Here is a 72,089-nt window from a genome sequence, read left to right on the forward strand (position 1 = left end):
AACTGAGCCAAATGCTGGATTTAAATTCATTTTTATTAGATTTTCAAAGAAACGTCATTAATAAAAATAGAACATAAAACAATATTAACTATGTGTAAACTATATACATATATATGAAATTTATTCAGCCAGAGGGCAGGGTCTTTCCACTGCCTCAATGTTAATGATTTTGTTCCCAATATATTTTATATTTAGAAAGACTTTACCCTTTTCCAGGGCTCCCACAAGTCCTGGGAAATATAAAAGACTTCGGTGCTGGACATGAGGAGCTCCAGCACCCCCCCTGTGCTGCTCTCCATCACGCCCATCACCTCCACTCCAGCTGCCTCATCAGTCACAATCAGCACCTGCCAAAACAAACAGCACTTATGTCCCATAATACCTTGCAGCTAGATATTAAACCCCTTTCTTACTCCTTGTTTATTTCTTTAATCTCTTTCTCAATTGTGTCAGATCATTTGCCATTTTATGTCTGTATAATATACACTAGATTGCCAACAGTATTCACTCACTCATCCAGATAATTAAATTCAGGTGTTCCCATCACTTCCATGGCCACAGGTGTAGAAATGCAAGCCCCTCGGCATGCAGACTGCTTCTACAAACATCTGTGAAAGAATGGCTCGCTCTCAGGAGCTCAGTGGATTCCAGCGTGGTGCCATGATAGGATGCCACCTGTGCAACAAGTCCAGTGGAGACATTTCCTCGCTCCTAAATGTCCCACAGTCAGCTGTCAGTGGTGTTAGAACAAAGTGGAAGCGACTGGGAACGCCAGCAGCTCAGCCACCAAGTGGTCGGCCACGTAAAATGACAGAGCGGGGTTTGGAGGTCTGTAGCAATGGACTCTGCAGAAGGTTGGCGACCTTTCTGCAGAGTCCATTGCTGCAGACCTCCAAACTTCATGTGGCCTTTTACATGTTTAAACCAGAGAAAACAACTCCTTGTATGTGCCTACCGACTTGGCAAATAAAGCTCATTCTGATTCTGATTAGAATGTGTTTTTAGATTAGATGAATTAGAATGCTTTTTACTTCTACATTGCTGTAGGGTGTTGTGTGCAGGAAGTCCCCTCCTGCATCCATGTTGGACTTTAAGTGGGTAATCCTGCACTGGCTGCCGAGGTCCAGCTCCTGGACTGCAGCTTCCCGCCACAGCGTGAGGGAGGCAGAAGCTTTATCCTGTACAGAACACAGTATGAGATGTCAGAACTATAAAGGCACCAGAGATTACTCTGTAATGTGCAGCCTACAAGTGACCACAGTAAACATATAAACAACCAGCGCCACAGAAAGAGACAGTTAGCACACTCCCATAGACTACTAAGGTACTCACAGAATATGAAAGTTATCTTATTTTATCTTCCCTTATCTAGAAACTACAGAGGTTGTCCCTCCTCTCCAATCCTTCCGTTCTCTGGTCTTACCTGCTGCAGCTTCACCTCACGCAGCGGGACCTCCTCTCTCCCACTGCGGACCTTTTTCACAGCTGAGAGCTAAATAAGAACAAGTTCAATCACTTAGTGATCTAATTAGACCTAAACATGTCATTGCAACAGCTTTTCTGTAATAAAACATTTCAAATACTGGTCATTAGACAATAAAGCTACAGAAAGTCTGTTGTTTACAAGAAAATCTCAGATTTTTACTGCATTACTTTGTCTACCTAAAATGTTTGTATCTCTGAATTACAATTAAGCACGGTCATTTATCTGAGTGTATTAGTGTGTTCTTCTGATGAAGACAAATCAACATACCTGAACAACTTTGCCCTCCAGTGTGAGGAGGCCCTTTGTCCCCTTCACATTCTTTATAGTTGTGTGTAGGGACGGGGGACAGAGGAGGGCTTTCCTGCAAAGGGGTCCATCCTGCAAACCTTGCAGCACCAACCCCGCTCCATGCTGTCAGAGGTGGAGAAGATCATTAGGCTTTCCTTGGCCCTGCCCATATCTGTCACAGCATCTGAGCGCTCTTTCTCAGCCTGAAAACCTGGCTGCGCAGCACCATGACGCAGGAGAGACTAACACATTTGGCCATTATGAACACTCACAGCGACCTTATGGATAAATTGGCTTAAACAATTTATCAAGAACACATCTTCAATTTCGAACTTCATACCGCATTTGATTTTCTCTAAATTAGGAGGCCTAAATTTCTTTTTACTTTGTAATTATAATGTTGAAAAAAACCTCTCAAAACTATCCTACTTTCATAAACAGATGCTTCTTTCTTGGTGATTGATCTACACACATAATTTTCCCCCACATAGATACTACATATGGAACAATATTGGTATGAAGTTCCAAATTTAAAATGGGTTCTTGATAAATTGTTGCCAATTGCCAATTTATTTTGAAGATAGTAATACCACCTCAAACCAACTGGGTTATGTGTCGCACACGGAGCAAGACACCTGAGCTCAGCCACTCTGCTGGGAAATAATATGGGCACGGAGCGCAAAAAGAGCGAGATGAGGAGGTAACTGGGCTATATAGTCCATCCCACCAGCAGTAAATGGCTATTTACCCTTATTGCGTGTGCAATTAGGGCCGTCATGACTCATAGGGTGCGAAAGCATCTATGCTACTACACCAGCCTTCACCATTTCCCCAAGGAAAGACAGCGCCAGTGCATTATGAACCTCATTTATCCTCCTCTCTGCATCAAACACATTCATTCTGCCTTAAAGTGATACTCCGGAGTAGATTCAACCTGGGGTCATTTGAACCGTGATATCCAGCCAAGTAGCCCACCCGCAGTTTTTTCGATATTGGCTGAACATCAGCTGAGTTACTGAGTTACCCGAATAGCTTCGTACAAGGGTTAATGGATCCTGGTCCGTATCTCCAAAATTACCACACTAAAATCACATGCCATGACACCAAACTTCTACAGTAGTACAAATATGGTCTGTACTCACAAAGCGATGCATTTGGAAGTTTGAAAATAGTCCAGGAGTTTATTATTATCAACACAAGCCTAATAGCTTCTCTGCTGCTAAAGCTCCGTCGACGTCACTTCTGGGAGCTGGGAGCTTCAAAGTAAGATGAGGGTTGATTTCCACGTTGCAAATTTGAAAGTCAGGCCAAAATGCCATCGCTGTCAATTTGGGGAAAACGGAAAACTCATGCTACAACATTTCAAATGTGAGACTTTCAAAGTAATTAGGCTTTGGAACTGTTCAAAGGTTTTAAGATAATCACAGGACTATGGTGGGAAACCGCCCAAACTCGCCTTAAAGGCATGGTAGGTAATCCTGTTCAGAAACACATTTTGTAATACTGGGTGAAATGGTCCGTCTATCCTGAGAGAAATCTACACAAGATGTATTTAGAAAAAGGGACGAAAATAATCAGACCTCTGTGGCAGCTGCAGGACTGAGAAAAAGCTGACCAATCCGAGATCAGCGGGACGCTGATCTCGGATTCTCGCTTTGGAGGTTCTTTTTTGCGTTCGATCAAAGTATTCCAAGTCGTTTGTAGTTGGAGTTCTTTGGCTTTAAATTTTCTTGTGTTACCCTTTTTTTTTTTCCAGCTTTTTGCTTTTTGAACGAGTTTCAGCTGAAACAGGGTCGGTGTTGGTGTTCCATTTTTTTTAGAGGAAGGTAAGTTTCCATTTTTAGTACCTTTTAATCCCCTTTTTACTCTTTTATTGGGCTTTTAGTGTGATATTTATTTTTGTTCTTTTAAGCATTTTATTTAAAAACTGTTTGTGGTGCCTCCATCATGTCGGCAAACTATGCTGGCATGAGGAGGCACCACAGCGTTAGATTTTTATTTAAAGAAAAAGAAGGAAAGCTTATAGAGATGTCCAGATTGGACTTCTCTCGGAAGCTAATTCAAAACATATTGAACTTCAAGCCAGACGATTTGAATTGCATCCTGTCATTGCCTTTTAACAAAGGTTTCGATGTAAGTTTTCGCACTGCAGCTTTGCTGCAGGAGTTTTGGATGAGATTTGGTAATGTGCAAGCCCAGTTTTCTGCGTTTACTGTTGAGAAACTTACTGACAATACTCTGAAGACAGTAATTGTCAGAATGTTCAATGAAATGGTGAACGCAGAAGATATCTGTATATGGTTGGGAAGATTCTGCACTGTTAAAGGCCAGGCAATGAAGGTGAGGGATGTTGACGGCATCTGGAACTGCGCCTGGAGGGTCCCCATCCAACAATGGCAAGACCCCCAGGGCTTCCAGGGCCTGAAACATCTCCCATCAATGATTGTCTTGGGAGAAAACAGAGGCTACATCCACTACCAGGGACAGCCCAAACTCTGCCGCAAATGTGGGGAGCACGGGCACCTGGTGGAGGCCTGCACGAAGGTGTTTTGTGGCAAATGTAGAGGAATCGGTCATACCTTCGAAGAGTGTACTCATGGCAGAAAGTGCAATCTCTGTGGAGAATCAAACCACCTCTTCAGAGATTGCCCAAAATCCTTTGCCAACAAATTGAAATCCAAAAAAACGCAGGAAGGAAATGGAGGGCAGACCGAGGCAGTTAACGAGCTACTTGAAACAGCTGGGCTGGAAAATTCAAACTTCCCGCCAAAATCCCTGAATGGTGGACAGCAGTCAGGTGAGGCCAAGGAGGGGGAGGGGCCTGCTACACCCCCACCAATGGAGAGTTCTGGAGAGGAGGAGGAGGAGGTGGTGCAGGCAGAAGGCGGAGCTAGTTCAGAATGTGAAGAAGTCCAATCACAGGATGATAGCGAGGATGCCTCCCTCCCAGATGCCCAGCAAACAAAGAGGCTTGCATCAGAATTGTCCTCTGATTCTCCTATAGTCTCAGAGAAGAGGGGAAGAGCTGGGACTACCTCAGACAGTTCATCTGTGGAGGAGCCCAGAGTCTTCCCTTCCAATTCACCAAATGAGGTCTCTTTTTTAAATGTAGTTCTGCAATCAACCCCTAGAGACTCAAAGTTTAACAAAACCTTGCAACAGAGGCCGACCCCCAGAGTCCGACCGGGGAATAGAGCTCAACACCCTCGCCTCTCACCTGTAGAAGTGAAGGAAGAGCTCCGTTCACAAGAAATTACATAACTGCTTTTAAGACATTTTAAATGTTTTAACCCTCATTTAGTCTTTTAAGATGTCATACCTGTTGTTTTTAACCATACTCATGACACTCACTCTCTCAACTATTAATGTGAGAAGTGTAAAGTCGAAAGTTAGAGCCCAGAGTGTTTTATCCTTTCTTAGTTCTTTTAAGTCAGATGTTCTTTTAATACAGGAATGCGGCCTACCGTTTTTAAAGCACTACAGACAGTGGGAGGAGATGTGGCCACAGACATCATTGTGGAGTGGGTCCAACCAAAACAAAAATGATGGAGTGGCCATTTTGATCAAAAACCCTCAGGTTCTGGTGAAGGGCAGCACTGTGGTGAGAGACGGACGGGCACTTTTAGCACATTTGACTTTTATGGGACAAGATTTTAACCTCTTAAATATTTATGGCTTTAACAAAAAAAATGACCGGTATGACCTTTTAGAAGACCTGCAGTCCCACATGCTAGGTAGGGCACCACTAGTTTTAGGGGGTGATTTTAACTGTATTTTAAGCAGGAGTGACAGAAAAAGAGCAGGGGAATTTTTTAAAGTTGACAAAACATCGGTTTTATTACAGGGCATATGCAAGGATTTTAAACTTCAGGACTGTTTTAGGACCATGCATCCCAGAGAGGAGGGCTTCACCTGGTTCAGTGGTGATGGCACCAGAGCCTCTCGTATAGACTACCTTTTTACACGGGACTGCCCACCAACCGATGCTAGATTGACACCCGTTTTCTTTTCTGATCACCTGATGCTTTCCTGCACCCTATCACTCTCTTCGGGTGTGACTTCCGGAAGTGGTCTGTGGAAACTAAACTGCTCCCTTTTAAAAGAAAATGAAATAGTTAGTCAGTACCGGGAGCAGTACCACGAGTGGCAGACCCTTCAAGACTTTTACGATACACGTGCACACTGGTGGGAAATGGTGAAGGAAAAGACCCAGACTTTCTTTAGACAGGCAGGTAGGAGAAAAAAGAATAGGGAAAACAGACGCATGATGGGACTGCAGAAGCGACTACAGCGCTATTTTAAATTAAACCAACAAGGGATGGATTTTAATGATGAAATTAAACAAGTGAAAACAGAGATGTCGATTTTAGCAGATATTAAAAGTAAGGGTGTCATTTTAAGAAGCAGGGAACGAGAAATAGAGGAAGGAGAGAAGTGCACAAGGTATTTTTTTAAGAAAATTGTGAATAAAGGGGGGGCCATTTTAAAGCTAAGAAAAGAGAACGGGTGCACAGTTGATTCGATGGAAGAAATTAAACAAGCTGTTGAACAATTTTATCGTGAACTGTACGAACAAAAAGCTGTTGAAATGGACACCATGACAGAAGTTTTAAATTTCATAGAAAAAACAGTAAAAGACAGTGTGCTTTTAACCCAAGATTTTACAATTTCAGAGTTAAATAAATGTTTTACAAATTTTAAGAAAGGGAAGTCCCCAGGACAAGATGGACTTCCCTTGGAATTTTATTTGACCTTTTGGGATATTTTAGCACCTGACTTGTTTACTGTTTTTATGGAATTTGAGCAACTTGAGCGACTTCCTGACAGTTTTAGAGCAGGGATAGTGACTCTTCTTCACAAAAAAAAGACAAGACTGACTTGAAGAATTGGAGACCGATTACACTTTTAAACTTTGACTGTAAACTTTTTAGTAAACTTTTAGCCTCACGTATGTCCTTGTTTTTAGAAGACCTGATTCACCCGGATCAAGCCTGTGCCATCCCGGGGAGGAAGATAACCGACAGCCTCGTACTGATCCGAGACACCATCTGTTATGCGAGAGACAGAAACATTCGGCTAGCAGACCTAAATTTAGACTTTGAGAAAGCCTTTGATCGGGTCTCGCACCAGTACCTTTTCCAGGTACTGCAAAAAATGGGGTTCCCAGAAAGGTTTATAGCTTGGGTGGGTCTGCTGTACCGGGGCATTACCAGCAAATTCCTTGTTAACGGGCATCTGACAAAAGCAGTAAACATCCACTGCGGTGTCCGTCAGGGTTGTCCGTTATCTGCCCTCCTCTACATCATCTGTGTGGAACCACTGGCACAGAGCTTGAGAAGGGACCACCGAATCAATGGGGTGAGAGTCCCGGGGAGCGGGGGACTATCGACAAAGTGTGTTTTATATATGGACGACGTAAACATTTTATGTACAGACCTAATATCCATCAATAGGACTCTGGACTTGACTGACTGGTATGGACGGGCCTCTGGGGCAAAACTAAACAGAAACAAGACCCAAGCCCAATTTTACGGGCCATGGACAGCGACTGAGACTGCAGGACTCCCCGTGACTATAACCCAGACAAAACAGAAAATACTGGGGATTAATTTTGACAAGGAAGGGGGAGGGACATCAAACTGGCCAGACGTGGTAGGGAAAGTAAAGCAAAGACTAGGATACTGGGGACTTAGAGGACTGACCATACCTTGTGCACTTCTCTCCTTCCTCTATTTCTCGTTCCCTGCTTCTTAAAATGACACCCTTACTTTTAATATCTGCTAAAATCGACATCTCTGTTTTCACTTGTTTAATTTCATCATTAAAATCCATCCCTTGTTGGTTTAATTTAAAATAGCGCTGTAGTCGCTTCTGCAGTCCCATCATGCGTCTGTTTTCCCTATTCTTTTTTCTCCTACCTGCCTGTCTAAAGAAAGTCTGGGTCTTTTCCTTCACCATTTCCCACCAGTGTGCACGTGTATCGTAAAAGTCTTGAAGGGTCTGCCACTCGTGGTACTGCTCCCGGTACTGACTAACTATTTCTTTTTTTTTTTTTTTTTTTTTTTTTTTTTTTTTTTTAAACATTTGTTTATTGATTTTTCAGTGACATAACAAAATCAAGAGATGATATTACGAGAGTCAAAACAGTGTCAAGTGTAACAAGTAAAAATAATAATAATAAAAATAATACATAAAATAAAATGAAATCAGATAAGGAATAACTAATAGTAAGAAGAATTAACAAAAAAAAAAAAAAAAAAAAAAAAAAAAATTATATAAATAAATAAATAAAAATGAAAGCGAACAACAAATACACAGAACAAAACAAAAACACAAATAGGTCACCCACTGCTAAATACAAGTCTAATAATATGTTCAATTAAGCAGAGATAAATAATAATAAAAAAAAAAAACATTCCCAGCATGCTACAAAATCACACAAGAAAAACTCACAACTAGTAGACAATCAGGGTGGCTACTCAGGAATAGCCGTAAAAGTCAATCCCTCAACATGTACGAAAAATGGACCCCAAGTTTTATCAAACTTTGCAAGAGAACCACGTATGGAGTACCTAACCTTCTCCAACTTCACAAACTGAAGGATGTCCCTGATCCAAGAGGAGTGAGAAGGCGGTGCAGAGGACTTCCATCTCAATAAAATCAAACGTCTAGCCAATAAGGAAACAAAGGCTACAAAGTCTGCTTTACATTTAGGAAGCTGCAAAGTAGGAGGTAAGACCCCAAACAAAGCAGTACATGCTGTTGGATCAAATTGAACCTTTGTACAAACAGAAATAGAGTTGAATATCTGTGTCCAAAAATTAAGTAGTGAAGGACAAGACCAAAACATATGGACATGGGTAGCTGGAGCCTGATGACATCTTATGCATGTGGGATCGACATCATTAAAGATTTTGGAAAGCCTTACTCGAGTAAAATGGGTACGATGTAGAATTTTGCACTGGGTCAGACCATGTCTAGCACAAATAGATGAGGAGTGAACGCGACGCAAAATGGCATCCCACAGTTCCTCTGAGATCTCCTCCCCCAGATCCTCCTCCCATTGGGTTTTAATTTTGTGCTGCGGGGTTAGCTGCAAAGAATAGATACGATTGTATAAACGTGAAATAGCACCCTTGATGGTAGGGAATGGGGTTAAAAAGGAGTCAACCAGAGAGGCTCCAGGGAGATTTGGGAAATCGGGGCTAAGATTGCGGATGAAACTACGAACTTGAAGATATCTAAAAAAATGCTGTCTAGGCAACCGGAATTTCTCTGAGAGCTGCTGGAAGGATGCAAATGTACCGGCAATATATAAGTCCCTAAATGCCTTGATGCCATAGTCAGACCACAAAGAAAAAGCCCCATCAATCAAGGAAGGATGAAAAGCCGGGTTAGCTGATAAAGGTGCCAGGAAAGAGAAGGTCTGTAGACCAAAGTAGCGTCGAAATTGCTTCCAAATCTTCAAAGTGGATTTAACTAAGATATTATTGCAAAAAGGGGAGAGAGAAAAACTAAGAGGAGCGTGGATGAGCGCAGTCAGCGAAGCAGGTTTAGCAGAAAACATCTCCATACTCAACCATGTAGGAGGAACTGGCGCCCCCTCCAGAGAAATCCAAAGCTGAATTAGCCTAAGGATGGAAGCCCAGTAGTAAAACCTCAAGTTAGGAAGGGCCAAGCCCCCCAGGAGCTTAGGTCTCTGCAACAGCTCCCTTCGCAAACGAGGGACCCTCCTGTTCCATATAAACTCAGTGATTAATTTGTCTAATTTCTGAAAAAAAGATTGAGGGAGAAAGACAGGTACACACTGAAAGAGATAAGACAATTTGGGGAGGATGTTCATCTTGACCGAATTAACCCTGGCCACAAGGGAAAGAGGCAACAGTGACCACCGTTGAAAGTCCTTCTGTATCTGATCTAACAAAGGAGCAAAATTATATTTAAACAAATCTTCAAATCGGTCTCTAATCTGGATACCAAGGTACTTAAAGCCAAATGGAACAATTTTGAAGGGGAAACCCTGAGCAGCTTCCCGCGCACCCTGATTTAAAGGAAACAGCTCACTCTTGTCCAAATTTAGTTTATAGCCTGAAATCTGACCAAATGAACTAAGGATATCAAGAGCAACCGGAACTGAGACAGGAAGATTGGACACATATAGTAATAAATCATCAGCATAGAGGGAGACCTTCTGTTCAAGACCATATCTTGTTATACCAGTGATGCGTGGCTCTGAACGAAGCGCAATAGCCAGAGGTTCAATAGCAACAGCAAACAGAAGAGGACTCAGAGGACAACCCTGACGAGTGGAGCGGTACAATGGGAAATAATCTGAATGTGTGTCATTAGTTCTGACTGAAGCCATAGGGGATGAATAGAGCAATTTAATCCAAGAAATGAACTCTTGGCCAAAACCAGATTTCTCCAAAGCGTAAAAAAGGTAACTCCACTCCACTCGGTCAAAAGCCTTCTCGGCATCTAATGAAATTATGGCTTCTGGCCCCATTGACGTAGACGGATTATAAACAACATTAAGAAGTCGCCTGAGATTAAAGAACCCATGTCTGTTCTGGACAAAACCTGTCTGATCAGGAGAGATTATCAGAGGCAAAACTGATTCCAGTCGCAGAGCTAATAATTTGGACAGAAGTTTTACATCCACAGATAGAAGACTAATTGGACGGTAGCTTGAGCAAGACAGAGGGTCCTTATTTTTTTTTAAGAGTAATGATATGGAGGCCTGATTTAGAGTCTGAGGTAAATTAGACAGAGTAAGAGATTCATTAAACATTTCAATCAAAACTGGTGCTAATTTGTCAAAAAAGGTCTTGTAAAACTCGGTCGGAAAACCGTCCGGGCCTGGACATTTCCCAGACTGCATGGAAAATGTAGCCCGTTTAAGGTCATCTATGGTGATTGGGCCCTCCAACTGCTCAGCAGTATCAGCATCTACCCTAACCAACTCCAGTGAGTCAAAAAAACTATCCAGGGCTGACAGATCAGACTCAACCTCAGAAGTATATAAAGAGGAGTAAAACTGTTTGAACTGATCATTAATTTTTTTTGGATCGGTTGTGATGCCAGAAGGGGTATGTATTTGTGGAATCTGCTGAGAGGAGGAAGCCTGTCGAAGCTGATGGGCCAAAAGTTTGGTCGCCTTATCCCCAGATTCATAATAACAATATTTAGCCTTAAATAAGAGCTCCTCAACCTCTTTAGTAGAAAGAACATCAAACTCAGCTTGAAGAGAAAGACGATCTTTATATATGTTAGGAGATGGGGAAGAAGCATAAATATTATCGAGCTGGGAGATTTGTAACCTCAATTCCTTTAATCTTTTTTTCCTTTGTTTGTTTGCATAACTGCTGTATGAAATGATTTCACCTCTAATATATGCTTTCAAAGTCTCCCAAAGAAGGGAGGCTGAGATCCCTGGAGTTCTGTTGGTAGCAAGAAAAAAGTCAATTTGATTAGAAACAAATTTAACAAAGTCCTCATTAGATAGCAAGCGCGTATTGAGACGCCAAGGGGGGCGGGTACATTCGCGCTCCTGAATGAATAACTCCAGTGTGGTAGGAGCATGATCTGATATTAGAATAGTATCATAAGAGCAAGACTGAACAGAATGGAGAAATCGGTTGTCTAGGAGAAAATAATCAATACGAGAAAAGGAATGATGTACATGAGAGAAAAAAGAATAGGCTTTACCAGATGGATTAAGAAAGCGCCATGGATCCGAGACTGAGAATTCATCCATAAAGGATAAAATGGTCTTAGAAGACTTTGAGGACACTCCTGGTCTAGCGGAAGAACGATCTAATACAGGATTAAGCCAACAGTTGAAATCACCCCCCATAATGAGTAAATGTGTGGACATGTCAGGTAATTTAGCGAACAATTGGTGGAAAAAATTGTCGTCATCCCAGTTTGGACCATACACATTAGCCAGAATCACAGAATTACTATATAGCTGCCCTGTTACAAACACAAACCTTCCATTAGGGTCAGCTATTACATTAGAGCACACAAAAGGAACCGATTTATGAATCAAAATTGCAACACCCCTAGATTTACCATTAAAACTAGAATGAAATACTTGACTGACCCACCTCCTCTTTAATCTGATATGGCTGCAAAATTTTAAATGAGTCTCTTGAAGGAAAACAATATGAGCACCTAATTGTTGAAGATGGTGAAGAACTTTACTACGTTTAATAGGCTGATTAAGACCATTACAGTTCCAGCTAACAAATCTGAGTCCTGTCCCTGATTGTCGTGGCATCCTAGGCTGCTGCATGCTGATCAAGTAATAGTGTACACAGCAGCGTGGAATGTATAACAGTCAAAGAGATAAAGTAAAACATGGACGACCTGACTAAACAGAACACAAAACACACAGCAAGAAAAAAAGGCAGAACTCCCCACACACCCACCCTCCCCCAAGCTGAAGCATCTTCCCAAGCAAGACGCAAGCAAATCCCCCAAACTACCAAAAACATCCTAACACGCTCCGTTTACAGCACAAACTAGTAGTGCTCATCCGAGTTTGTAATAAAGCACAGAATGAATATGTAAACAAACACAGTCGCAAAATACGAAAAATGGCTCAAGTCCAAGTGTCACAAACTTAAAGCAGGGCGGCTTACTAACAGGAAACGGGTTAACTTTACCCAGCTTACCAAACGAACTGCCAGCCGCTTTTAAACTGTAGCTCCAGAAGAGACACCAGACTTTAAGTTCACCTTGACAAAGTCCATTGCAGTGGCCGGGTCTTCAAAGGTGTGTGTAGCTCCACCGGGAAGAGTGATTCTCAATGTTGCAGGAAACCTCAATCCAAACTTTACACCAGGGCACGAATGTAACAGACGTTTAACGTCTGTGAATGCAGCACGTTTCTTTGCCACCGACGAAGTGTAGTCGGGGAAGAGAAACAGTCTCTTGCCTTGGAAGAGGATAGGGGAGTCCCTGGAGGTCTCGCCGGCCCGCCGTAAGATGTCATTCCTCACGTGAAAAAAGTGAACACGGATCACAAAGGGCCGGGGTGGTTTACCGTCGCTGGGCCTGGGCCGGAGAGTGCGATGCGCACGGTCGAGTAGGGGCAGCTCATCCAGGCCGAGGGTGTCCATCAACAGCTGGGCAATAAATTCAGTGGGGCGCACACCTTCGGCCCCCTCCGGCACACCCACCAGCCGTATATTGTTCCTCCTCGCTCTACCCTCCAGGTCCTCACATTTATCGGCCAGCAATTTAACCTCAGCTTTCAGCGTGGAAACTGTTGAATCCAGTGAAGACAGTAGGTCACTGTGGTCCGTACATGCGCGCTGTAACTCCTTGATAACTTGATCGTGGGAGCTAAGTTTTTGTTTCATCGGTTCGATTGCATGCCTAAGCTCCTCTCTTACCGAAGAAATGTCCGCTCGAAGCTCGCAAGAGAGCGAGTCTATTTTACCACAAATGTCCCCTTTCAACTGGTTCAGCATAGTCTGGAGGTGATCCAGATTGGGCGCACACTCGGGGTCCGTCACCACCTTCGGCGGAGAAGCGGGCTCAGTCGAGGAAGAAGCCTTAGCACGGCCCGTACGAGCCGAATTTCCACGTGGAGCTGCCATTGTCGGTTGAAATTCCCCCAAAACACACCGAAACTGATCGAATACTTGTTAAACTTGTGCACCGGCCAAACTAATGAAGATAAACTGTGTTAATAAGTTAAAATAAACGCAAACTCGCGGAGCAAAAGGGCGACACGTCCTACATGCTCAGTGTCCAACAGCGCCTCCCCATGTAAGACTTAATAGTCCTGACTAACTATTTCATTTTCTTCTAAAAGGGAGCAGTTTAGTTTCCACAGACCACTTCCGGAAGTCACACCCGAAGAGAGTGATAGGGTGCAGGAAAGCATCAGGTGATCAGAAAAGAAAACGGGGGTCAATCTAGCATCGGTTGGTGGGCAGTCCCGTGTAAAAAGGTAGTCTATACGAGAGGCTCTGGTGCCATCACCACTGAACCAGGTGAAGCCCTCCTCTCTGGGATGCATGGTCCTAAAACAGTCCTGAAGTTTAAAATCCTTGCATATGCCCTGTAATAAAACCGATGTTTTGTCAACTTTAAAAAATTCCCCTGCTCTTTTTCTGTCACTCCTGCTTAAAATACAGTTAAAATCACCCCCTAAAACTAGTGGTGCCCTACCTAGCATGTGGGACTGCAGGTCTTCTAAAAGGTCATACCGGTCATTTTTTTCGTTAAAGCCATAAATATTTAAGAGGTTAAAATCTTGTCCCATAAAAGTCAAATGTGCTAAAAGTGCCCGTCCGTCTCTCACCACAGTGCTGCCCTTCACCAGAACCTGAGGGTTTTTGATCAAAATGGCCACTCCGTCATTTTTGTTTTGGTTGGATCCACTCCACAATGATGTCTGTGGCCACATCTCCTCCCACTGTCTGTAGTGCTTTAAAAACGGTAGGCCGCATTCCTGTATTAAAAGAACATCTGACTTAAAAGAACTAAGAAAGGATAAAACACTCTGGGCTCTAACTTTCGACTTTACACTTCTCACATTAATAGTTGAGAGAGTGAGTGTCATGAGTATGGTTAAAAACAACAGGTATGACATCTTAAAAGACTAAATGAGGGTTAAAACATTTAAAATGTCTTAAAAGCAGTTATGTAATTTCTTGTGAACGGAGCTCTTCCTTCACTTCTACAGGTGAGAGGCGAGGGTGTTGAGCTCTATTCCCCGGTCGGACTCTGGGGGTTGGCCTCTGTTGCAAGGTTTTGTTAAACTTTGAGTCTCGAGGGGTTGATTGCAGAACTACATTTAAAAAAGAGACCTCATTTGGTGAATTGGAGGGGAAGACTCTGGGCTCCTCCACAGATGAACTGTCTGAGGTAGTCCCAGCTCTTCCCCTCTTCTCTGAGACTATAGGAGAATCAGAGGACAATTCTGATGCAAGCCTCTTTGTTTGCTGGGCATCGGGGAGGGAGGCATCCTCGCTATCATCCTGTGATTGGACTTCTTCACATTCTGAACTAGCTCCGCCCTCTGCCTGCACCACCTCCTCCTCCTCTCCAGAGCTCTCCATTGGTGGGGGTGTAGCAGGCCCCTCCCCCTCCTCGGCCTCACCTGACTGCTGTCCACCATTCAGGGGTTTTGGCGGGAAGTTTGAATTTTCCAGCCCAGCTGTTTCAAGTAGCTCGTTAACTGCCTCGGTCTGCCCTCCATTTCCTTCTCGCGTTTTTTTTGGATTTCAATTTGTTGGCAAAAGATTTTGGGCAATCTCTGAAGAGGTGGTTTGATTCTCCACAGAGATTGCACTTTCTGCCATTTGTACACTCTTCGAAGGTGTGACCGATTCCTCTACATTTGCCACAAAAAACACCTTCGTGCAGGCCTCCACCAGGTGCCCGTGCTCCCCACACTTGCGGCAGAGTTTGGGCTGTCCCTGGTAGTGGATGTAGCCTCTGTTTTCTCCCAAGACAATCATTGATGGGAGATGTTTCAGGCCCTGGAAGCCCTGGGGGTCTTGCCATTGTTGGATGGGGACCCTCCAGGCGCAGTTCCAGATGACGTCGACATCCCTCACCTTCATTGCCTGGCCTTTAACAGTGCAGAATCTTCCCAACCATATACAGATATCTTCTGCGTTCACCATTTCATTGAACATTCTGACAATTACTGTCTTCAGAGTATTGTCAGTAAGTTTCTCAACAGTAAACGCAGAAAACTGGGCTTGCACATTTTCAAATCTCATCCAAAATTCCTGCAGCAAAGCTGCAGTGCGAAAACTTACATCAAAACCTTTGTTAAAAGGCAATGACAGGATGCAATTCAAATCGTCTGGCTTAAAGTTCAATATGTTTTGAATTAGCTTCCGAGAGAAGTCCAATTTGGACATCTCTATAAGCTTTCCTTGTTTTTCTTTAAATAAAAATCTATCGCTGTGGTGCCTCCTCATGCCAGCATAGTTTGCCGATATGATGGAGGCACCACAAACAGTTTTTAAATAAAATGCTTAAAAGATCAATAATAAATATCACACTAAAAGCCCAATAAAAGAGTAAAAAGTGGATGAAAAGGTACTAAAAATGGATACTTACCTTCCTCTAAAAAAAAGGAACACCGACAATGACCCTGTTTCAGCTGAAACTGGTTCAAAAAGCAAAAACCTGGAAAAAAAAAAGGGTAATACAAGAAAATTTAAATACAAAGAACTCCAACTACAAAAGACTTGGAACACTTTGAACGAACGCAAAAAAGAACCTGCAAAGCGGCAAAATTTGATGCCAAAAAGGCATAAAATAGTCCACCCAAAGGAGGCGATCGCAGTCTTAGCCAAAAGGCCGAGAAGCGATAACCCTCCACTGTTTCACGTCCGAGCGCCCTTCCTGGCACAATGCGCACTTGTGGCGGTGCTCTTTTTTTGCCTACAAAGCGTCACTTTGCACCTCCGCCCACCTGCTGCAGTGAGCACTCTTCAGCCGTTTCAGATGGTACAACTTTGCACTCCCACCCGCTCCACTGAGCACCATTCAAACAACAACAATTTAGCGCTCCAGCGTTGAACATGGGCACGGTCTCAACAAATAAGGTGACTCTACTCCGAGAAGTCACTTGGCACAGCAAGAAGATTTCCTTTGCACAGACAGAATGGGCTTCACCCGCAAAGGTAAAGCCTTCCAAAAATAGAAACAACTCATTAATGCTGCTCTCCACGGAAGTCTTTAGTAAAAGGCGAAAGACTTGTACGTTATGAAGAGAAACCAGAGTACGAGTATTTGACACTGCGGGAGCAGTGCATCAGGCTAGTTGGTATAGTCACCTTCCCCACCTTGAGCTTTGCTTGGTTGAGACGCTGGCTCCTCGGCCGACCAGGTAGGAACAATCGGGCCCTATTCAATGGCTGCTTTGTCTTTTACTCTGTGCAAAAGACTAGGGGTCTTGAGGCTTTGTTCTGACCGCTCATTGGGTGTAGAGCTTTTTTTCAAGCAATTCTCCCAGTCGGCCCAATCCCAGAGCCATCTAAAAGTGGAGTTCACTTTCATTCTCTTTTCGCAGACTAAAAGCCAGAGTTTTATCTCAGAAGCTAAGCAGAGTCGGGCCTGGTTAGTACTTGGATGGGGAGACCGCCTGGGAATACCAGGTGCTGTAAGCCTTTTGGCTTCTCCAGGCGCATGCAGTTTGCAAAGGCAGTCCCTGTTTGACTTTTTGGAACTGCTCCTTTGTCAGGACAAAGTTAAATGTATGAGGATCAAAGGCAACCATGACCTGGGACACCTTAGCAGATCCAGGATCAGCAAGATGGATCACAGGGTGATCATCAGATGTTTCAACAAAAGACATGCAGAGAGAAGAGAAGAGAGAAAAATGCTTACAGCACCTGGTATTCCCAAGCGGTCTCCCATCCAAGTACTAACCTGGCCCGACCCTGCTTGGCTTCCGAGTTCGGACGAGATCGGGCGTGTTCAGGGCGGTGTGGCCGTAAGCCACAGTCCCCGTGACAAATATGTGTTACATAGGTGCTGGAACCATACGTTTCCCCTATTTCACCAGAGAGTTGGCTTGAGAGGCTGATGTTGAGCCTGCACGTCGACTTCCCTGATGTGATTGTTCTCTGCAGCTGAAAATGGGACTCTCAGATAACTTAGTGTGTGTCTGTCAAGCTCCTCTGTTCTCTGTGTGTAGTTTGGTGTTCATGGTCATACAGAGAAACCAGGGAAGCTCAATCCCACGACATGCTCATAAACTGCGTCTTTTCTAAAGATTATAGTCCCATTTTAGAAGTCAGAATACAACGGCTCCCTGAAACTACCACCATGTACCGCTGGTTTTGTTATTTCACAAGAGTTGGGAAGAGTGCACCGTTCCCGGCGGCACTGCAGTACCGGGTCGATGCGTGGAGTGAACGGAGCAAGCCCCTTTTTCAACCCCTGTGCCTAAAAATCCATTTAATATGTAGTCCTCATATAGAGGACGTATCAGATATTAAACTGATAAGAACAGATACTACACTTGATCTTAGCCAAAAGGCCGAGAAGCGATAACCCTCCACTGTTTCACGTCCGAGCGCCCTTCCTGGCACAATGCGCACTTGTGGCGGTGCTCTTTTTTTGCCTACAAAGCGTCACTTTGCACCTCCGCCCACCCGCTGCAGTGAGCACTCTTCAGCCGTTTCAGATGGTACAACTTTGCACTCCCGCCCGCTCCACTGAGCACCATTAAAACAACAAACAATTTAGCGCTCCAGCTTTGAACATGGGCACGGTCTCAACAAATAAGGTGACTCTACTCCGAGAAGTCACTTGGCACAGCAAGAAGATTTCCTTTGCACAGACAGAATGGGCTTCACCCGCAAAGGTAAAGCCTTCCAAAAATAGAAACAACTCATTAATGCTGCTCTCCACGGAAGTCTTTAGTAAAAGGCGAAAGACTTGTACGTTATGAAGAGAAACCAGAGTACGAGAATTTGACACTGCGGGAGCAGTGCATCAGGCTAGTTGGTATAGCCACCTTCCCCACGGTGAGCTTTGCTTGGTTGAGACGCTCGCTCCTCGGCCGACCAGGTAGGAACAATCGGGCCCTATTCAATGGCTGCTTTGTCTTTTACTCTGTGCAAAAGACTAGGGGTCTTGAGGCTTTGTTCTGACCGCTCATTGGGTGTAGAGCTTTTTTTCAAGCAATTCTCCCAGTCGGCCCAATCCCAGAGCCATCTCAAAGTGGAGTTCACTTTCACTCTCTTTTCGCAGACTAAAAAGTCAGAGTTTTATCTCAGAAGCTAAGCAGAGTCGGGCCTGGTTAGTACTTGGATGGGGAGACCGCCTGGGAATACCAGGTGCTGTAAGCCTTTTGGCTTCTCCAGGCGCATGCAGTTTGACTGCGTCAAATGCAAAGGCAGTCCCTGTTTGACTTTTTGGAACTGCTCCTTTGTCAGGACAAAGTTAAATGTATGAGGATCAAAGGCAACCATGACCTGGGACACCTTAGCAGATCCAGGATCAGCAAGATGGATCACAGGGTGATCAACAGATGTTTCAACAAAAGACATGCAGAGAGAAGAGAAGAGAGAAAAATGCTTACAGCACCTGGTATTCCCAAGCGGTCTCCCATCCAAGTACTAACCTGGCCCGACCCTGCTTGGCTTCCGAGTTCGGACGAGATCGGGCGTGTTCAGGGCGGTGTGGCCGTAAGCCACAATCCCTGTGACAAATATGTGTTACATAGGTGCTGGAACCATACGTTTCCCCTATTTCACCAGAGAGTTGGCTTGAGAGGCTGATGTTGAGCCTGCACGTCGACTTCCCTGATGTGATTGTTCTCTGCAGCTGAAAATGGGACTCTCAGATAACTTAGTGTGTGTCTGTCAAGCACCTCTGTTCTCTGTGTGTAGTTTGGTGTTCATGGTCATACAGAGAAACCAGGGAAGCTCAATCCCACGACATGCTCATAAACTGCGTCTTTTCTAAAGATTATAGTCCCATTTTAGAAGTCAGAATACAACGGCTCCCTGAAACTACCACCATGTACCGCTGGTTTTGTTATTTCACAAGAGTTGGGAAGAGTGCACCGTTCCCGGCGGCACTGCAGTACCGGGTCGATGCGTGGAGTGAACGGAGCAAGCCCCTTTTTCAACCCCTGTGCCTAAAAATCCATTTAATATGTAGTCCTCATATAGAGGACGTATCAGATATTAAACTGATAAGAACAGATTTTTTTTCTTTTGAAAAAATTTATTGACACTAATACATCACATTTTCATAAAAACTTCATATTTAAGACATATGTTTTACCTATGAATAAAAACATCAATAAATAAGTGTAATCTGTATAACCACATTTAAAACAAACAACAATAAAACAATTTTTCCATGGGATATTACAGATAAGGTCAATGTTGTCTAAGGTAAAAGTTACATGTGAAGTAGTTCTCATGCGAGTAGCAGTTTGTATTGAGTGTCTTTAAAAAGGATTGCATTAGTTAAAATGCTCTCTTCCAAGTCCATTTTTTGTGCAGGAGCGCAGTGAGTCCCTACCCAGGGAAACTCATTTCGCTCCCCCAAACAGTAGGTCTCTCGAGATCCTGTCGTGGAGCTCAGAGGAGATCCCCACCCTGTTGCTCCTTCCCACCTGCCTCACCCGGAGAGCCAGGCCGTCGCTGCTTTGACCTTTTTGTGTGTAGCTCCGGCTCCTTCATCCGAATGGGCACAGAGGCGATTCTTCTTTGTGGATGTGTCCTAGGCCCGCCGCCTGCAGCTCCGGCCGCTTGAGCCGCCGCTGCGGCCATCCGGATCACAGCCACGGGGGGGATCTGCATGCGCTTCCTCACCAGCAAGTTCCTGGAGGTCCACATGGCGTCTTTCATAGCGGCTAGGGTGAGCCACTGCTTGGCAAAGTCATTCTTTTTTATTTTTGTTTGGCTCACCCCATAGAGCACGAGTTGTGCTGTGAGGACCTCCCTTGCTGGCAAGTACGGGAATTGCAAGGAGCCGGCTGTTGCCCACTGGTCTGCAGCAGCGCTGCACTCCCAGAGCAGGTGCCTCACCGACTCGGGCGCGCCACAACCAGGTCGCGGGCAGGTTGAGATCGCTGACATGCCCCGGGAGTGCATAACGGACCTGACTGGCAGGATCTCATGAGCCACCATCCACGACAGGTCCCGGAGTCTGTTTGGGAGAGCGGAATGGTTGACGTTGCACCAAACTGTTGAGGGCTCGCCGAACGCGAGCCCACGCACTGGACTCACTGGTTCCCGCTCCTGCACAACAGAAATCAAAGAGCGGTGGTTTGTTAAAACATGCAACTCCTCTGCCTCCAAGTTAAAATGCTTTAAGAACGTCTGGATAAAAGCATAGGATGGTGGCAGGCTAAAAGACACGGGCACTTTTAGGTCGGTAGGTAAAATCTTCAGTCTTCTGAGGTAAGAACCCATCCAGAATCGTGTCATTGCTTTAGTTTTGGGGTTTCCGGATTGGTCTGTGGCCTGTAGGATGTGCAGTGTAGTGTATCTGCTTCCTAAAAACAAATAAAAATCAGGCACTCCTTTTCCTCCTTTCTCTTTTTGTTTCTTCATTACATCTCTCCTCAGTCTTTCCCACTTGGAGCCCCACAGAAAATAAAAAATGGCTCGGTCCAGGTCTAAAAGCACTTTCCTAGGTGGGATAAAAACAGAACTGATTAGTAAAAGCAAAGGTAAAATCACGGCTTTGATGATTAAAACCTTTCCTTCAATGGTCAGTCCTCTAAGTCCCCAGTATCCTAGTCTTTGCTTTACTTTCCCTACCACGTCTGGCCAGTTTGATGTCCCTCCCCCTTCCTTGTCAAAATTAATCCCCAGTATTTTCTGTTTTGTCTGGGTTATAGTCACGGGGAGTCCTGCAGTCTCAGTCGCTGTCCATGGCCCGTAAAATTGGGCTTGGGTCTTGTTTCTGTTTAGTTTTGCCCCAGAGGCCCGTCCATACCAGTCAGTCAAGTCCAGAGTCCTGTTGATGGATATTAGGTCTGTACATAAAATATTCACGTCGTCCATATATAAAACACACTTTGTCGATAGTCCCCCGCTCCCCGGGACTCTCACCCCATTTATTCGGTGGTCCCTTCTCAAGCTCTGTGCTAGTGGTTCCACACAGATGATGTAGAGGAGGGCAGATAACGGACAACCCTGACGGACACCGCAGTGGATGTTTACTGCTTTTGTCAGATGCCCGTTAACAAGGAATTTGCTGGTAATGCCCCGGTACAGCAGACCCACCCAAGCTATAAACCTTTCTGGGAACCCCATTTTTTGCAGTACCTGGAAAAGGTACTGGTGCGAGACCCGATCAAAGGCTTTCTCAAAGTCTAAATTTAGGACTGCTAGCCGAATGTTTCTGTCTCTCGCATAACAGATGGTGTCTCGGATCAGTACGAGGCTGTCGGTTATCTTCCTCCCCGGGATGGCACAGGCTTGATCCGGGTGAATCAGGTCTTCTAAAAACAAGGACATACGTGAGGCTAAAAGTTTACTAAAAAGTTTGCAGTCAAAGTTTAAAAGTGTAATCGGCCTCCAATTCTTCAAGTCAGTCTTGTCTTTTTTTTTGTGAAGAAGAGTCACTATCCCTGCTCTAAAACTGTCAGGAAGTCGCTCAAGTTGCTCAAATTCCATAAAAACAGTAAACAAGTCAGGTGCTAAAATATCCCAAAAGGTCAAATAAAATTCCAAGGGAAGTCCATCTTGTCCTGGGGACTTCCCTTTCTTAAAATTTGTGAAACATTTATTTAACTCTGAAATTGTAAAATCTTGGGTTAAAAGGCACACTGTCTTTTACTGTTTTTTCTATGAAGTTTAAAACTTCTGTCATGGTGTCCATTTCAACAGGTTTTTGCTCGTACAGTTCACGATAAAATTGTTCAACAGCTTCTTTAATTTCTTCCATTGAATCAACTGTGCACCCGTTCTCTTTTGTTAGCTTTAAAATTGCCCCCCCTTTATTCACAATTTTCTTAAAAAAATACCTTGTGCACTTCTCTCCTTCCTCTATTTCTCGTTCCCTGCTTCTTAAAATGACACCCTTACTTTTAATGTCTGCTAAAACCGACATCTCTGTTTTCACTTGTTTAATTTCATCATTAAAATCCATCCCTTGTTGGTTTAATTTAAAATAGCGCTGTAGTCGCTTCTGCAGTCCCATCATGCGTCTGTTTTCCCTATTCTTTTTTCTCCTACCTGCCTGTCTAAAGAAAGTCTGGGTCTTTTCCTTCACCATTTCCCACCAGTGTGCACGTGTATCGTAAAAGTCTTGAAGGGTCTGCCACTCGTGGTACTGCTCCCGGTACTGACTAACTATTTCATTTTCTTTTAAAAGGGAGCAGTTTAGTTTCCACAGACCACTTCTGGAAGTCACACCCGAAGAGAGTGATAGGGTGCAGGAAAGCATCAGGTGATCGGAAAAGAAAACGGGGGTCAATCTAGCATCGGTTGGTAGGCAGTCCCGTGTAAAAAGGTAGTCTATACGAGAGGCTCTGGTGCCATCACCACTGAACCAGGTGAAGCCCTCCTCTCTGGGATGCATGGTTTTAAAACAGTCCTGAAGTTTAAAATCCTTGCATATGCCCTGTAATAAAACCGATGTTTTGACAACTTTAAAAAATTCCCCTGCTCTTTTTCTGTGACTCCTGCTTAAAATACAGTTAAAATCACCCCCTAAAACTAGTGGTGCCCTACCTAGCATGTGGGACTGCAGGTCTTCTAAAAGGTCATACCGGTCATTTTTTTCGTTAAAGCCATAAATATTTAAGAGGTTAAAATCTTGTCCCATAAAAGTCAAATGTGCTAAAAGTGCCCGTCCGTCTCTCACCACAGTGCTGCCCTTCACCAGAACCTGAGGGTTTTTGATCAAAATGGCCACTCCGTCATTTTTGTTTTGGTTGGATCCACTCCACAATGATGTCTGTGGCCACATCTCCTCCCACTGTCTGTAGTGCTTTAAAAACGGTAGGCCGCATTCCTGTATTAAAAGAACATCTGACTTAAAAGAACTAAGAAAGGATAAAACACTCTGGGCTCTAACTTTCGACTTTACACTTCTCACATTAATAGTTGAGAGAGTGAGTGTCATGAGTATGGTTAAAAACAACAGGTATGACATCTTAAAAGACTAAAAGAGGGTTAAAACATTTAAAATGTCTTAAAAGCAGTTATGTAATTTCTTGTGAATGGAGCTCTTCCTTCACTTCTACAGGTGAGAGGCGAGGGTGTTGAGCTCTATTCCCCGGTCGGACTCTGGGGGTTGGCCTCTGTTGCAAGGTTTTCTTAAACTTTGAGTCTCTAGGGGTTGATTGCAGAACTACATTTAAAAAAGAGACCTCATTTGGTGAATTGGAGGGGAAGACTCTGGGCTCCTCCACAGATGAACTGTCTGAGGTAGTCCCAGCTCTTCCCCTCTTCTCTGAGACTATAGGAGAATCAGAGGACAATTCTGATGCAAGCCTCTTTGTTTGCTGGGCATCGGGGAGGGAGGCATCCTCGCTATCATCGTGTGATTGGACTTCTTCACATTCTGAACTAGCTCCGCCTTCTGCCTGCACCACCTCCTCCTCTCCAGAACTCTCCATTGGTGGGGGTGTAGCAGGCCCCTCCCCCTCCTCGGCCTCACCTGACTGCTGTCCACCATTCAGGGATTTTGGCGGGAAGTTTGAATTTTCCAGCCCAGCTGTTTCAAGTAGCTCGTTAACTGCCTCGGTCTGCCCTCCATTTCCTTCCCGCGTTTTTTTTGGATTTCAATTTGTTGGCAAAGGATTTTGGGCAATCTCTGGTGGTTTGATTCTCCACAGAGATTGCACTTTCTGCCATGAGTACACTCTTCGAAGGTGTGACCGATTCCTCTACATTTGCTCTACATTTGTACAAGTATTTAAAACATTACAACAATACATGCCCAGTAATATTGTTGTAATGTTTTAAATACTTGAGTGCAGTTTTTCTAGAGAAGATAATTGTTTTGTTTATGAGATTATCGTCCATCGACTCTTTTGGGCTTTCACATGCGCGAGCCTACCAACAAGAGGTAAGTGACATGCTGTTTATAAAGTTGTTTTGTAACGTCCCCATGCCAGTAATGTGAGAACCATGCATATGGTTTTGATGGTAAGGCTTGTGACTTTATTGTCGGATGGTTTATAAAGTGGTGTGACGTTTCTGCAGTGTGCAAGTTGTTGTTTTACGTGGAAGGGTTAGCTCTTGCCCCTTAGCCACCACGTATTAGCCTCGCATGACAGGGTGTCCGAACAGCGCGATCTCCACACAGGGAGCGCAGATTTGCACCTCTCTGTGTCCTACTATCAGTATTTGACAACCTCTAGCAATGGAAACGCGCTTCAAATGCCCGAGTTCCCCTTTAAAGTCCAACATGGATGCAGCAGGGGACTTCCTGCACACAACACCCTACAGCAATGTAGAAGTAAAAAGCATTCTAATTCATCTAATCTAAAAACACATTCTAATCAGAATCAGAATGAGCTTTATTTGCCAAGTCGGTAGGCACATACAAGGAGTTGTTTTCTCTGGTTTAAACATGTAAAAGGCCACATGAAGTTTGGAGGTCTGCAGCAATTGACTCTGCAGAAAGGTCGCCAACCTTCTGCAGAGTCCATTGCTACAGACCTCCAAACCCGCTCTGTCATTTTACGTGGCCGACCACTTGGTGGCTGAGCTGCTGGCGTTCCCAGTCGCTTCCACTTTGTTCTAACACCACTGACAGCTGACTGTGGGATATTTAGGAGCGAGGAAATGTCTCCACTGGACTTGTTGCACAGGTAGCATCCTATCATGGCACCACGCTGGAACCCACTGAGCTCCTGAGAGCGAGCCATTCTTTCACAGATGTTTGTAGAAACAGTCTGCATGCCGAGGGGCTTGAATTTCTACACCTGTGGCCATGGAAGTGATGGGAACACCTGAATTTAATTATCTGGATGAGTGAGTGAATACTTTTGGCAATCTAGTGTATATTATACAGACATAAAATGGCAAGTGATCTGACACAATCGAGAAAGAGATTAAAGAAATAAACAAGGAGTAAGAAAGGGGTTTAATATCTAGCTGCAAGGTATTATGGGACATAAGTGCTGTTTGTTTTGGCAGGTGCTGATTGTGACTGATGAGGCAGCTGGAGTGGAGGTGATGGGCGTGATGGAGAGCAGCACAAGGGGGGTGCTGGAGTTCCTCATGTCCAGCACCGAAGTGTTTTATATTTCCCAGGACTTGTGGGAGCCCTGGAAAAGGGTAAAGTCTTTCTAAATATAAAATATATTGGGAACAAAATCATTAACATTGAGGCAGTGGAAAGACCCTGCCCTCTGGCAGAATAAATTTCATATATATGTATATAGTTTACACATAGTTAATATTGTTTTATGTTCTATTTTTATTAATGACGTTTCTTTGAAAATATAATAAAAATGAATTTAAATCCAGCATTTGGCTCAGTTGTATTGCTGTGGTAATATAGTCTGTGAAGATGAAGTGAAGATAAAAACTCTCCCAACCAAGGCTCAGCTCTGAAATACTACTGACAGGAATTTCAGATGTGAGATGGTGACAGAGGGAGGACACCTGGAAGAAACCCTGGACAGAATCAGACTTCAGATTTATTCATCTATTCAATAAAGATATATTTCAGTACTCTGTTTTAACGTAACATATAACAGTACGGATGCACATGTTCATTTATTTGTCATTTCAGTTCAGTTTTATTAACAAAGACACAATTAAAAGAAGTAGCTTAGCTAAGGAATCCTACAAAATGCACCGTACCTTCTGTTCAATCCCAAGCATGCACAGAACTGTGGGAAGAAAAAACTGAGTTTTAACAGGAAGAAACCTCCATCAGAACCAGAACCAGGAAGGGCGGCCATCTGCCTGGAGCAGCTGGGGCTGAGAGGACAGAAAAGAGGGGACAACAAGCAGCGTAACACCAGGCCAGGGACACCTGCTGAGAGAGAGGAACAAGTTAATGACAACAATGATGTCACATGTACATGGAGAGGAGAGGTGCATCATGGGAGCTCCCCCAGCAGGCTGGGCCTATAGCAGCAGAACTATGGGATGTTTCAGGCTCAGCTGAGCCATCCCTAACTATAAGCTTCATCAGAAAGGAAAGTTTTAAGCCTGATCTTAAAAGTAGAGAGGGTGTCTGCTTCCTGAAGCCAAACTGGCAGCTGGTTCCACAGAGAGGGGCCTGATAACGGAAGGCTCTGCTCTGCCATTTACACAAAAGGGGGAGATTAACATTATGCAGGACAGGTCCGATCCCTCGGTCAGTATATATCTCATGCAAATTTGACTGTATCCATTGAACTTATGATAGAATCATGCACCGTATTAGTCATTTTGGGGAACTCTGATTAAAGTTTTAATAATGTCTCTTGCTGAGATTACATTTTATAACATTTAAGTCTAACACACCATGTTACTGTGATAAAATTAAAGGTTACGACTCTTAAATAACAGTACAACAGCTACAAGAGGTCCAGGTTACACATATAACAGGGCTAAAATTGACAGGATTTCAGGTGAAAAACACTTTGAAAGATGGAAGTTGTAACAATCCTAAACCTGTCACTTGATTTCATTGTAAGACACAATTTTTTTTTGTTCTATTAACAAAATTTCAACAAACTTCTATAACTGCTTAACTTGACGGATAAACATACATTTATATTTATACATAAATATCTGTTGTTGTAATATAATGTAAATGTAATATAAATATCGCAAGTGTTTCCAGTTAAAGCGAGTCTGCCATGTCAGCAGAAAGTATTACCTTATTGCTGAATATACTGTCCTGTTCCTGTGGGCAGTGTCAGTGATTGACAGATAAAGCAGCCAATCAGCACATGATGTTCACTGCAGGGCAGCTGCTTACTCGTGTGTACAGTATCTGACTAAATACATCCCAAAGAAGGAAAGTGGTCTGTCAGAGTACCTGCAAACTGTCATGGAGAATTCCAACATGGACAGAGTTAATGAGTGTCATGAGTTTCTAGCTATATAGTTACTCTAGATGGTATTTCCTTGGCTTCTAGTTCTACAGTGAGGAACCTTGGAGTTATTTTTGACCAGAACTTATCATTTGACTCACATATAAAACAGGTTTCTAGGACTGCCTTCTTTCACCTTTGTAATATTGTTAAAATCAGGAACATCTTGTCTCAGAGTGATGCAGAAAAACTAATTCATGCATTTGTTACTTCAAGATTGGACTACTGTAATTCTTTATTATTGGGCTGTCCCACATATTCTCTGAAAAGCCTTCAGTTGATCCAAAATGCTGCAGCCAGAGTTCTGATGAGAACTAACAGGAGAGATCATATTTCTCCAGTTTTAGCTTCTCTTCATTGGCTCCCTGTTAAATTCAGAATAGAATTTAAGATTCTTCTCCTCACATATAAAGCTCTTAATGACCGAGCTCCATCATATCTTAAAGATCTCATTGTAAGATATTTTCCTAACAGAGCACTTCGTTCCCAAACTGCAGGTTTACTTGAGGTTCCCAGAGTTTCTAAAAGTAGAATGGGAGGCAGAGCCTTCAGTTATCAGGCCCCTCTCTTGTGGAACAAGCTGCCAGTAAATGTCCGGGAAGCAAACACCCTTTCCACTTTTAAGACCAGGCTTAAAACTTTCCTTTTTGATAAAGCTTATAGTTAGGGATGGCTCAGGTGATCCTGAAACATCCCATAGTTAAGCTGCTATAGGCCTAGACTGCTGGGGTTCTCATCTGACAGCTCCCAGGCTCAAACCGTCCTGAGAGCGTGAAAAGCATTATACAAACACACAGAGACTAATATGAGAAACACACTGAGGAGATTGAGAATGCACTTGTAGAGTTTGAGGAGAGCAGAGAGCATGTGATGGATGAATGGTGGAATCTGGCTCCTGAATCTGAAGTTGTGATGATGAGCTGCAGCAAAGAGAGCCAGACGATGAGCAGGAACATGTGCCCGACTATTGTCCTCAGTCTGCTGCTGTGACAGAAATGAGAGCCATCAGAGAACCCCCAGCTGTGGATCCAGCTGTGCTGCGGCAGATGTATCAGAACCTGAAGCAGAAGCAGGCCTGTGTGTTCCATGCTATCAGAGACTGCTGCATTAAACTTGTGTGTGGCCTAAATCCAGAGCAGTTTTTCTTTTATGCCAACGGTGGTGCAGGAACAGGAAAGTCCCACCTGATGAAATGCATTTACTCAGAGGCATCTAAGATACTGAGCAAACTGCAGCTACATGCAGAGGAGTTTGACATATCAAAGCCAACTGTTTTACTCTCTTCTTTCACTGGAACTGCAGCTTTCAGCATCTGTGGCACAACACTGCACTCTCTGCTGAAGCTTCCACGCAGTCTGAAAGCACCAATCCAAGGACTCGCTAACCAACTGAATGAACTCACATCTGAACCTTTTAATGCTCAAATCATCATTATCGCTGAGATCTCCATGGTTTCAAAGCCTCTTTTTGCTTATGTGGACGCAGGACTGAAACAGATCAAAGGCAATCAGAGAGCGTTTGGTGGAATGTCAGTTTTAGCTGTTGGAGATTTCTATCAGCTGCCGCCTGTGCGCCAGTCTAAACCTCTGTGTGTACACGACCCAGCAGATACTGACCTGTGGCAGGAACATTTTCAGATGATCACTCTGACTGAGATCATGAGACAGAAGGATGATGTTGCCTTTGCAGACGTGCTGAACAGGATTGGGGTGAAACCAAAGGCAGATGAGCTGTCTCAGGCTGACAGAGATTTGTTGTCACAGGCCATCACTGAACCAGCTCTTTGTCCCACTGAGCTTCTGCACATTTTCCCCACCAATAAGTTGGTTGATGAACACAACTCAGCGACACTGGCTTTGTTCCATTCCAACATTATCACGATGGATGCAGATGACTTCCAGAAAGATCCCGAACAGGCAGAATGGCCCGTAAAGACACACCATGTAAGGGAGGCCGAAATGATTTCGCCCACACTCTGAAAGCTGCTGAAGGGGCTCGTGTCATGCTCACCAGAAACTTTGACATTCAGAACGGTCTGGTTAACGGGGCTTCTGCCACACTGATGTGCATAGTGACTTCTGAGGATGATCAACACATCACTAAGCTGGGCCTGAGGATGGATAATCAGACAGGTGTAGCAAGAATCCAGAGTGGAGCTCCAGAATCTGCCAATCTGGTTTACATGGAGAGAGCAGAGGAGAAGCTGAAACAGAACGGAGTGCTACGCAGACAGTTTCCTGTGACGCTGGCGTTCTCCTGCACTGTCCATAAAACCCAGGGCCTCACCACACATGCAGCCGTGGTGTCCCTGCAGAAAGTCTCTGAAGCAGGTATGGCTTATGTAGCTCTCAGCAGGGGGACGTCTCTCAGTGGGCTGGATTTACTGGATTTGGATGAAAAGAAAATATACGCCAATGCTGAAGTGAGCGCAGCGCTCCAGACCATGAGACAAGCCGATGTGGATCACATGATGCCTCTTCTTCAGGTGAGAGAAACAGTACACAGGCCCGACACTCTGAGCCTTGTTCAGCACAACACAGAGGGACTGCCATCTCACATCGGTGACATCAGGAGACATCATGAGCTGTGCCTGGCAGATGTCCTGTGTCTGACAGAAACTCACCTGCAGGGCTCCTTTGTTGCAGACAGGCTGCATCTGGACGGCTACAACATGTTCAAGCGCAACAGACACACGTCCTACACTCAGTATCCTCAGATGGCCAGCAGAGCAGGTGGCGGGGTTGCTGTCTATGTGAGAAAGCACATTCAGGTGCGTGAGAGACAGTATTTGCAGAATGTGACTGATCTGGAGTTTGTGGCTTTGAAGGTTGAGGCTCCAGTCTGTGCAGTGATTGCAGCTGTGTACAGACCTCCTGACTACAGTCTGAGACCGTTCCTGGAGAACCTGGGAAGCCTTTTGGATGGACTGTCACCCTGTTATTGTGTGTGGAGACTTCAATGAGAATCAGGTACTCAGGTCAACAAAGCCAGTTCTAGATGTGTTTCAGTCTAAGGGATATGTACAGCTGATCACCTCTGCCACCACAGACAGGAACACGCTGCTTGACCTTATTTTCATCTCCCAGCCACAGCGATGTCTCCACTCAGGTGTCATGAGAACGTATTACAGCTATCACAACCCAGTGTTCTGTGTCCTGTCCACCAGGGAACCATGAAGAGGTCGCTGAGTCTTAAAAATCATGACAAATGTAAACAATTACTGCCTGAAGTTCGTAGTTTTGGTGAAGAGATAATAATGTTTTCTTCAGAAAAGTAAAAGAAAAGTTTTATCACAAAATCTGAAGAGCTGAAATATGCTATTGATATTTAACAGAATCGGATAATGACTTTTTCCAAATACTGTATTTTTTCTCAATATTGGACGTTTCTCCTCATAAAATATTATTGACAGCTAATATAATACTTATAATATAACCCTCATACCTGATTTAAAACACAACTTAATTTCTGAAAAGGGACATTTTTGTCCCCTTTTAAAACCAACTAAAAACATCATATATTAATTAGTGGTGGGCCGTTATCGGCGTTAACGTGCTGCGACAATTTGAGAGTGTTATCGGGCGATATAAAAAATATCGCCGTTAATCTATTCTCAAAGTTGGGTTGGGAACTGGGTCAAAATAGGTAGCCTAAGCAAACTGTGATGACTTTTACCTTGATATTTTAGCTCGGGTGTGGGCTGATGTACTTTGTCTGCCGTTAGGTGTGATTAAAACAGAAGAACGCCACTTTGCAGAAGCCTGTGCTAGGCAGTTTATGGAGGTCGCTAATCTGTGGGGGATAGTTGACAAAATCTGCCCTGTTGGAACAGACAGCGCTCCTAATATGGTGGCCGCAGGGAGGATACTGCGCGTGTGGCGCAACAGAGACGCACTGCACACAACGCTATCTCAACAGCAGCACCACCTGGCCCTCCCAACAAGTGCTGAATATGAGAAGTTGGCGAAGCTAGAGAAACTGCTGGAGCCATGCATGTGAATAAACTGGTCTGCCTGCTGCGTGTACACCAAGAGCAACCTCGCTGGAGAAGCTTCGCTTGAGAATTTGCTTTGGTAGCTTTGGTAGCTCGTGACGTCACATTTAGAATGTTCAATTCTTAAAGGCCCCGCGGCTGTGCAGCACCCCCGCAAGAAAAAAACATGAGGAAAGAGAGGGCAGGGACACGAATAAACATGTTGTTATTTACAATTTGTTATACAAGATATACATCACGTTACAAATGATGTAAAACTACATTAGGTACACCTGAGAAGAGCAGGAATAGCAGAGGCAGCTGTGAAAAAGAAACTAAATTCGAAATAAAATCCGAAATAAAACTTATTTGCAGTGAGAAAGGTATGCGTGGGGTTACTACACTATTGTATTGAAGCACTCGACACGGCAATTGCAACAGTCTCAGGATTAAACGACTATTGTTTGGATAGGAACTAAAGTTTACACGTCTGTTTCCGCGAACCCCGCGGATTGTCGGACCCCTGAATGAGCCATTTTAATCTAGATTAATCTAGATTAATTTCAAGATTTCAGTGAGATTAATCTAGATTAAAAAAATTAATCTATGCCCACCACTAATATTAATATTTTTCCACTTTATTTTTCACAAACCTTTTATTCCACTTCAGTTCTAATCATAACTACCAAGTTTTCAATTATTTAAAGAAAATGAACCCTTTAGATGCCAATTTGAACTTTTTAGCCCAAATTTCAGCCTTTAGGTGCCAGTATTTTCAAAATATGGAATGCTAAGTGGAATTATTGAGTAGGGATAATTATGGTCTGGGATATAGCTAAAGCGGAACAAGACAAATATTCTCTCTGCCTTCTGCTTCTGCACAAGAGAAACAACAAAGAAAGCAGAGTGCTGCTGAGATAACAGCAGCTGAGTCCAGAACTCATTAATACAACATGAATAACAGGAAAGTCTCTGAGGACATTAAACAGCTTTGGCTTGTTGTCAGATTCTGATCCATTCATGAAGCTAAACTGGTGGTTTGGTGCTGCAAACTGGTCCCAGCAGCTGGACATCAGTGGTTGGACTGGTGGACTACCTCAGTGAAGAGTAGAGGACATCTGGCTCTGCTGGAGACTCTGAAAACAAACACACACAGTTCCAGCTGCAGGAAACACAACTCCAGGAGAAAGGATTGAAGCTGATTATCTCTGGGACGTTCAGGATCAGAGGCTCCCGCATACCTGCAGCTCCCCCTTTCATCCAGGCAGGAAAAGTCAAAGGACTGAGGCCAAAATACATCAGATGTTGCTGCATACTTGAAATGAAAGTGTTTCTGCAGCCAAAGACATTTGTACTATATTTGCACTTTATATAACTGGATGAGAATCGATAAGCGACATCGATAATGGAACCGGAATTGGTCAATTTCTAACAATTCCCATCCCAAGTCCTGGGAACCTGGTGAGTGTGAAAATGATGCACTGATGGTGGATAAAGCAGTGGGACACGTCCAGCAGTGGAGCTGCAGCAGAGCTGGAGTCCGGTTGGGTTATCTGAGCATAGAGGCTGGAAGCAGGGTGAACAGCTGAGCTGCTTCTGTGCAGAGTTGGGAATAAAGAGCAGCTGTACCTCTGGTCCTGTTGGATCTGATGACTGTTTGTCCAGAAGTGAGGTGGTCTGTCCTGACTGCAGAGTAGACTGCAGCTGGATGGCTTTCTGCAACATGAAATACATCCAGATTATATCCCTGCAGGTAAAACTTTAACATCACTGCTGCTGGGGAAAACATTAGATTTTCCTCCTGCAGCAGGATGAAGAAGACGGGACAAACAGCAACACTTTTGCTCAGTTTGCTCCTCTTCTTAACACCTCTGCTGAGAGCAGTAAATAACCAAATATAGATGGTGAGAATCAGCCTGAAAGCGGAGAGTGGACGACCACGAAGCTGCAGCTTCTGTTTCTACAAGAGAACAGCTTTGAGCACAGGGTGGAAAACAGATCTGCTGTCACACTATCAGCAACCACAGCAGAGCTCTCTGCAGAGAGAAGTCTCAGCATCAGAGAACAGACGGGCATCTGCAGGAGGAAGCTGCAGCTGTGCTTTCACATGCACACTTTCTAACTCCACAGGACTATTCTGGCAAAGTTCAGAATACAACTTTAGGCAATACAGTAACATTTGCTTGTTGTGTGGAAATAAACCGTCTAACATGGTCCCAAACCAGCTCAAACTTCATCTCCAAACTAAACATCCGTCACTTCAGAACAAGAACACCAAGTATTTGGTTTGCCTGCATCAACACGCTGAGGAACAGGCAACTTTCATGAGAAAAACCTCTGAGGTTTCTCTGAATGTTTGCTACGTGGAAGCTGAACTCAAAGCAAATAAAAGCAGCCACACAGGAGCAGAGGCGTGAATACTACCTGCCTGCAGAGCCTTTGTAATGAGATGCTCGGGCCTAACGCTGCTTAACAAGCAGCTAAAGTTCCTCCGTCAGAGAACACAGTTTCAGACATATTGATGACGGAGTTTTAGAGCATCTGAATGAACTGAACACTGACATGAAAACCCGCTCACAAGCACGACAATGGATTCTGCCCAAAGATGCACCTCTGGAAACAACACCTGGAACGGGCCAACCTTGACATGTTCCCCCTCTGAAATGACTGAAATGAAGTGTTGCAGCACTTTGGGGGATAATCAGGTCAGGCCTAGAGAAGGAGCTCACCTCCCAGGAAGGTTTACTCCAGGAGCCTCCAGCCCACTGTTGATCCTGCGGTTCAGAGGAACAACGGACCAGATATTCATCAACGCAGTTACTGAAGGGGTCGTGGGAGTTTGAACACACAGTCCACATGTTTTTGTTGACTTAGAGAAGGCGTATAACCACGTCCCCCGAGGGATCCTGTGAGAGGTGCTGAGTGTGACGTCATGAGGGCGAGTAGAAAGCATGATTTACAGACTAAGACGTGCTGTGTGAGTGTGGCTGAATGTGGCATGTAGTGTTGAAGCTCTGAGTGCTCATTAAGATCAGAAAAGTGCTGTACAGGAACAGTCCATTTCTACTTTCTGATAAGGTTCTGTGTGGGCGTGGCCTAAAGCCCATCTCTATCTGACACCACCGTCTCTTAGAGTTCCTCAAACATTTCCTGCTGTCGACTTTAGCAGAAAACACCTGAGCTGAAACAAGGTGGGGCGAGCAGTGGTAAAGCCCTGCTGCCCCCCCCCACAGACCACTCACACCGTTTATTCTTTACACGCTCAGCTGCAGGAGTTTGGATCAAACTGAGCATTTATTTTGCATTCTTTTCACTTAGTTTCTGTCCGCTCTGAGTTGTGTAAAGTTCCTCCTGAAGCAGCTCATCATCATGTGTTTTCCATCCGACCTCAGCCTGAGCTGTTTTAATGTCCCCTCCACTATCAGAAGTTCTCCACAGAGCAGGAACAGTTAAAGGATTTCAGCTGAAGCAGAAAAACACAGCTTCTCTACTTACAGAGCAGCTGCTGAACACTTGTTTCCAGCGTTGTGTCTCTCACTCATTTGGCCAGTTTGAGCTGGTTGTTGAAGCCCCAAATAAAGCCCGCCCTCTTCCTGAGTGGGTCCTTGTGGTTTCTTCTTCTCTTCATACACCTGGGGGCAAAGTTTTTAAAGATACAAGCCATAAACCATTAATTCCAGAAATATGTCCAAAGTTGAATGAACATGTTGTAAATAATCAGATCAGATAAATCATCTACCTTTAACTGATGTATGACTGAGCATCTGGACGCACGGCTTGGGCTGCGAGCTGAAAGACAGCTGTGACTCAGAGCATCTGAGGGAACTGAACCCATGATGAGTCCAACCCCAGGCAGCGTCCCATCATCCTGAGCTGCTCCTTGTGAGCAGTGCTGTTGAACTTTAAAAGTCGTCTGGTCGTAGTTTCCACGTTCTCTGAGGCTCAGAGCTTTCAGCCGACAGCCTGAGCTGTTCTACACTCCAAACTGAAGGGTTGAATCCTAAAGTTTCTCTTTTCATTTTGGCTCGATAAATCCCAGCCTGCTCTGAGCTGAACAACCTGCCCTTCCTTTCCTAACAGCCATCAGCATCCACAGGAGCTGAAGCCCCTCCCTCTGCTTCCAGAAGCTGCTCTGCATCTGCCTGAACCGCCCAATCACAGCTTCATCCTCCTTTCTGAGCTGCTTCCATTCTTCTGTTGGGATGCTGAACTAAAGACTTTATTTCTTTAGGAGCTTTTATCCCTCATCTTGACAAACTAAAAGCTGCTCAGGTACCAGTTTGAGCCATTAAATCAAAGAATGAAACTTTCCACCTTAAAGCTTTTCACTCTTTGCTTTGGCCTCTAAAACCTGGAGACATTTAAACTCTTTAAGCAGCTCTCACAGGACTTGAACATATGATCTCCAAGTCCCAAAGCAGTTTATTGACCCTCTGAGTGATGCCTCTGCTGCTTTGTGCTGCTTTCTTGGCACTTTTTACCTGAGACTGATGACTACAGACACTATCTTTTCGTCTTCCAACATGTTTCCTGTGAAGCAGCTTTGCTCATCAACTGTCTCTGGTTTGTTCAGCTGCTTGGTGTTCTGTCTCATGCTCTGTATCCCAATAAAGTCTCCGACTTGTTGGTTTCAAACTTTGAAGACTGAGAAAAATTGAGTGGAATCTGGAAAAGGCTTGAACTCAGTCCCTATGAAAAGAAAATGAAAATAGAAAGTTTAGGATTCAACCTTTCAGTGTGTAGTTGATCCATGTAGTTGTCTTATCCACCAGTGACCTCACATTTCCCCTGATGATCGAGGTAAGAAATGCTTTAAACTTCCTCCTCCTTTTCCTCCATGTTGTTCCTGCTCTGCATCTTAGACGTCTCCTCTTCAGCACTCCAGATTTGGGGTATTTTTCCAGCCATTTCTTGGGCTTTTGTGAAGCTCAGGCCGTTTCTCAATATACGTTCTTGTCCGTACTTGTGTTCTTGTGAAACGTCATCAGTTGCAGCCCAAGTACTGTCCCAATACACAAGTTCGCATTTCAGTGAGAACGGTGAAAGTTCCCAGATGTGTTCTCGACACGCCCATTTTACCGAGGATGCATCGGTAGCTAACTTGTGCTAACTCAGCGCAAATATCCCACAATGCACTGCGCTCCTACCCGAGCCGAAATCAACAGGCTGAAGCTGATTTCATTTTAGCTCTAAACTCTTTAAATATATCACTTTATCCACGTTTAAAACATTTTGAGGTGAGAAAGTAGCCCTTTAGATCCCGATTTTATCGCTAATTTGTCTTAATACCAGCTATTTACAATTTTGTTCGGAAGAATTCTGCACCTCAAACTTGTCAGCGCTTGGATGAAAAAGCCCAGCTGTTTAATCAGAGCAGGCTGCCTCGGGCACGAAGAACGCATCGTCTCAAAACTGAAAACGGAGCATGTGTACTTGTGATCTCCCGAGTTCATTCTTCCGAGGTTGACTAGCAAGAACATTCTCCTCAAGAACACAAGTCTGTTCTTTGCATTCTTGGTATTGAGAAACGGCCTCAGTTACCTGCACCACCAGGTGAACAACTTTCTCGTTGCTACGGTTACGCATCATAACAGATGTGAAAAACTACCAGAGTGACCAGCAGAAGTCCTTCCAGCAGCATCCACACCAGCTCAGAAACATGTTTTAGAAGTTTCTGTTTTCACAGAGAAAATCTGAAGAAGATGCAAAGAATTCTGGAATAATGGTGCTGACCTGGTTCGGTTCCACCTGAACCCAAAACATTTCTTCCGGAGCCAAAAGCTTCCATCCAATTTGTATCATCAATCTACATTTATAAATAACTAAAGCTGACAGACGAGTTTATTATTTTATTTTTTTAACTAAAGAGGAAAACCTCCATTTAATCAGAAGTTACAGCAGATTAAATCTATAAGTTAGTGTAAATATAAATATATATGGCGAAAAACACTAACTTCATGGTCGCACTGGAGGAAACTCAGGTATTCTGCAGAAGCACAGGAGTTCATCCCCTTCAGATATCTGACGTTGATTCCTGCTTCAAGAATCAATGAGAAATCCCCAGTGAAACGACACTGCCACCAGGAGGTCATATTGGAACATTACACTATTGTTTGGATCCAGCACTGTGTTCTTCAACAACCTTCAGTTTTACAGATCATTACGGAGGTGGAAAAAGTGAACACAAACTACTGAAAAACACTGAAGCACAGAAGCAGCGCTCAGTGTGCTTTGGGAGCAGGAACCCCAGAAAGACTTCTGGGGACTGAGGGTATTTTCCTCATTTTTACGTCCCTTCATTCATTTGCCTTTTTCAAGCACTTGTTATTACTTCTTTGAATTGGCTGATGTGACAATTCTTCTTGCTGCTTCCTGATTTTGATTAGTTTCAGGTGTAGTCTGAGTAAGAGGAGAGAATAATGCAAAACAAGAAACTGCAGCACTGATCAGACACGGCTGGATCTCAACAGGAAACACTCACTGAGAACCAGATCTAACGTGTGACTTCCACTGTGAGTCAGCTCAGTTAAAAACTGGGTTTAACTTCTGAGGTTCGTCTCTGACTGAGGGACTGTCTCTGTCCCGCTAACAGCCCCCCTGCTGGCTCGCCATGTTTTGCCACATATACACAACATGACGGGGTTCATTCGGGGGAGGTGACTTCACTGATGACCGTCTGCATACAGGAAGACAGTCCTGCGTAACATTCAGTCGCTACAGCGACTGTCTTGCATTTCTGGTGGCTACTTCCTGTTCAGCCAGGACCGTAGCGCCAGTCGCTAACACACAAAAGTCACCGTGATCCCATCTTTAGGCCAAAGTGGGATTTGTCGGTGAGATTCTCCCACTGTGAGCCGCAGAAAGCGTTTTCTAAGAAACTCTTAAGGACATAATAGCTGTGGGGACGTAGTTACCACAAGAACACAATACAACTCCAAGTCTGTGCTGAACATTTTCCACTGAAATGCTCAGGGTACGCCAAACACGGTCAGCTTAAAACTAAAGGGAACAAAAACAGCCGAAGCAGGTTTAAATCATCAGCGTTTGAGTTTGTAGATACAATCCAATAAAGTATAAGGGTGTCGTGTGCACACTCTGCCACCGGGTGTTCTGGGTAAGTTATGTAGCCGTCGGGGCAGAAGAAGAAGAAGAAGAGTTGTGGACTAAAACAATGTGAGCAGCGCAACTGAGAGCATCTGAGATTACAGCAGAATGTCTGTTTGGTAAATCTGCTCAGTACCTGATTGTGTGAGTAACTGAGCAGTTGTAGAAGCAACAAACAGATCAGTTCAGTTTTCTCGTGTTAAACGGTTCAATTCAAAGTACCGTTAGCCTGCTTAGCTGCCTTTTCCTTCAGTGCAGCCATGACGTTTGGACTAAAATCCGTTCACACATCTGAGTCCAACACAAAAGACATTTGAAAGAGTTTCACAGCTTGAAGTTGAGCCTCGTGCCCTTTTAGTGTTGGAACAGCCTTAACTTTCAGCTTCAGTCATGAGCATCATAAAGCTGTCTGGGAAGTACAGGGAACAACTCCAAACCTTTTTCAGACTGCGTTAAAGATTTCTGGGTCTTTGGGGAAGATGATAACTTTCCCTCGTAACCAAACACACATTTTCTTCAAACATATCTGTGTAGCAAGAACAGGAAAAGCATGAGAAAAGTTAACATCTGACCTTTAATGAACTGCAAAACAATAAAATACAGAGGATACATAAGATTTTTAATCTGAACAAATGCAAGGCTTCTGATTGGTAGTTCCTGTTGCTGCTCTCAGGTGAATGTTTGCTTATCTGCCGTAAAAATTATTGTTGATTTAAGCCAATCATTTCTCTGCAGTGTGACTACGTTGGTGTCTCTTTAGATTACCTAATCCAGTGAAAGCTGCCCCACACTGACCACAGATGAAAGGTTTCTCTCCTGTGTGAATACGTTGGTGTGTCTTTAGATTACCTAATTGAGTGAAAGCTGCCCCACACTGACCACAGCTGAACGGCTTCTCTCCTGTGTGAATAAGTTGGTGCGTCTTTAGACTACCTAATGTAGTGAAAGCTGCCCCACACTGACCACAGCTGAAAGGCTTCTCTCCTGTGTGTATACGTTGGTGTCTCTTTAGATTACCTAATGTAGTGAAAGCTGCCCCACACTGGTCACAGCTGAAAGGCTTCTCTCCTGAGTGAATACGTTGGTGTCTCTTTAGATTAGCTAATGTAGTGAATGCTGCCCCACACTGGTCACAGCTGTATGGCTTCTCTCCTGTATGAATACGTTGGTGCGTCTTTAGACTACCTAATGTAGTGAAAGCTGCCCCACACTGGCCACAGCTGTATGGCTTCTCTCCTGTATGAATACGTTGGTGCGTCTTTAGACTACCTAATGCAGTGAAAGCTGCCCCACACTGGTCACAGCTGTATGGCTTCTCTCCAGTATGAAGCCTCTGATGATACCTCAGATTTGATCGTTTGATAACTTTCCCACAGTCCTTACAGCAGTGCCATCTGGATCCCTCTTGGGCTCCATGTTTCTGCAATGACAGAGAGGAAGACTTGGATCCTTTTGAAGTTCACACAAAAGATTTATCTAAGCTAACCTACGCTAACCAACATATTCTAACTGGACCGGGACAGACCGAGCCACACAGGTCTCAATATCTCAGATCAAACGTGAACGCTGAGGGTGCGTTTATAAGTGCCCTCAGCTATCAGCACTGTGCTCTGATGTGTTCTGCACACGTTCAGCTTTTTAAGCAGTAAACTCTTGCTTTTTGCTCTTTCACTAATTCTTTTTGTCATGATGAAACTCTGAAAAGGAACTTGAGCTACAATATTTCTAAATGATGGAAGGAACCAGAGTCTTGTCCAAGTTGTTCACTTAAACACCATGTAGAGGTTGGACTGAAAAAGGTTGATGGTCGCTGGTTTAAAGGAATAAAAGTAACAGTGGTGGTAATACATGACATTCTTTACACTTAACCTACTTGATGTGGTTCAACACTTTAAGTACCTCGGGCTAATCTTTGATTCTAATCTTAATTTTAAGCAACACGTTAAAAAAGTCACAAATACAATTAAATTTAACTTATCAAATTTCAAACATGCGAGACCCTTCCTGACTATGGAGTCAGCGAAGACTTCTACGCATGCAGTGATACTTCCTCGTATTTCCTGCTGTTATACAACATGGTCACATACATCAGTGCAAAATCTTGGACTTTGATAGTTATCAGCTGTTTTTGGATGTCTGTCTCATCTTTCAGGTTTCCAAAGGATTAGCCCCTCCACTATTACAGGATTTCATAAAGACAGAATCCTCTAGAGTAAACCCCAGAGCACTAGAGGAGACTGATGTGCAATGATGCAGGACTAAGTTTGGCCAAGTGGTGGAGTCCATCAGAGGAACAGTGCTGGAACACACTGCCAACTCGTGTTAGAAACTGGGACAATTCCACCACCTTTAAAAAGACCCTTAAACAGTGGTTGAAAACAGCCAGAGGTGCTCTCATGGGTCACCTCTCCGTCTTTTCTCTTTTGTGTACGGACTCTTAACTTTGATGTGAATCTTTCTAAATATTTTCTGTTTGTTTGTTTTTTAGTTTTTGTCATGGTGTATTGTCTGTATGTTTTTATGATACCTGCCTGAGGACAACGGATGAAATTTAGCAACTGTGCTAACTCCGGCATATTTACATGCCTTGCTGATATGTTGATTAATGTGCAGTGTCAGTGTTTCCCACACATAGAGTAATTCGTGGCGGTGCGCCACAGATTCAACACCGGCCGCCACATATTGCATTTCGTTATTATTATTTTTTTTAATGCTATTTAAAAAATACTCGTATTCGTTAAGCTGCATTTCCTTTCCCTGCTCTCCCTCCGTCTCTGTCAGTCATGCGTCTCTCTCACATAGCCTACACACACACACACACACAGCCCCTCCCCTCCGTGCACACCGCGTGTGTCTCCATCAGCGAGATCATCCCTGGAAGCATCGCTAGCTTCAGCGTCGCGTTAGATTAGCTCGACCGAAAGAAGACGGCTGGCGAAATTCACGAAAGGTTGGTATTACGTGCTAGCCTGGGCGAAAGCCAACTGTTGACTCTGTCAAACAGTCTGGGAAAACCCAAGAGGAATCCGTTTCCATGGAGGGCGGGACCTTACTCAGCAACTTAGATTCATTGGAGTAACGGAGTTCCCTTAACCAATCATAATGTTTAGAAATGACGTTGGTTATGCGCCGAGGTTCATGCTTACTCTCGCGAGGCTCTAGCTCGCGAATCACGCTTCCCACATCCGCTTTCATTATACCGGTACCATTTGAGAAATCAAACTTTTCCCAAAGCCAGTTGGAAGGAGAGCTTCGACATCCTTGCCACTAACAAAATTGACGAGGCATTTCTCTTGCTCTCGTTTTAATTGTGCAATGATCTCCAGAGTTGAGACAACTTCATGGATAACTTCTAGCGTTCTTCCGTCGCCATGTTTATTTCCGCTGCGGTTGAACTACAATTACATGGACTACAATGGACTCCGCGCGTGAGTTCTGCGTCACCACTCGCAACTGTTTGCTGATTGGCAAAACACTGAGCGAACCGAGGTAGGGGGATTTGGCCAGACTATGTGCGGAGCCAAAATCTTTTGAAGTACGTAGGATGGCGTCGCCAGGCTAATTACGTGCACCGTCCTTTATAAAATCACACATTAAAAAGTCCTATAAAAATATTTTATATTTTTAATACAATGTTGGGATGTCCCGACCCGACCCATAGCAAACAAGCGATTACGCCTTCTTTATAAAGTTAACTAGTCGCAAGTTTGCCGTAAAAAAATAAAAAAAGTAGTTGGGTTGTCGAGGTCAAAACACTAGCAGCTGTGAATCAAATAAAGTAGGTTTTTTAAACTCTTACACTGAATGTTTGCTGCTTCAATCCAGATGAGTATTGAAAAATATTTTCCGCGATTGAAAAAGAGACGTGCGTGTTGAGGATGAGGCCCAGCCTGAACCGGAGGTATCAGTCTGAAACAGCTGAACAGTCCGACCAGTGTAATTAGCTATGTTATTCATTTGTTTACAATGAAGATGTGAATATTAATACAATAAAGTTCTGTGTGACCAATTATTAACAAAGGAATTATTTTGAAGAATTTTTATTTCTAAACCCCCCCGTGGCCCACCACCACACATTGCCTTCACATCTGTGGGAAACACTGAGTGTCCTAACCAAATAAATAAGAAATAAAATAAAAACGTCCTCCACACTGACCTGTGGCCCGGTGGACCCAGAGGATGAGCGGGCTCGTTTCCTGGTGGAGGGGTTCTGCTCCTGGTTCAGCTCCTGGTTCTGCTCCTGTTTCTGCTCCTGGTTCTGCTCCTGTTTCTGCTCCTGGTTCTGCTCCTGGTTCAGCTCCTGGTTCTGCTCCTGGTTCTGCTCCTGCTTCAGCTCCTGCTTCAGCTCCTGCTTCAGCTCCTGGTTCTGCTCCTCTGTCTGCTCCTGGTTCTGCTCCTGGTTCTGCACCTGGTTCTGCTCCTGCTTCAGCTCCTGCTTCAGCTCCTGGTACTGCTCCTGGTTCTGCTCCTGGTTCAGCTCCTGGTTCTGCTCCTGGTTCTGCTCCTGGTTCTGCTCCTGCTTCAGCTCCTGCTTCAGCTCCTGGTACTGCTCCTGGTTCTGCACCTGGTTCAGCTCCTGGTTCGGCTCCTGGTTCAGCGCCTGGTTCTGCTCCTGGTGCTCCATTCTGGTTCTCCGACTGATGGACTCTGCAACAGTCAGCACATACGATAAGATCCAGCTGTGGCGTGCAGCGTGTTAAACCACACCCACTTTTCTTCTTCTCTTGATAACCTTTCTGCACAGTTTTTAACCATCCAGTCACATTCCATTAAACTCATTACTGTGCTTTTTATTTAAATCCCTGTGAACTGTAAAATGCTTCTTTAAAGACCCACTAAGGTCACAGTTCAAAATATTTGTAGCTTTTTGATCAAATTCAGAAAAAAATGTAATAATATACTCTGTAAACTGACACCCACTGTGTGCAATATCCCATAAATCTCATCTGAGTCAGTGGAACACCATCAACTTAAAACATTTTACTACATTAAGACAATGATCCTGTTTGAGGAAAGGGTCCCAATATCATCCCAAAGACTGAGGTTCAGATTCTCTCCGTTTCTAAACCTGTTCTCATTTCCAGAACCTTTTTATCATGTGCTCAGTCCTTGTTGATTCGTGGATAAAAGAAAATATTGGATATGTAAAGGAAAGTGAATAATGAAGCTTTCATGAGACACTTCTGAAGAGGACAGTCAGACTGTCTTTTAATGGGCTTCTGAGTGTAAATCTGAGAAATCAGACACTGATACTGAGGAGAACTGGATTTCTACTGCTCCTGTGATACTTTCCTGGATCACCCACAAGTCTTTATAATAATGCTATGACTCCTCTTCACACAACTTAAACTCTTAATGTAATTAAAGTATTTATATTGACCATAATTAAGTCCTATTTTAAGATCTAATCATGAAATATGGCATATTGTGTACGTTAAACACATCAAACACATCGCTGCACACTTCTATCAAAAAGCCAAATGATACTCAGATAAGTCTGGAAAGAACCATTCTACATTTTACATTGATCATCAAACTTTTTAAATCACAAAAGATTTCAGCAAAACTACAGAAAGAAGTCAAGAAAACTGCAGCTTTAGTGGAAAATGTGACAGGATGGTCAAAAACTGCCCCAAAAGGTTAAAAAAGAGGAAGAAAAGGGCCCAGAAGTATGTTTCACACACAGCTAAAAGGATAAAGCTCCATCTTATTTGGCGGTTAACTGTTAACGATCGTTAGCATTAGCATTAGCGGGACGTGCTAACTGTGAATAGCAGCTAGGTTACCGTATTTTAGCTTTTTACTCTCTGCTGCATGTTCTGACTGCCCGTGTCCAGGAGCAGGAATCAAACCAATGACACAGAGCACTTTGAAGACATTTCTGCTAACGTCTGACCGCTAAATTCATTCTTTTTCTGGACTCACCTGCTTGTAGCTTTCTGTTGCTATGTTCATAGGTATAGAATGGCTAGATGTCTCGTCCGCGTTGCTGGGCAACGGAGTGGAACGTCCGCAGATGGCCGCCATCTTACCACTTCCAAAATTGTGTTGATGGTGAAACATAATCTCCTCAACTGTTTGCAAATGAAAATATATAAAAAATTTTGGGGGAGCCTGTGTTCCTTTACCTTCTTTGTCACCTGTCCCTCTGTGTTCTCAGCAGCACTTTAACCAGGACTCCATTGTTTGTGTTGTCAAGGCGACAGTGATTTATTTCGTCTATCATGTAAAAGGCAAATGCCGCGATTCATGGTTATCAGTCGCGTCACTGTTAGTAGCGCGCTCTAGTAGCCAGTAGAACGCTGCCATTTGGGTACCTGCCCGCTGCCAGCTGTGTTTGTAAACATACCTGAACATACATGAACTTATATTAATTGATATTTATAATGACTTTTGAATTGATGCTATTTTTTAAATATATTTTTCAAAACCTCAAGTACCCCCTGGAGTGCCTCCAAGTACCCCAAGGGGTACACGCACCCCCATTTGAGAACCACTGTCATAGAGGACCCAGACTCTGCTGGAGTTGGGTTAGATGGTCATGTTGATAATTTCCATCAATCACCAGTGAGTGGGATCAGGTCTGAGTCACTGAAAACTCAGTTTCAGGAACACAACTTTGTCATTCTTAGTCTCCTCCATAAAAGTAGATTTTTACATCTTCAGCTTCTTGGTAGTTCCCAGAACAACCATCTTCCACCATGTCCCACCCTCTGACTTTATCACTCGCAGCCATGTTAGTAAGATGGAAATGTCTCTTCTACCAGAACATCATCTGCTTCTTAGATAAAACTGCACCTCACAGATTCCACTTATTCAGCTCCTCTTAGTCACAGCACCCTCTGCTGGATTGTAGGGGAACTACAACAGACTGGCATTTATGTGGATCTTAGCAGTGTGGTGTGAGGACAGGATGGTGGAACTACATATTTATTGTTCTCACTGTTTTCCCCAGAGATTCTTAGTGGGAGACTTATGACACCATCTTCAACTGAAGCCTCTTGGTCTCATCCTGTTCCGTCTTTGTTCCCAAGATACTTTCATCAGTCAGATTAACCTTCAGTTAGTGCATCATTTAAGTCCAACAGAATCATGTCAGCATCACTATGGGGTATCATGTATATATTTATTTATGATATCTTCAAAGTAATTAAATATAAACTCCATTAGTCAAGCAAACTTGATTGGAATTTCGCATACCAGCCCCGACTAGGAGTTGAGGATGCTATCATCTACCTGCTCAACCGTGTCTACGCTCACCTGGACAAGCCAGCGAGCACTGTGAGAATCACGTTCGTTGATTTCTCCAGTGCATTCAACACCATCAGGCCGGCTCTGCTGGGTGAGAAACTGACGACGATGCAGGTGGATGCCCCCATAGTGTCCTGGATTGTGGATTTCCTGACTGGCAGACCACAGTACGTGCGCCTGCAGCACTGCGGGTCAGACAAGGTGATCTGCAGCACCGGTGCCCCGCAGGGGACCGTCCTCTCTCCCTTCCTCTTCACCCTGTACACCACAGACTTCAGCTACGGCACAGAGACCTGCCACCTTCAGAAGTTTTCTGACGACTCTGCAGTAGTTGGATGCATCAGTAATGGTGATGAGACGGAGTACAGGGGTGTGGTGGACAACTTTGCCACTTGGTGTGAGCAGAACCATCTGCAGCTCAACGTGGCAAAGACCAAGAAACTGGTGGTGGACTTGAGAAGGAGTAAGGCCCCAGTGACCCCTGTCTCCATCTGTGGGGTCAACGTGGACATGGTGGAGGACTACAAATACTTAGGGGTGCACTTGGACCATAAACTGGACCGGACAAAAAACACAAACGCCCTTTACAGGAAGGGCCAGAGCCGTCTCTATTTTCTGAGGCGGCTTAGGTCCTTCAACATCTGTCGGACAATGCTGCGGATGTTCTAGGAGTCTGTGGTGGCCAGCGCCATCCTCTACGCTGTTGCATGCTGGGGCAGCAGACTGAAGGTGAAGGACGCCAACAGACTGAACAAACTCATCCGCAAAGCCAGCCACGTTGTCGGAGAGGAGCTGGACTCTCTGACAGCAGTGTCAGACAGAAGGATGCTGTCCAGGATCAAATCCATGCTGGACAATCCTGCACATCCTCTTCATAATGTGTTGGGCAGCCACAGAAGCACCTTCAGCCAGAGACTGATTGCACCACGCTGCACCACAGAGCGCCACAGGAAGTCATTCCTGCCTGTGGCCATCAAACTGTATAATTCCAGTCTCTGACATCACTTCACCATGTGCAATAACCCGGTCATAACAATAATAATTAGCTACTGAGTAGCATTGTAAATACGGTTTATTGTTTACTCTATTTTTGTACATATCGATATTTTTATTCTTATTTTATTTTTATTTTATTCCCTATCTTATTCTTATTAATCTTTATTTTCCTGTAAATAAGAGCACTGCAACAAAAGAATTTCCCGCAAGGGATTAATAAAGTTATTCTGATTCTGATTCTGATTCTGAATAACAGCGGACTACTTTAGGAAACTCCTACGACAGGTCTGGATCACTCGTAAATTCTGTTCGTACCTGAAAGAAAACGTAAAATACCAAAAGATTGGTGAATGCGCACATTCTCTTAAATCCCTGGCACGCACGAGTTAAGAACAAATGTGTGCGTAGGAGCGGTTGTTGCATGAGGCCCAACGTCTCCACTCTCCTGGTTTCTTCCTTCCTGGACGACTGGACACTCATATGTTCCTCTGTCATCAGTCGTCACATTTCTCAGAATCAGCGACAGGTCTCCATCCTTCATCTGTCTGTCCTGCAGATCCACCCGCTTCTTTAAACCCGGATGATGCTTTAATGGCTCTCATGGAGCAGAAGTTTCATATCCGGACACAAAGAATATGTCTGCATCCGTTCTAAAGCAGTGTGTGACCTCCTGAGAGATGCTGAAATGTGGAACCCGACATGGCAGAATCCCATCCTGTCCAGGTTCAGCTGTGATGGTTCTGTGTTCCGCAGGAGAGGAAACAACACAGAGCAGAGAGGTTAAAGAGCTCAGATCATGCAGGAAGTCACTGTTCATGTCGAATTGCTGCTTTTTCTGTAGCTACAGCAGGAGGAGTGAGGAGTTCTCCTGTGTTCCATGCACTGAAGCAGCCCACTTTATTCATTCCATCACGCCTTCATGAGAGTTCTGCTGATCTGAGCCGGATGTACCACAAAGTGGGATTAACGGCCAAGCAAGGCCACTTCAGCTTTAGCTTCTTACTTGGGTGAGTTACTGCAGTAAAGTCATAAAGCCAAGCTGGTCCAGATGAATGACCTTAGTTAGAAGCTCTGAACACAGAAAACTTCCTGAAAGATGCTGTAAAAGTCAGTCGATCTTTAGTTAGCGGCTTATTGGTCACCCAACTGCGACCCAGAACATGGACACAAACCCCCACTGGCCTGAGAAGCTGGGGACGCTTCATCAAGTTCATCAAACTGAATGTAGGAATTTCTCTGTTGTTGTCAGGGAGGTCAGCAGATGTGGTGGTCGCTGCTGCCATGGATCAACCTTCATTAGGACTTCAGAACTTTTCTACAATGTCCAAACCCTTAAATTTAATCAAATACAGTTCAGTGCTGCAGATTGATCTACCCAACAGTATAAGTAGCAGTAAAAGAACTTCTTTATTAAGGCTTGTTTTACATTTTCCATGATGACATTTTATAATGAAATATTTGGTTTAGATCTGGTTTTTTTTGTTTGTTTGTTTTTGCATCTGACACATTTATTTTGTAATTTACTTTGGTTTTAACCAGAAAAAAGTGATCAAATTCATATTTTAATCAATTAATTCATATTTTACAATAGTTTTCTTGCTGGAAGCCCAATAAACAGGGTTACAGATGTTTGTTTCACATGTATTCAGTTCACATAAGATATACAGAATAATTAGGTCTTCTACAGAAAAGAAGAATTGATCCCGGCTCATCAGTCAAAGCATCTACAGCCACATATTTCCCTCCAAGTCATTTAAAGCTTCTTTAAAATGATTTATTCAGCCCAGCTTTGCCATTCAGCTCATTGTCCATCTGACACCAGAGAGAACAGACAGACTGAAGGACATCTTCTACAGATGGAGTGTTTGGGACAACAGGAGGAACAGACAGTGACATCATGCTCTGTTGGAGGATGTAGATCTGAAGGTAAGCTGGACCGCTGGCATGATTCAGTATGAAGGAGGACGAGGTAGGGGCACCCTCTACCATTTAAAACGCTGATAAATCTGTCTCTGCCGCTCCAAAAAAGAAAAAGGTTGATAAAACACATCCTCAGTGAAGTGATCAATGCACATTATTGGTCAATATTTACCGAAAATTGCATGGTAAAAGTTAAAGTTGTAGTTTTTGTGCTCCGTCCCGCTTAGACCCGTTCAAGCTGACTGACAGCGCTGTGACGTTTGGAACTACGGAGGCTCACATGGACCACCTGACAGCCCTTGCGGCGACATCAAAGCGTGTCGCAACTCTGTATTACTCTATAGGCAACTTTAAGGCTCTAGCATGGTTGCTGCGTCTGCTCACGCGAGCGGTGTTGATGACGTCACGAGTTCGTGCCGGCTATATATAGTGGCGCAAGTCGATGCGCCAGTAGTTGCAATTTTCTCCGTCACAGAGGTGGCGCTGCTACGTGAAGGTTACCGCTACTCTACAACCACGAAAGTGGAGAAGAAAACAATGAAGAGCAGGAACACTGACATTAATTATACTGCTGCAGTATTCGGATCATTTTAATTTTTTAATTCAGTTAAAAGGTGAAGGTCTGAAGCCCCCGGCATCACCACTCCGAGTCTCTGCCCTCTTCTTTGCCTTCACATATCTGCCCCGTAGCTTCTTCCACACATTCTTACAGAACTCTCCCTCTTTCCCCAAAGTTCTGCCAATCTCTGTCCACCAGTTTTGGGAGTTTACGTGCTCCCTGTGCTGTTTCACTGCAGTTTCGTACAGCTGCCTGTACAAACCTCCTGACTGAGCCTGGTCTCACATCTGTCCATCCGATTTGTCATTCTCGGCGCAGCCAAGTTACAAAAAATCGACTGGTGCACGACAACGCGCAGCGCCGTCTTTTCAAGGGAAGCGCCATGCCTGATACGTCATTTTGACGTCACGGTCCGCCACCGCCATGACAGACGCGTCAACTATAACTCCGGCTTTACGCGACAAACCCTGGGCGGCGCCATTACCCTCCACAAATGCACTTCATTTCCGCCGGAAGTAGTTTGCGCAGCGTTTGCCAATGTAAACAGATGATGCTAGCTTTGACAGCCCACTCGCAGATCGTATGGCTAATAATGTCCTTACAATGGGAACAGAGTTTAAATACGTTAACTGGAGATGGAGTTACTATCCCCCGCCCGAATTCGGTGCAGGACTGGGAGGATAACGTGACGACGTGGCCCAACATAACAAACAAAACTGAGCACCTAGAAATAGAAGTACCCTACGACCAAGGCTTTGTTCAGGAGCATATCACAAGGCTGCGTACATTTTACTTTTCCCACATGCTCCCGAAAATCGTTGATGATTTTGTTGAGGGAAGGTTACAGCTCTGCAGTAAATATCTCAGCATTTTAAAACCAAAGTAAACTGCCCTATGTAGGTGCCCAAGGGTGCCAACAGATGTCTGTTGTTTACATAATGTAATATAATGTGGAATATATTGTTGTACAAAATTGAAAATAAAGGTTGATGTAATTTCATTTCATTATTGCACTGAACTACGATCATGAGTGCCCTATCTTCCTTAGAGTGTTACAATTTCTTTTAACACAGTTCATTCATAGTAAACTCATACTTTACATTAATAACACTGGATTAATTCATTGTTTTGAGGAAATTAAACAAATGGCTTCAACTAGAAAGATCATGTATTTAATCCTAACAGATATTAAAAAGTGAAATACAAAACGACCCCACACAATTACATCACTATAATAATTTACAATATTAACTGTTAAACATATACTAACAGGGACACAGGCAAGATTCTAAACCTCATGAGGCATTCTGATCAGTGAGAAGTGATCATCACTTCTCAGGTTAACTTGGCCAGCACAGATGGTCAAGATGTTGTCCAGTTTACGTGCCATGATGGGAACAGTCTGGGATAAAATCTTAAAGATCTTCAGTCTCTGGATTGCTCTTTCCACATGTATGCGGACATTTGTCAAAGCACTCTCTATCTAACCACTCGTTCAAGTGCAGCCAACTACTGCACGTCGTTCCCGAACCACTTTTCCTCTCAAGGTTTTCCATCCTTTTTCTCACTGCATCGATATCGGAGCTAGCTAGCAAAACAAACCGGAGCCCGCCAGAACGGAAGTGGAAAGCATCGACGGGAGGAGTTTGGTGAGCTGATCTGTCGGTGTTAAAGAAGCAGAAATGAGAAACTCCTCTGAAGTTGATCAGAAATTGAGGTTTTACGGAGCACCAAAGAAAAATGTTTAATCAATATCAAACGTCAAACTTAAAGGTGGGGTAGGGCTTCTTTTTCTGGAGCATTTTTTACATATTGCTTGAAATACTCTTCACACCCCCATTGCAACCAATTAATTAAAAGTTTTGACACAAGAATGAAAAGTTTTAGTGGCCTCTAGAGCGAACAATCCAGGAATAACACTATCCAATCATACTGAACGGACTGTTAACGATGATTGGATTCTGATGCGTCTATCAAACTGCAATCTGCTCCTCCCTCCCCCTCCTTCCCCCTGTGCGCGTACCCTGCTCCGTGAACGAATTACGTGTCCAGAAGCTTGGCAGGAAGCTAAACTAGAGCCGGCTTGGCTAGCACCTAGCATTATTAAACGTATAGTTAGCATATACTAAATACTAAATACTAAATACGGCAACGTGTGAACGCTCGTGAACAAGCATTGTGCGTTCATGTACTCTAGAGGCGTGGGTTCGGGGGGAAGTCTGAAAAAAGGGGTTGGGACTTTTGACCTGTGTATTTTCAAAATGCAGCTTCGCTGGACTCAAAATCCAGGATCTCCTACCCTACCTTTAACCAGTCAGTCACATTTTGTCAAAATGTTTCATCACTGATCAGCCTTTAACATTTAAAAGATGCTTTATTTCGTTCCTCGACAGCAAATTAGCTCGCTGATGACGTCAGGATCAAAAAGCCCAAAACCTGCTTGAATGAGAGCACCTGTCGCCGGGAGCGGGGGGGCGCGCCTGTAATCCAAGCTACCGGGAGGCTGAGGCTGGTGGATCGCTTGAACTCAGGAGTTCTGAGCTGCAGAGGACTATGTCCATCGGGTGTCCGCACTAAGTTGGGTATGGATATGGTGCGCCTGGGGTAGCCCGGGAACACCAGGTTGTCTAAGGAGGGGGGCAACGGCCCAGGTGGGAAACGGAGCAGGGCAAAGCCCCCGTGCTGCTCAGTAGTGGGATCGCACCTGTGAATAGATGCTGTAGTGCAGCCTGAGTAATACAGCGGGACTCAGTCTTTTTACACTCTTTCTGCTCTTCCACACACACACACACTGCACGCGCGCTACAACGACACGCTTTGACATCTTTTAGCAGCTTCCTCGCTGCTTCTCTGGCTTCTCTTTCCCTTACAAAGCACAGCTGTTTCTTGCTCCTGCAGCGCCTCCACCTGGACAACACGACCAATGACCATCACTCACTGCAGCTTCACAGACTCATTCTAAGAAGCTGCTCCAGAGGACACTTACCAATGAGTTTAATGGGGTGCCATGTGTTTCCACATGCCCAAACATATTTAAGGGAAAGTAAAGGACACTTAACTATTTGACCAAATTCCCACAGTTTCCTGTCTTCTTCTTTCAGCTCATCAGTGATCATACTCAACTACAACTACATACTTTGTATTCATTTTATAAGTTTCTCAGTTTTGCTCAAATTCATATGTTTAAACAAAAGGAATGATTAGATTCAAACATTCCTTAAACATCCTCTAAATCCTGTGTCCGTCTTCAGCAAAATCAGAAGAGAGAAACAAGCGACCAGACTGGTGGAGTTGAATTATTGTTAATAATTTTAGATGATTTTGACAGTTTTTAGTGCTCTGAGCAGTGCTGTTATATATCAGAATTAGGGCTGGGACTTTAGCGCGTTAATTTTGATTAATTAACTACACACATATTAGCGCGTTAAAAAAAATAACGCATTTTAATCGCACACTATAATTTTTTTTTTTAAATACAGACGGATGGAAGCGTCGAAAAGAGCGTGGTTGTGTGCAGATTATGCAACAAGGAATTTGCGTATCACCGCAGCTTATCAAGCCTCAAATATCACCTCAACGCTAAACATGTAGCAGCTAGCGTGGAAGCTAACGGGGGCCCAACGCAGCTTAACATCCAAGATTCTATATACTGTGTTTTCATGCATGCTACATTCAGATTTCAAATAGGGATATGTTCTGTGTTTGTTGAAATATTGTTGAAAATGTTAATTTTCTAAAGGATAAAGTATATGCGATTAAAATGCGATTAATTTTGATTAATTAATTTCAAAGCCTGTAGTTAACTCGATTAAAAATTTTAATCGAGTCACAGCCCTAATCAGAATATCTCAGATTATATTAAAATATGTGAATGAGTGGAAAGACCTCTGATTTTTCACATTTTGGTGTTGATCTGAATATGAATAATCCTGCCTCTGACTGCAGGAGGATCATTTAAAACAGAACTTTAACTGATGGTATTTTAGCATAGCACTTCCTTTGTTTCCTTCTGAGGTTTTCTCTGACTTCACAGACTTGCTGATCGATCAGCTCAGCGAGGGAATTGATTTCAGCGGGAGCTCAGAGATGCTTCTTCATCCTCCATGTTCACCAGCATCTCCTCCTCCTGTCCCAAACTGAGAAGCTCTCTGACTTCAAGCCTCTTTGTGCTCTGTCCTCACACCTAAACTCCACCTGAGAGGCAGCACAAGCTGAAACTCTGACTTTATTTCTTCCTTTATCTGGGTGACCTGGAAGGAATCTGAAACATACAGAGACTCTGCACTGCGAGATTATTATTAAGACGATGACTGTGAACTTATCAACAGACTTTGCAGCAGTTTGTGAACAAGGACAGATGGCTCTCCATCCCAGTTCCAGCAGTTTTTCAACCCAAACTCCAATTAAAGTCTGAAGAATTCAGAGATGGTCCAACTGAGTCTGTAGGTCCTCACATCTTCAACCACACTCTGAAAAATGCTGCAGTAAGGTCCCAGTGTCATAGTGAAACATTCCTGTTAGTTAAGTGCGTATAGCTACATCAAATATTCTGATATCTATGCTCTCTGGATCTTCTAACAAAGCAAACTTTGAATATTTCTCAGAAGCTAAGCAGAGTCGGGCCTGGTTAGTACTTGGATGGGAGACTGCCTGGGAATACCAGGTGCTGTAAGCCTTCTGGCTTCTCCAGCAGCATGAGAAGGGCAAAGACTACTTTCAGGATGTCCACTACTTGAAGGAGCATATTACTGACAGCCATGGTTCTGGGCAGCAGAAAAAGTTCATCCCAAGTGCCCGCTAGAGCTGAACATGATGTGCAGAGGGTATGTTGAGTGGTACCTGCAAATGATGTCTTAATCGCAATGCTTTAACTAATCTGGTTCTGTTTCAGATTGAAAAGCTGAAACCAACGTTATAAGAAGATTCTTTTTAGTCTTTGAATAAAGTCTTGTCAAATGATCTCTCTTCAGAATGATTGACTAAGGGAAACGATGTCCTGTGAACACCATCTGGGTTCAAGGCAAATGGCAGGCATCACCTGTCATATTTGACTAGGACGTTCTGCTTTTGGTTTCAAACATGGCTTCTCAAAGCTCTGCATCTTGAGAGGAATTGCTATGAAGGTGTTAAATAGTTGAACCCTTTGCTCAATTGACTATAGTGATCAGCTACAGCATCCTTTACAGCCATTTCTCTACACCTGTACATGGCAGCCAGACACAACCCCTTCTATGCAGTGCATGCTTCAAATTGGTACAACTTTGTGCCACCACGTAACTCCGGGCACAGATTGCTGAGTGCACGGTAGCCAACCTGAAGGCTTGCCAAACAAACATTGTGCTTGAAATACCTGGCTGGTTACTCCTTAAATATTATTCTGCAATTAAACCACAGCCAGTGCTGTCTTTAGCAGTGTCATGTGATGGGTTTTTCCCCCATTCCCTGCAGATGGAATGCTAAAGTAATCGCAAGCCAGTGGCTAATGACAGTTTAAACATATTTGAGTTTAATATTATGCCATGTTCATTTGGGTGCACATTTTCAAGATGTAACCTCATGTTAATGGTGGTCAAATAATGAGCTAACCATAGCTTTTTACATAAGTCAACTTTCAGCAGTGACTCCTGTGACCTGTCCCTGACCCCGTCATGCAGTGTGCCGACTCAAGGCAGACAGCGGCTGCACAGATGTTTTTCCACATTTGACTATTAATTTTCACCTTTGTCTGTAAAACCTATTCAAATTTAGAATATTCTTTGACAACCCTACCTTGTACCACTCTACTATTGTGCTTTAATAGGCAACTTGTTGCCTTTCCACTCTGTAATGGCAGGTTCTGCAGTTGTGCCAGAACATGCCTATTGATCCTCTGAATTTACAACTTCTAGATGGGAAGTCAGATTTCCTAGTTGGTATCCTGGGTAAGCTTTATCCAGTCCTTGTACAGTTGGAAGTGTACATGGTTTACTGAGTAAACGTGAAATCTTTCATTTGCTATTCTGCTCTAACTCACTGAGCAAAGTATTGGTAGAACTAATGGTGCTCTCCCAGTACCCAGCTCCTCATCCAGCTTTCAAATTTCTATCCAGCAGTTTTTGCTCATAAGTGGTCCAGGAAAGATGTTGGAGCAACTCTAAGCGAGAGGATGTGTTGCTGATGCCATTTAAGAAAAATAAAGTTGATTTGAAGACTGGTTTGTCTATGAAAATATAGAAACTATCTTTTGAATTTTAATCCTCCATAGATTCCTCAATTGGCCTGTTTGCCTTGTTTTAATGTGCTCTTTTCATGTCTTGTACACGGTTTGTTTTTATTGCTGAGTTAATATTTTACTGTTTTCTGCAAATGCTTTTATTCGTGTGGTCATTTTACAATCCTTGTATTTTGTTTCATTCCATGTTTGTCCTTTTTAATTGCTATATCAAACATTGTTTTACATTTTGCTTGAAAAATGCTCTATAAAGTCACAAGCCCTGCAAATCCCTGAGATGCTCAGAGAAAGTCTTAAAGGGGACATTATGTTAACACATTGACTCCCAAGTCACATAAAACTACGTTTTTACTGCCCATAATAAAGCAATACAAATGTTTATTAACAATCTAAGAATAAAAAAAAAGAAGTTTAAAAATACACTCTCAGAAAATAAAGTACAGAATTGTACCTTTAGGGGCACGATGGCTTGTCACTGAGGCAGTACCCTCTGAAGGATAGTTTTGTACCCTTATACTGAAGTAGCTTAACACAGACTGTCTATTATACCCCAGGATGTAGAAAAAAGGGTACATATGTGTACCTTTTACCACTTCTTAACCCGAACTAGTTGAGTTTACTAGAAAATCGCGTGGAAACCCGTTGCCTTATCCCGTTTAAGTTTTTACAAAACATGAAACTAAACCTTTTAAGTTGTATTGGCATAGATAACTTAGACATATTCAAGTTTACATTAGTAGTCTTTACTCAAAACCATTAGTTCACATAACTTATCTCTTTTCTGAAGTCTAGCCAATCATTTTAAGTCAAATGCACATAAATATGTATAAAAGCAACACTTAACATCATTTGTTAATATAAGTAATGTATTGTCTTCCAATTTAACTAATGAATGATACTGTTTTGATTTAGAGATTGTATAAAATATTGTAGCAATGGTAGAGGTGGACACAGGAAAAGTCTCAGTCCAGACTTTCTTGTGCAGCAAGCGCATTTATCTTGACAAACAATTCACAGGAAAAATAGTAAATTACAATCACCTCACATATGTTCGAACAAGTGGTGGTAACTTTCTGTCTCACCACTTTCAGTTATGGTGCAGATTTAGTTAAAATGCAACACGAACAAAAACCTTGTACTACACCGTCACTGCGTACAGAACATAAACATAAACCCATACAAACTCTACCACAGCACTAAATACAGCACATAACGGGGAACAGAGAGCACCCATAATGCAATGCGGCAACACACCCACAGCACGCCACAATATATTGTTTAAAAAGAAAATTGTATGGGAAGGAAGAAATTAAAAAATACATTTAAATTGTTCAAGTCCGGGTTTACAGTGTACATATATGTACCTTTTGGACCCTCAAAACAAAAGGGTAAACAGTACACGCAGCCAGAGGCTACTCATGAGAGGGGCGGGGCGTGGCCAGCAACAGCTTATTTGCATAAAAGTGACAGAGCCCTTTAAACGGCTCAATTTGGGAGAGACTGAAAATGGCAAGAATAGAACTGGTGAAATCTCTTTATGTGAGAGTGATTTTGTGCAAAGAACTTCATGAACATGTTTTGTATAGCCCATAGACCAATTCTAACTTGTTTAAAGAGGTAAAATATGTCTCCTTTAAGTCTCGTGTAGGATGAAAATCCCAACATGGGAAGATGCAATGATGTCATATTCAGGACCGAGCCTGTATTAAAGGTAGGGTAGGAGATCCTGGATTTTGAGTCCAGTGAAGCTGCATTTTGAAAATACACAGGTCAAAAGTCCCAACCCCTTTCTTCAGACTTTCCCCCCGAAAGCACGCCTCTAGAGCAGTGGTTCTCAACCGGTGGGGGCGCGGACACACTCACGGGGGGGCGCGAGTAGACTACAGGATGAGGGAAAAAAAAAATTAAAAAAAATCACGAAAATTCCCTCCTCAAAAATGCAAGAAGTTGGACTATTGTTTGACTAGTTTCATTTCAAATTTAACAGGGGGTAGTATTTTTAGCCTGCAACATCACGTCACGTGTCGTGGGGGTGGGGCTGTGAAGGGGGGGGGGCCCTCAACTGCAATGAACCATCTTAGGGGGGGCCCTGCTTGCAAAAGGTTGAGAACCCCTGCTCTAGAGTACATGAGCACGAAGGTGCACGAGCGCTGTTCTGACAACAAGCGTCGATCGTTGCTGTATTTAGTATGCTAACTATGTTTAATAATGCTAGCCAAGCTGGCTCTAGTTTAGCTTCCGGGCATACGTAATTTGTTCACGAAGGGTACGCGCACAGGGGGAAGGAGGAGCAGATTGCAGTTTGATGGACGCATCAGAACGCAATCATCGTTAACAGTCCGTTCAATATGATTGGATAGTTTTTTCCAAGAGGCCACTAAAACTTTTAATTGGTTGCAATGGGGGTGTGAAGAGTATTTCAAGCAATATGTACAGGGTCATAAGCCCTCCAGCTGGTGTCCCAGGTGAGATGAATAAAGGCCGCACACACAGAGAGCAAGTCGAGACAGTTGGTTAAGAGGGATGTATGGCTCTGTGGAGGCACACAGAAGACACCAAGTGGTGCTAAGCAGAGGAGGGGCAAAGCTACGTAGCATAGGCTAATGAGTCACATGCAATTAAAGCTTGGAAAAGGCCAGCGAGTGCAGATTTAACCAAGGCACCTTCGTGGTACAAGGGCAAGCAGAACCACTGTATTGAGCTTCAAGTTATTTTGGTCTGGGTTTGTGTAATGCAATTCAACCATGAGGAGAAGGAAACGTGTAGTGGTAGAATTTAAAGCAGAAGTATTCAGTTTGCCCTTCAAAAGCAGAGTCAGCCTCAGTGGGTGTGGTGAAGACTCAAATCCTCTATGAAGTGAAAACAAACCTCGAGTTAAAGTATTCAATACACAGACCACGTATTATTGGTCAAGTTTATTTTGCCAGAGCTCAGCCACATGTTGGAATCTCCATGGAAGTGTCCATGAGTCACCTGCAGAAAACAGAAGGGGTCAGTATTGATACAGGAGTCTCAATACTTCAGACACTAGTCCAGCTTTACCTTAGTACAACTTCTGCCCTTTAGACCCAGTCTTGGCATCAAAGTGGTCAAAAGCATCCTGGGAGTATTTGGCGTACGAACTGGAGTCGCGGGCTCGTTGGTAGCCACTGCTGGACTGGACGACGTGGGATGAAGGGTATACAGCGCGCATCTCAGATGTGTCCTTAGGGACCTGGTCGGAGGTCCAGGCAGACTGTGGGAAAGAACGGTCGATCTTCAAGTTCATTAGGGCAGCAAGGAAACGAGCAAAGTCTGCGTCCTGGGCAGTAAAGCCAGCATTAGACCCAGAGGAGCCACTGCTGCCGTAGCCAGAGCCAGAGGAGCCGCCGCTGCCGTAGCCAGAGCCAGAGGAGACGCCGCTGCCGTAGCCAGAGCCAGAGGAGACGCCGCTGCCGTAGCCAGAGCCAGAGGAGACGCCGCTGCCGTAGCCAGAGCCAGAGGAGACGCCGCTGCCGTAGCCAGAGCCAGAGGAGACGCCGCTGCCGTAGCCAGAGCCAGAGGAGACGCCGCTGCCGTAGCCAGAGCCAGAGGAGACGCCGCCGCCGTAGCCAGAGCCAGAGGAGACGCCGCCGCCGTAGCCAGAGCCAGAGGAGACGCCGCCGCCGTAGCCAGAGGAGACGCCGCCGCCGTAGCCAGACCCAGAGGAGACGCCGCCGTAGCCAGACCCAGAGGAGACGCCGCTGCCGTAGCCAGACCCAGAGGAGACGCCGCTGCCATAGCCAGAGCCAGACGTGCTACTACCAGAGGATCCACTGTTTTGACCTGAGCAAAGAAATTAGTTGAAGCAAAGTATGACAGCATGGTTGGTCATGCTGTCAGTAGCCTCTGTATCACTGCCAATATGTTTAGTAACAAGAAACAAAGCTAAAGGAGTATCTGCAGTTCAAGTGGGTCATTAAACCTGAAGTCTAATATATTGGAAGATTAGGTGCTGCATGATTAATATAGTTGCAGACCCTCTTCCCTCTCATTCCTAAACAACTTCCCATGTTGGCTGCCTTTATATAAACTGCACCTAAATGTTGATATACTTGCTTTTCTGGGGGGGATAACATGTTCCAATGCTGAAGAGCAGGACACAAAGCCAGGAAATCCTGTTTGGATTTCAAAAGAAAAGAAAGAAACTTTAGTATATAGGAGAACAAAAACCTAAACCATTAAACATGAAGACTCACCTGAAGAAAACCTTAAACAACATGTTGAACAAGACAAAACAGCAGCAACACAATTCAGATAAAACTGGTCAAAAACAGCAATCTAGTGACTGCTGTTGAGAGAAGATTTGTGCTGTAACTCATCTGAGGCTGCAGCTGACTTTATATTGGTGCTCTACCTGCTCTAATTACACTCATAAACCTCACCTGGGACCCAGTCAGATCGTGCTGCATTCAATTCAGCTCAGAAAATGAACACTTCTGACATCCCATTTAAAAAGGTTTGTTGCAACATGTGAGGAATGAACATGGGATGTTTTAAAGAAGGTGAATTCCGCTTGGTCAGATACGGTGTTAAAGCGGCGCTATGCAACTTTCAGTAATACGGGGTTTGTTTACCATGCAATACACACCCCAAAGCTGTAGGGGGAGCTCCGTAGAAAATAAGGCGACAGTCTAGCCATATTATATATTACTACTCTAGAAGCTAACCACATTCAATTTAGCCGTCGACAGCTAATGGAGAGAGGTGTGTCTTATCAGGCTCCCTGGCTCGGCTCAGAGCCCTTTAGACCTGCCGTGAAGCAGTAGTTCTCGGCTCTCGTGTGTCGCGAGACTTCCAGAGGTAAACAAAGCACGCGGCGCCACAGGCAAAGTTGCAAGCGCTGTTTCGGGCTAGGGCCACCAGATGGAGATGGAAATGTCACCGTTTTCATCAGAACAGGTCAGCCAAGCTATCTGATGATTGCCAAGCAATTTTATGACCATGAAAAAGTTGCATAGTGCCGCTTTAAACATCTGGACCAAAGTCCTGCAGATCACTGTGGGCCCCTAATCTCTGGCTGGGGAGTGTGAGGGGAGTGACAGAGATTTGGTCTGAAGGACTCCAGGTTATAACCTCGGTTCTAATACGTCACAAAGTCGTCACAGTCATGAAATTGGGGTCCAACACATCACTTGTCCACTTCACTAGTGGGAGCTGCTAGTTGGGTATCAAAGGGAAAAAAGTGAGCTCAGCGTGACATAAGACTGGAGTCTTAGTAAGTTAACCTGCTGAGTTCTGGAAATAACTCTAAAATAATGTTGACTCCTTGGCAGGAATAAGGAGCTCTGCAGCTCTCTCATCCAGAGGATCTAGAAGCATGGATGTGTTTGGAACATAGCAGAGGGTGGATTCTTACTGAAGTCACGCTAACTGCCTTATGCGCCCTCTGAGATGTTTAAAGGTGCCATGGCATGAAAATAAATGGAGGTTTTTATATATTTTTAAAGGCTTTAGTGGTCCCCTTATACTGTATCTGAGTTTTTTTCCCAAAAATTCTGCCTTGGTGCAGAATTACAGCCAGTCCCGAAAATGAGCTTTCCTAAGGATCCTCAGAATGAGCTGTTTAGGGTCTGCAGCTTTAAATGCAAATTAGGGGGAGAAAGGCGGGGCAAAGTGGAGGGTGTGGGTGGAAACATTCGTTGGTGAAATGTTTGGCGCACACATACACAAATCTCTTCGGTTCTGCCGTCACTTTCCCAGGAAAAACTAAATCTGTCCACTGGCTCTTTAGAGGTTCTGATGCAGGAGCTCTAAACAGATTATTTACATCCATATACAGCGCAATGAGCTGGCCAAAGAGCTGTGGGCGGGGAAAGGCAGTTTTGGCATAGCCATATATGGGCTCTGGGTGGAAATAACCTCGACATCATATGAGGCTCCACGTCATAAGAGGCAGCTTTCCCGATCAGGCCATCTGCATGGTCACATTTCCAAAGGCGGAAAATAATTTCCATTGCATAGTTTAGGTCTATCGTCATTTTTAGCCACTGGGGGGCCGCAGGCAGGCTAGAGGAACTCAAATTAATGTTAAACAACCTTAAAAAGTGAAAATTTCATGCCATGGCTCCTTTAAAGCTCAGATTAATATCTGAGCTGAGATGTAGAAACGTGAGACAACATGATGCAGAGCTGCTCTTTTATTAAGTGATATGAAGGAGATCTTAGATTTATTTCAGATGAACTTGATTAAACAGGACATAACGGAGGTTAAATGTTTAAAGCACCTTGTGCCATCATTTTGTTCATATCTGGAAGTGTTTCTCAAATTTGTCTTGACGATTTCTGTGGATTTCCATCATTCCTCCTGAAAACTTGTTGCCTTGTGAGAACAACCACAGACTCCCACAGACTCCCTGTGACACAGCAAACTTCCAACATGGGAAATGTGACATTTGAGCACTTTATAGTCTGTTGGCGACTGTTTTCTGTTCTTTGTACTGTGGAGGCTTTACCAGCCATCAGTGAGGTGGAACTGTACTGAAAATACACTGAAGTTAAAGTTACATTTTTAACTCATTTAAAAGGGAAAATGCGTCTATTTGAATAATGCTCCTTTTTAATATGGGTCTAAGTTTCTGAGAAAGTCTTTTTTTACTGTAAAATGTTGACTGTCACACCTGAACTTCATATTTATTTATGAAAATGAGAATATTTATATGCCCAGATTGTTTTAATTCTGAAAACTAACATTTGTTACAGTAGTTCACATCATCTGTCCTCATAATTACTTTCATAAAATCCAACAAAGACCAAACTTTATCATGTTTATATTTAAATTGCAACCTGCAGGTTTACAATGTGAGTGACTTAAAGTGTGGAAACAAGTCAACAGAAGTTTTTCTTTTAATTATTAGTCAATATATGTCGACTATGTGCAAGTAGTGCCCACAGGCAGTGTGCTTGCTGCATTGACGACCAGGTAAGACATCTGATTCTCACATATAGATGGAACATTTGCTGTTGCATTTTGCCCAGTATTAATCAGACATGTTTGTTCATGTTCCAGACAGGATAGTGAATGCTTTTGTGCACAGTCCACTGTGTGGTTGTACAGCTCACGACTTAACTGAATATATTCCAACACCTGGCTCGCCTTCTTGCTTCCAATTGTAGAACAAAATAGATGTTTGATCTGTAAAATCTGATGTAATGGACAGAATCCATGAGAGTTGTTGGATTTATTAATTTATTTAACACATTTATTCTAACCCTCCTTGGGTTCTGGGGAGGATTGGTCCCTCCATCAGACCTGATTTTCAGTCCACTTCTTGTGCCATTTTTCATAGCTCAGCCTTTTCTCCCCGTTTCCCCTCCTTAAGAACGGCTTCTTGACAGCCACCCTTCCATGGAGCCCATTTCTGATGAGGCTTCATTGATCAGCTGAAGGTACAGATGCATCTCTCAGGGAATTACCTGGTTTCTGCAAAAATGCCATTTCATGCATGTCAAACTTATTTTATAGATACAAAGAAATGGGAACAAATAATAATAAATTTAGTTGTATAGCACCGTTCAGAAAATAAAATTCACAAAGTGCTTCACAATACGATGCAAGTCAACATTTCATATACACACATATAAGAAAACACAGTAATAGCAGAAAAGCATGAGGCTACAGAGCAGATGGGCACTTTAAGAACGGATAAAAGCTATTTTAAATAGGTGGGTCTTCAGATTCTTTTTGAAATTGTCTAAAGAAGTTGCAGACCGTAGACATAGGGGAAGAGAGTTCTAAAGAGTTGGAGCCAATACCTCAAAGGCACGATCACCCTTGGTCTTTAGACAAGAGGACAAGAGCGGGGGACAGTCAATAAGCTCTGCTCTGAGGACCTAAGAGACCTGGTTGTGTAATAGGGGTGGATCAGGTCACAGATGTAACCAGGTGCCTGATGATTAAAGGCTTTGTATGTGATAAGAATTTTAAACTGGATCCTGAACCTTATAGGCAGCCAGATGAGAAATTCTTCCCATCCCTGAATTTTAGCTTGAGCAGCTACTGATGATGCAGCCCTTTTGGCCACCTGGTACCTGCTTCAGGTCAACCTCCTGAACAACCCAACACAAAAGGCCTTTTTCTACAGTTTGAATTTTTCCCTACATGCTAATATTCACGAGCAGGTCCTATGCTACTGTCCTGATAGGCAATGATGACCTTCTGGCCACACCTCTGCAATTGAGGCTGAGAGGCTCCTTTCAGTTTCCATGACCCAACCTCAATGGTAATGTACATTTAATAAAAATACTCAGCTTTGTGTTTAAGATGTCATGAATAGGGTCCTCTACTAGATGTTTGCCCCCACCACCTGATCCAATTTACTTCCAGGTAGTAAGTAAGTGACAACATTGAGCCTATAAATTTTGTTGCCAAGCCACTTCACTAAAAGTAGCTGCCACATCTTTTGATTTGTGTAGCACAAGCTTCATTACAAGTATTCAGAGTACAAGACCTTTGCAACCGCAGACGATGTTATGAAGCCATCCTCGGTCATGGACTTGCAGAAACTACTGTCCAGGTTTCACATGGCCCCAGCATCTGATGGGTCTGCCCTTACCCAGAGCTGTAGGGTGAGGACTGCTACAGAGTGTAAAGGTTTCCCCCTCAGCACAATATGCAGCAGTGGAATCTTCTGATAGAGCTCAAGGCCACACCTTTACCCACTGCTGTCAGAGAGCTGCAGTTGGCTTTTCAGCCATTTTTAGTTGGGAATGCATTCCAAGCTGAAGCCGTCAAGACCTTCACAAGCTCACCTTTGATCAGATACTGTCCTTAAGTTAAGGCCAACACCTTATTTATAGGATTAAGTCATGTCAACCTGTCCGGCCCTCAACCATCCCCTCCAACCCACAACTGGATGACCCAGAGACAGCTAGGAGCCATTTGATGGAGCAACAAGGTATTCAAGTTAAAGCCATTTATTCAAGCGGTAGCAGCAGTGATGCCTCTAGAATATGCAGATCTGCAAGACAAAGAAAGTCAGTCACCTACCAGCAGCTACAGAGAGCACACATGCAGAGTAAAGTGAGCCTCACCAGAAAGATCCTCAGAAGCCGCTCTGAACTTGAACCTTGTGCTGAGATGTTTTGCCGTGGTCTGGCTCAGATTCTGTTGGGGTGTAGCGGAACTGGCTGAACAGCACACGCTTCTTGTTGTAGCGGGACCGAGATTTGTAAGCGTAGACTTGATCCTCGTCGGCCACAGGAGTGAAGACTGGCTCGTCCTCGCCGCTGGTGTCAGATGAAAGGTGCCAGCTCCCATCTTCAAACTGGTAATTGCTGCCAGGAGCTCCAGACTGACCTCCCTGAGCACCATGCTGCTGTGCTCCAGAACCACTGGTTCCAGTTTGTTTCTGATACGTTGGCTTAGATAGATCTTGTCCATAAACTGAATACATGGGTGAGGAAACAGAGAATTAAGAGCAGCCTTCCATTACACCCCGAGTCAATTTAAACTGTTTTTAGTTGCTGAGCTTTGATTGGGATCAGCTTACCGCTTTGTGCAGGAATGCAGGCGATGCTTCCAATCAGCACACAAGAAATCCACAAAACCCTGCAGAAACAGGGACATCTCATATGAAGTTCTGAGTACATTTAGAGTCCAGTGGGGTCCAACCACCACCTCCCCTTAACATGCCCAGTCCTGTTGAGCTTAACTGTATAAACATAGTGTAATGCTGCGACCAAATGAGGTTCTGCTTGCCTCAGACATTTAAGGCAGCAGAGGTTCAGTGCCACCACTTAGAAGCACTGGGATAGACTAGAAGTTACTCACCTCATTCTGCTGCAATATAATTAAAGCTTGCCTGGGACCTGCTCCTGCCAAACTGCACTAACACAAAGTTCAGAGCCCTGTGACACTAACCTGAAGCTGCAGGAGCTGCTTTCATATGATCCTCAGTGCAGAGGGAACTGATTGCTCAGCGGTAACAGCTGCTGCTGAAAGGTGCAAGGCTGCAGTTAACTGGCAACAATGGACTAACATATGGAGCATCTCAGTGTTATGTCAATAAATAGATAATAATCAGGAACTCTTGTGAGTATTATGTATTTTATTTACATGTATAAATATTAAATTATAAATATAAATGATCAAATATTCTGAACTGCTGATATACGTGATAATAATAACAATAACAATGGAAGTCGCTCTCAATACGTGAAATGCCTCTCATAGTTCATTATTAGTAGGCTAATTGATGAATAAACATCCTGCTGCTGAATATGTGTTTAAAAATAAATAAATCAGAAGGAAACCTGCAGAAGAAAGTCTTCTAGCAGCTGTCTCTCTGTGTTTATTGGCATACAGCACAGTTAGTGAGATCCAGATCCATGTGGGCACTCAGGACGGATTTAAATAGCGACTCTGAATGGACGGTAAACCCGCACTGAAGGCCCAGTGACCCAAAGCACGGCCGCCACTGAAAAATACATTTGAAACCTGTCAATATGTTAACTTTGCGTGTTTACCTCTATAACTGGTGTTATATGTAAAACAGAGCACATGGTCAGTTAGCTTTTTAAAAATGTTTATTTTAAAGAAAATGATCAAAACGAGAGTTTTTCTGGAAGAGATTTAAATAAGTTCTGAATATGCATAGAAGAGAGGTTACATTTGAGTCTATTTTCTTTGTTCAAAACTTAAAACAAAAAGCTGAAGTCTGCACACTGAGAAAAACTGGTTTTGAGGATATTTCTGAAATTTCCTCCTAATAACCAACTTGGGTGGGTCACCCCAGTGGAACATTTTATTTGTAGGATGCAGGTTTCATGTTTTCAGCTGGAGATGTGTGCTTTTTGTTCTGTATGTTACATATTTTTATCTTGATCAGGACATTCAGAACACTTGCATGCACAGGTAAGTCCAGCTTCAGTTCCAGGTGTACTCGTCCATTTAACTGGACCACCATGTTGTCCCAGCGTACATGCACGGGATAGACTGTGCAGGAAACCTTCCTGACATTCTGCTGCCTCTAACTTTCTCTGTGGGACATCACGCTGCATGTAAGTACAGCTGAAATCGCTGCCAACATGTTGTCTTTAAGTCACCTGAAGGGTGATTTTCTCACATGAGGCTGCGGTTACAAAATCAGGATTTATTAGAGCAGAGCGACAGTCTGGACATGCTTTAAGTGACCACGAGCTGACACGTAGTCTTAATGGGCTGATTTTCAGTTTAGCCGTCTGACAGAAGAAACAGAAAAATATGTGGATGAGAGCAGCTTTACTGGGAATTTGGCTGGAAATATACACTCATTCTTTCCTGTTTTTACTAAAAGATGCAGAAATATTAAACTCTGTAACATGTGTTTAGTGCACCAACCCATGCCAGCTCAGTTAGCATATATACAGTTATAGGAATAGTTTACTGAATGTCCCATCTTGTAGACAGCCTCAGAGTTGCATTTCCAGTCCAGTCTGCTGTCCAGGTGAACCCTCAGGTATCTGTAATCCTCAACCACCTCTTCACCGAGGATGGAGACGGTGTTCAGCTGACTGCTGCTCCTCCTAAAATCCACAATCATCTCTTTTGTTTGTATTCCAGATGAGGCCATAGTTTATTTTCCTATAGATGTGATAGTTTCATGTAGATGTGCTGAGGTGTGACAGGGCAGCTGTTGGTACATGGAGGATGTGAGGTCTGTAGCAGGAGGCAGCAGCATGCTGAGTTTGTCTGAACTCTTCCATCTGTCTGATCCCATATTATCCCAAAGCCTGTGAGCTTTTCCATTCCTGACCACACATCCCTCACACTGTTCTGCTGCAGATAGTTTCCCACCGACTTGCTCTCTTCCTTTTTTCTTCACACTCCTCCTTAACTCCCTGTTTCCCTCCATGAAGGCCTTCTTCTTTATGCTCAGTGGCTGCAACACAAGTTCACATCAACCAGGCGTTTGTTCAGAAAACAGCGTCACAGCTTTGGACTCAGGAAGTGTTTCAGATGTAAGCTGTCACTCAGACACACTTTCATAGGGCCTGGATAGCTCAGCTGGTAGAGCATCAGACTTTTAATCTGAGGGTCCAGGGTTCAAGTCCCTGTTCAGGTGTAAAAATGTAATCTCCCACTTAACCTGTACTTCCCTCTATGCCTGCACTCTGTTTCTACACTGTCACCTCTGACAGAGCCTGGCTGATGCTTTTCCTTCTATGTAGCTTATTGTTAGCTTTGCTGTTAGCTGCATCGTTATATCCTCATTTGTAAGTTATAGAAATATATAAATAATAAATAAATATATAAGTTACATAAAATACATTGTTGCTCAGTTTTCCTCTGAGCCACAGAGATGGTCAGCTCTCATTGTGTCCAATAACTGCAGCTTCTAAAGTGGATTTCATAGCACTGCTGCATCTCTGACAGTTATCAGGTCATTTGGGTGGAAAAACATACATCACAACCCTCTGAATCTGCTTTCAGTCCCACTTGAACAGTCTCTCACAGTTTCAGACACAAAATGTGTCTTTTAGTTTGAATCTCAGCTGATATCTACAACAACTGTAGAGGGACTCATATCATTTCACCAGCTGGTGTGATAAACTTACAGAAACACCTCAGGAGCAGCACCTGGGATCTTTTGGGAGAAAAGGGGATTCTCTCCATGCTGATAGAGCTGGTAATAAATGAGTTTATGGATCCTACATATTACACAGTAAAACAATGATAAAGGTGCTTTCTGAGCCTTGACATTTTTTTCTTTTATTAGGAAAATGTTCCAAATTTGAATCCCATGGAGGGAGCCAATGAAGTAAAGATTGATGCATAAAAGCATTAAAAACCTCTCCTGTAAGTTCTCTGTTCAAGTTTCATTTAGGTTCAGCTGCATGTTTCTCTTTGTTGAATCTTTAACCCTCATGGAGTCTAAGGCTACGGCTACACGAAAACGAAACGAGTTTTTTTTTTAAAACGGGTACGAAAATTCTTGCGACCACACGGCAACGCGCTGCTGTAAAGACTCAGGTCCAGACGAAAACGGATGAAAACGATGAAACGATGCAGTACACACGCCACTGTGTCACGCCACGCTGTGAGACAATAGAGAAGTGTTAAAATTGGCTCACAGCGTCAACGTGTGACTGACGCAAAAACGTTTTAGCTGTAACAATGGAAACGAAACGAGGCCGTTTTCAAACTTTCCCACTCTGGAACCCGTTCTCAAAAACTATCGTTTTGGGGTAGTGGGAACGCCGGCTCCGTGTGGCCGCGACAGCGAAACGATAAGAAAAAGTATCGTTTACAGTGAAAAACGTTTTCGTGTAGCCGCAGCCTAAGGCCTTTTCAGAGACTTTGAGGCAGTTGTCACCACCTTGACATTTTCAAGTATTTCAACTAACTGTAAACATCTATGCAAAAGTGACACATATGGTTGTATTCTGAAAAGCCTAACAAAAAACAATATGAGAGTGAAGTGAATGTAATACAAACAAGTTTTATTTAAATTGAGGGGAAACACAACTGTACAAAAAAACAAGTTTTAGAGGTCTTCAAACAGTGCAAGAAAACACACTATAAATATATCTAGCCAAGACTTTTGAAGGTTGAACCTTGTAAACAAAAGTGTTGGCTGCATAAAAGTAAAAAGTGCAGTCAGAAATGTTTTTTTGTTTTCACACAAACTGTAAAAAAGTAATTGTAACTCCAGGCAGTGTCTCTGTTAGTTGAATACTAATTAGATGGGTGTGTAACACCCCTGATTGCCCCCACCCCCCTGTCACTCTCCATGTGATAATTGTCTGTCACTGGCAGGACATTGCTGCCTTCCCCCACACTCTATTGTGTCAGTGCAGTATACAAAGGCTGCGGCTACACGAAAACGTTTTTCACTGTAAACGATACTTTTTCTTATCGTTTCGCTGTCGCGGCCACACGGAGCCGGCGTTCCCACTACCCCAAAACGATAGTTTTTGAAAACGGGTTCCAGAGTGGGAAAGTTTGAAAATTTGGCCCGAACATCAATCTGCACTTAATACCACACATAGGAAACAATAACCGTTTATCCTCTTCCGATGTGAACCTACCTTCTCTGCATTCCCGTTGCTGGACCACTGCACAGTCCCTGAAGGTGTGTGGCTCTGGAACAACAACAGGCAATGCTCCTGGAGCGTCTGCGCATATGAGACACTCCGTCGCTGTCAGTTCCCTCGTAGTGTACCATGCCCAACTATACCACATATCCTGTGCTGCCTTAACCCATTTTCCACAGTTGCACTGTTTTCCTGACTTTACCTGTGCATGTACACTCCGTCTGTTCTTGGATTAACATGATTATTCTGTCCTGTAGTGCTAATGGTAGCAAATCCCCCTAGACTTCCCCAAAAAAATCTTTCTATTCTTACCACCATTGTGAACAACTACTTCTTACCCGATCTGACATGATCTTACCAGATTGCCCCTTTGTCGTGGCGTCCAGAGGCAGTGATTTGGTCGTCTCCTCCACCGGACCCATGATCCACACTTCCTCAAATCGTTTATTCCATGAACTTAAATTCAAGCTTAGCAGATACCTCTTCATGACTAGCTCTAGTGTGTATTGCTGGCAAAGTTTGTGGCGTGGCATGGTCTGAGTGGGTGTGTATTGTTGCATCATACTCATCTGACCCAAGCTGGCTACTTCCCTGCGGGGTGGCTTCATCACGGGACCCTTCCAGCCTCTCCTGTCTGCGGGATCCCGTCCAACATCTCCAGGCTTCGTTCTCCTGAGCCCATGCTGTCGGCCAACACCCACACCTGGATGCTCACAGTGTCAGAAATCTTAACCTCTTCCTTTTGTTCATCCTTTCCCTCGGACTTAACTCCGACTGTGTCTTTAGTTCGAACCTTAGTGCAGTGATTCAAATGGTACCATGTGTTGCCACCTTCCACTTGAACTGCTGTTGATGTTGCTCGCACCATTGTGTACGGTCCTTTCCGTCTTGGCTCAAGCCACTTCCTCCGGAACACTTTGATGTGCGCCTGGTCGCCTGGCACCACTGGCCTCTCAACCAGCTGTTCGAGACTCAAGTCTCTGGACTCCTCCTGTAGATAGATTGTTCTGTGGATTGCAGTTAATTGCTTCATGTAAGCTGTCCACTCTGTTTGCACCTGCTCAAGTGGGAACTGAGGTGCTGGCATGGGTCGACCCGTTAGCGTTTTATGCGGTGTTAGTGCATGACTCTATGAGTCTGCATACGAAAGCTCATTAGTGCAAGCGGCAAAGCATCTAGTTAGTTTAGTTGAAGCACAGATTCAATTCAATTTCACTTTCCAGGTTCCATTGATCCTCTCAACCATCCCTTGACTCTGTGGATGATACACGGCCCCACAGTGCTGCTTAATTCGCAGCTGCTGCAGAATGCCTCTTGCACTTTTATAAACAAACACTTAACCATTATTTGAGCTAATCTCTGATGGAATGACAAACAGATGAATCAATTCTCTTACCAAAAAAAAAATAAAAAATTTACGACTATTTATCCAATATGTATAACCAATATCCTTGTGATGGCGCGACCTCTGGCTCCAGTAACACCATTGGTGCCAAAACAGCAAGCTGGCACTTTGATGCTACTTTCGCTGCTTCATCAGCCGCGATATTACCTTTACCAACCATTTTGTTACCTTTACGATTATTTGACACTGTATCACTGCCAATTTTCAATTTTCATGACTGCAATCCGCTCCTTCATTTGGACCTCATGTTGCACTGGACTTCCGTCTGACCTCCTGAACCCTCTCTGCTTCACCACTGCTCCAAACGAAGAGAAAATATCATGAGCATATGCAGAATCTGTGTATACATTCGTAACCTTACCTTTCACCAGTCAACATGCTTCCGTTAATGCCTTCAGTTCAGCCAACTGTGCCGAACATGGCTGTTCACACTTCTCAGCTTTCACCGTCACAAAGTTCTCCACCTTCCTGTTTCACAACTGCAAAACCTCATGATCACCCAAATGATCTCACAACATGAACCATATACAACATAAGTGACATCAGCCTGCACAAGTGGAGTTGCTTCTAAGTCAGGTCTCAGTTTAATGTATCTCACAGCTTCTGACACACGCTCATGTGGTTCTCCTTCAACTCACGTGGAATGCCATCTGCAGGATCCGATGTAGTACACCTCTGTATTCACATCTGGATGTGTCAAAAGATGCACAACCTGCAAACATCCTGTCCGAGTCACAACACACCTACTCTGATTTATTAGTTCTGAAATCTTATGGTTTTTATTGGAGACATATAAGAAAAATGGCTTCTCATAGACTAGTGTTGGCTGTTTTGAATAACTTTTGCTAATTTCGTTTCAAATTTTCAAAGGCTAACTTAGCCTCGGTTGTCCTCTCCAGTTGTGCTTTCAACCTTTGATCTTTGGATTTTTCATGATTCCTTCCAGAGGAAGCGCATTTTATTGCATAATCCTCCCAAAAGAAGATCATACTTGTTGTATTTTAATTTTACTTATTTATTCATTAGATATTTATTCATTTATTTTGGACATGGCGCTTTTCTTACTCCCTCCAAATGGGATGGAGAGATATCAGTAATTCCCTATGGGCTACATAGATACTCTAATTTAGACTATCATTGCTAAAATTTAAATTTAAATTTTGTTCCGTTCAAATTTTAGAACTTCGTAATAGTGGCACATTTAAATTTTAAATTCAGAAACTTTGTTTTGTTGTGTCCTAGTAACAGTGACCTATTTACATTTAAGTTTTAGAAACTTAGTCATAGTTTTGTAATAGTAACATATTTAAATTCACGTTTTGAAAACTTAGTAATCGTGACACATTTACCTTAAA

General features: G+C 43.7%; 6 non-coding genes and 1 pseudogene across 6 annotated transcripts; 1 reads left to right on the forward strand and 6 right to left on the reverse strand.

Moving 5' to 3' along the window:
* Positions 1 to 16,427: 16,427 nt before the first annotated feature.
* Positions 16,428 to 16,540, reverse strand: LOC142373900 (U5 spliceosomal RNA). Its single transcript, XR_012768599.1, has one exon. It is a non-coding gene; the product is annotated as a U5 spliceosomal RNA (small nuclear RNA).
* A 596-nt stretch (positions 16,541 to 17,136) lies between these two features.
* Positions 17,137 to 17,255, reverse strand: LOC142375718 (5S ribosomal RNA). Its single transcript, XR_012769033.1, has one exon. It is a non-coding gene; the product is annotated as a 5S ribosomal RNA (ribosomal RNA).
* Positions 17,256 to 17,619: 364 nt separating this feature from the next.
* On the reverse strand, positions 17,620 to 17,810 carry LOC142368283 (U2 spliceosomal RNA). Its single transcript, XR_012767302.1, has one exon. It is a non-coding gene; the product is annotated as a U2 spliceosomal RNA (small nuclear RNA).
* Positions 17,811 to 18,115: 305 nt separating this feature from the next.
* Positions 18,116 to 18,228, reverse strand: LOC142373907 (U5 spliceosomal RNA). Its single transcript, XR_012768600.1, has one exon. It is a non-coding gene; the product is annotated as a U5 spliceosomal RNA (small nuclear RNA).
* A 610-nt stretch (positions 18,229 to 18,838) lies between these two features.
* On the reverse strand, positions 18,839 to 18,957 carry LOC142400838 (5S ribosomal RNA). The gene has a single exon (XR_012772978.1). It is a non-coding gene; the product is annotated as a 5S ribosomal RNA (ribosomal RNA).
* A 364-nt stretch (positions 18,958 to 19,321) lies between these two features.
* On the reverse strand, positions 19,322 to 19,499 carry LOC142370381 (U2 spliceosomal RNA; annotated as a pseudogene).
* A 47,785-nt stretch (positions 19,500 to 67,284) lies between these two features.
* On the forward strand, positions 67,285 to 67,357 carry trnak-uuu (transfer RNA lysine (anticodon UUU)). Its single transcript has one exon. It is a non-coding gene; the product is annotated as a tRNA-Lys (tRNA).
* Positions 67,358 to 72,089: the final 4,732 nt, after the last annotated feature.

The sequence above is a fragment of the Odontesthes bonariensis genome, chromosome 2, assembly GCF_027942865.1.
Source record: "Odontesthes bonariensis isolate fOdoBon6 chromosome 2, fOdoBon6.hap1, whole genome shotgun sequence".
NCBI lineage: Eukaryota > Metazoa > Chordata > Actinopteri > Atheriniformes > Atherinopsidae > Odontesthes > Odontesthes bonariensis.